The sequence below is a fragment of the Malaclemys terrapin genome, chromosome 8 (assembly GCF_027887155.1).
Source record: "Malaclemys terrapin pileata isolate rMalTer1 chromosome 8, rMalTer1.hap1, whole genome shotgun sequence".
In the NCBI taxonomy this organism is placed as follows: domain Eukaryota; kingdom Metazoa; phylum Chordata; order Testudines; family Emydidae; genus Malaclemys; species Malaclemys terrapin.
In genome coordinates, this window is record NC_071512.1 from 95657044 (window position 1) to 95729132 (window position 72089).

Sequence of the window (72089 nt, forward strand, 5' to 3'; positions counted from 1 at the left end):
GAATGCATGTAACAGGAATGCAAGTTACTAAAGGAAATAGACCTCATTGGTGACATCATTCTGTGACAGGTTGGATCACAGAACACGCCTTGGGAACTGCCAACTGATGTGCTGGGACTACCTCTAAGCCCATTTTCCCTGGCAGCTTGGGACTTCAGAACCCTGCCTGGTTTGAGCCAGACACGCTAGTCTGCTACAAACCCAGACCCAAGTCTGAACCACATCCCCCAACAGCTGCAGACTTAACTGAAAACAGCTTAAGTGTTCCTGTTTCTAACACTCAGACGCCCAGCTCCCAATGGGGTCAAAATTCCAAATAAATCCGTTTTACCCTGTATAAAGGTTCTACAGGATAAACTCATAAATTGTTTGCCCTCTATAACATTGATAGAGAGAGATGCACAGCTGTTTGCCCCCCCCCCCCCAGGTATTAATACATACTCTGGGTTAATTAATAAGTAAAAACTGATTTTATTAAATACAAAAAGTAGGATTTAAGGGATTCCAAGTAATAACAGACAGAACAAAGTGAATTACCAAGCAAAATAAAATAAAACTCACAAGTCTAAACCTACTACAGTAAGAACGTGATTACAGATGAAATCTCACCCTTAGAGATGTTCCAGTAAGCTTCTTTTACAGACTAGCCACCTCCTAGTCTGGGTCCAGCAATCACTCACACCCCTGTGGTTACTGTCCTTTGTTCCAGTTTCTTTCGGGTATCCTTTGGGGGTGGAGAGGCTATCTCTTGAGCCAGCTGAAGACAAAATGGAGGGGTCTCCCAGAGGCTTAAATAGACTTTCTCTTGTGGGTGGAGACCCCCTCCAGTCTCCTATCCAGAATTCAGCTCCAAGATGGAGTTTTGGAGTCATGTGGGCGAGTCACATGTACATGCATGACTGAGTTCCTTACCAGCCAGGCCACATTTCCTGGAAAGCTCAGATGTGGATTGGCATCTCCAAGTTCATTGTTAGCTCAAGTGTTTCTTGATTGGGCACTTACTGAGAATAGTCTTTTCTCAAGAAGCTGAACAACTGCTTCACTGAGGCTACTTAAAATTAAACAAGCACATAGCCAATATTCATAACTTCAAATACAAAAATGATACATGCATACAAATAGGATGAATATATTCAGTAGATCATAACCTTTACTGAGATATGTTACATGGCATATCTAGCATAAAACATATTCCAGTTATGTCATATTTACTGTCATAAGCATATTTCCATAAAGCATTATGGGGTGCAACCTAACTCATTCAGGCAGCTTTTTTTCTTCCTGGGCTCTGATAATTATTCATACACCTTTTAAAAAGTGTTCATATAGAAAACATGCAGTCAAAAACGAGTAACAGAATGCCTTTTAAATTGTATTAAGACTTTTTTTTAAAAAAATCTTCTATTTTACTGCTCACCCTATGCTCAGCTGCTGTTCTAGCAAATAAGTGTTTGTGGGTCATTAAGCATGTACAGTTGCCACTCTCATGTCAAAGATAATTTTACCCAGTTTTTCCTTGAGATAAATCTCAATTCATTGTGATGATTTCTCAAACATAGTACGAAAACATTTTTAATCCTTGAGTAAGATCATAGCATAAAGGTCTTTTACCCTCCATTTTTTTGTCTAACCTGGCTACACTCAATCAGCTGTAAAAGGTTTTTGTGACTGTTAGTCTTAAATGTGCTGGGGTAAAATGCTGGCATGAATCATAGAATATCAGGGTTGGAAGGGACCTCAGGAGGTCATCTAGTCCAATCCCCTGCTCAAAGCAGGACCAATTCTCAACTAAATCATCCCAGCCAGGGCTTTGTCAAGCTGGGCCTTAAAAACCTCCAAGGAAGGAGATTCCACCACCTCCCTAGGTAACACATTCCTGTGCTTCACCACCCTCCTAGTGAAATAGTGTTTCCTAATATCCAACCTAGACCTCCCCCACTGCAACTTGAGGCCATTGCTCCTTGTTCTGTCATCTGCCACCACTGAGAACAGCCGAGCTCCATCCTGTTTGGAACCCCCCTTCAGGTAGTTGAAAACAGCTATCAAATCCCCCCTCCTTTTTCTCTTCTGGAGACTAAACAATCCCAGTTCCCTCAGCCTCTCCTCATAAGTCATGTGCTCCAGCCCCCTAATCACTTTTGTTGCCCTCCGCTGGACTCTTTCCAATTTTTCCACATCCTTCTTGTAGTGTGGGGCCCAAAACTGGACACAGTACTCCAGATGAGGCCTCACCAATGTCGAATAAAGGGGAACGATCACGTTCCTCGATCTGCTGGCAATGCCCCTACTTATACAGCCCAAAATGCTGTTAGCCTTCTTGGCAACAAGAGCACACTGTTGACTCATATCCAGCTTCTCGTCCACCGTGACCCCTAGGTCCTTTTCTGCAGAACTACTACCTAGCCATTCGGTCCCTAGTCTGTAGCAGTGCATAGGATTCTTCCGTCCTAAATGCAGGATTCTGCACTTGTCCTTGCTAAACCATATCAGGTTTTTTTTTTTTTGGCCCAATCCTCTAATTTGTCTAGGTCCCTCTGTATCCGATCCCTACCCTCCAGTGTATCTACCATGCCTCCCAGTTTAGTGTCATCTGCAAACTTGCTGAGAGTGCAGTCCACACCATCCTCCAGATCATTGAAACTGACTGCCAACTAGACATGGAGCCATTGATCACTACCCGTTGAGCCCGATGATCTAGCCAGCTTTCTATCCACCTTACAGTCTATTCATCCAGCCCATACTTCTTTAACTTGGCGGCAAGAATACTGTGGGAGACCGTATCAAAAGCTTTGCTAAAGTCAAGGAATAACACATCCACTGCTTTCCCCTCATCCACAGAGCCAGTTATCTCATCATAGAAGGCAATTGGGCTAGTCAGGCACGACTTCCCCTTGGTGAATCCATGCTGACTGTTCCTGATCACTTTCCTCTCCTCTAAGTGTTTCATAATTGATTCCTTGAGGACCTGCTCCATGATTTTTCCAGGGACTGAGGTGAGGCTGACTGGCCTGTAGTTCCCCAGATCCTCCTCCTTCCCTTTTTTAAAGATGGGCACTACATTAGCCTTTTTCCAGTCATCCGGGACCTCCCCCGATCACCATGAGTTTTCAAAGATAATGGCCAATGGCTCTGCAATCACATCCGCCAACTCCTTTAGCACCCTCGGATGCAGCGCATCCGGCCCCATGGACTTGTGCTCGTCCAGTTTTTCTAAATAGTCCTGAACCACTTCTTTTTCCACAGAGGGCTGGTCACCTTCCCCCCCATACTGTGCTGCCCAGTGCGGCAGTCTGGGAGCTGACCTTGTGCGTGAAGACAGAGGCAAAAAAATCATTGAGTACATTTGCTTTTTCCACATCCTCGGTCACTAGGTTGCCTCCCTCATTCAGTAAGGGGCCCACACTTTCCTTGACTTTCTTCTTGTTGCTAACATACCTGAAGAAACCCTTCTTGTTACTCTTAACATCTCTTGCTAGCTGCAACTCCAAGTGTGATTTGGCCTTCCTGATTTCACTCCTGCATTCCTGAGCAATATTTTTATACTCCTCCCTGGTCATTTGTCCAGTCTTCCACTTCTTGTAAGCTTCTTTTTTGCGTTTAAGATCAGCAAGGATTTCACTGTTTAGCCAAGCTGGTTGCCAGCCATATTTACTATTCTTTCTACACATCGCGATGGTTTGTTCCTGCAACCGCAATAAGGATTCTTTAAAATACAGCCAGCTCTCCTGGACCCCTTTGCCCTTCATGTTGTTCTCCCCGGGGATCCTGCCCATCTGTTCCCTGAGGGAGTCAAAGTCTGCTTTACTGAAGTTCAGGGTCCGTATTCTCCTGCTCTCCTTTCTTCCTTGTGTCAGGATCCTGAACTCCACCATCTCATGGTCACTGCCTCCCAGGTTCCCATCCACTTTACTTCCCCTACTAATTCTTCCCTGTTTGTGAGCAGCAGGTCAAGAAAAGCTCTGCCCTTAGTTGGTTTCTCCAGCACTTGCACCAGGAAATTGTCCCCTACACGTTCCAATCTTCTGGCCACTAAGTAGCTATAGCATGGCCAAGGTTCTCCATGCTACCCACTGTTGTGCCTCCGCACTGGACTGGTGGGACCATTCCTGAGGGCAAATGGTTAGTTTGGCTTCCATCCTCATTCAGCCATCGCCCTTGCTAAAACTGACAAAAAGGAGGGTGTTGGGTTTATTTTTTGTGATGTGACTCCTTGAACAATGAGAAGTGGGTGAGGCCACTAACTTCGGTCACCTGGGTCACTGAAGAACCATCAGAAGTTAATGACTTTCAGTCAGTCTCTAACATACTGGCTGTGTAAACATGTGAGGGAAAGTTGGTGCCAACCCTTGCAAATTTTATCATAAGTCTCAAATATTTGGTGTTTTACTTAAAGCCCCAGCTGATAGAATCCAGTGATTCATGAAAATCTCAAGTTTCTTAAAGTAAATATAAAAAAAGTAAGTTTTTAGCTTTAGTTCATGCCTGCAGAGAAAAGCAGGAAGAGATGAAGGAAATGAACCTTAAAGGCTCAGAAACTAGTAAGCTAATAAAAAGTACACCAAATTCATTATTTAAAAGAAATATACATGATTTTTGGGATCTGCGTCATGATTTTTTGACTTTTTAGCATTGGCCTTTAGTTACTAGCTCATGGAGCTGTGATCTGAAGGAATTCTCCTTCTCAAGTAGCAGACACAGAATAAGGGGCTCAGGACAAAATGTAAAATTGGGTTTTTTTTCTTTTAACAGTTTCATTTTTTCAAGGATTCTTTCCTTCACGCCACTCTCTTCCAAATCTCCAGCTCTATCTCCCACTCTTTTCTCTTCCAGCTTACTGCGTTGTTTTATCTTTGCTCCTTCACACTGGCTCCCTCCCTCTGACCCATCCTTTCACATTCCTTCATCCCCTTCTCCCCAGCCTTCCTTTCTCTCTCCTTTCACACTCAGCCCCTCACTCATCTCCTCTCCCTCCCCAGGAACAGGGGTGTGCATGGGGGGGGGGGGAGGGCAGCAAGCAGGGACACAGCCCTCCCAATAATTGGTGGGGGCACATACCTCCTCTGGCTTTGGGGCTGGGCCAGGAGTCACAGAACATGCCCCTCCAAAAGCTTATCAAATTTAAATTCCTGTGCATGTCCCTGCCCAGGGGGAAGGAGAAGAGCCAGAGAACAAGCTGATAGCCAGGTTAGCCTCCTCTGAGGGCCAAGGGATGGGAGAGTGGGTCCAGGTTCTGCCTGGTTTTGGCCCCTCATGCTCAGCTGCTGAGGGTAGGGAGCTGATCTGGCAAGAAAAAGCATCAAGACAATTCTTCTGGTGCTACAGGCATGAGTGTCTCTGGTGTCTAGGCAACAGCAAGGGACTTATTGCAGGCAGCTGCTCAATCTATTTGAGTTTCATGCTATTCCTCACTGTGTCTGATAGCTATGCTGGGTAGAGACCAATGTCCTTGCTGCTCAAAGGACTGGGTTCCCAGGCTGGCTCCCTAAGGAAGTACCTATGAGAAGATATATATGAATTGTTGGTTGTCTGCAGGGTGCGAATTGATTATAGCTACTAACCCAGGCTGAAATTGAGCCTGTGACCTAGAGGTGAAAGGCTTCAAAACCTGTTATTAATCCTCTGAGATGTTCAGTCCCCACTAATTTGATGTTTCAGATATAATTTTCTCCACAGGTATTATGGCTTCATTAGCACACGGTACATGATGTCGCTTCACACCACAGTACCTAGGTACAGCATTTACCCATTAGAGAGAATTCAGGCAGTCATTGTACAATAACTGGAGCATACACCTCCAAAATAAAGTGTGCAATATTTGTTTGCTAAACACAGGGTGAAATCTCGCAGTCTCTACTCATCCCTTCCTGAATCTTTTCTTTCAGGTTGTTCAAATTTCTCAAATTAAAATGTCCTGTTGACTGTAGCCAGGCTGTTAACTAAACAAACCCGAACAACAATGTATTTTGGTCGATAATTATGAATACTACTTTCTTGAGCACACTATAATTGCCAGTATCATTCTCTTCCATCCATGATTTTGTTTTTGTTTGGGATCAGAGAGCCATAAACAAATGTAAAATTATGTATTGTTTTCTCTTACCAATTGTACCTGTTGGAGAGTTAAGTTCCTATTTGACTGATTACCACAATAATACTACTTGTGCCTGACAGCATTTTCACTGATAGATCCCAAAACATGCACCAAACTCCAAACTGTGCTTTTATTTCTTGACTAGCCTCTTTCTTCTCAACTTTTACTGAAGCTTAAGTTTTCACTGGAAAGAGGAGTTTTAAGGGCATGAAGATATTGGACAAAGTTTGACCGTTATTTCTCTTGTTTTTAACAGAGGGATTAAAAAGTCTATTCCCATAAGATATGTGGTTCTTTCCACTATAGAAATGAAAGGTTTTCTAGTCTCCTGCTCATTAGATGGCACTAGCGTTCAGTTGACGGTGTAGTCAGGGCAGCTGCAATTCTATCATGTTCTCATCACATTTGACCTTCTCTATAATCACATGTAGAATATTCATTGAAAACCAAAGAACCAGGGCAGGAAAGGCAACCTTCCACCATCCTCAAATCAGCGTGAGAGGAGGGCGCAAGCAGCATATGGCAGCAGCAAAAGCTACTGGCGCCCGTTATACATGCTAAGCATCTGACCGGCTTGGAAATCCTTCAACAGGCTCCAAAATTCTTGCATATGTTTCATGGGTGATACTTCATAGTTGCCAATACTCAGCAGTCCCTCCTCTCAACCTTTCTATGACGACTATAGAGGTGAACCCCCAGGACCATGGAGGCAAATACTTACCACAGAAATGGAATCTTTCAATGCCTTTGCTCTCTGATTTCTAGGCTGTGCATGTAGGACTCAATTCAACCCAGGGCTCAACAGCAGTATCCTTTCCAAACTTTAAGAATATTCTTTCATGTTCATGTTGGATCCTCTTTATCAGATAGTCTCATACAAATAACACTGGCATTTAGTTAACCTCTGCCCCTGTCCAAACACTTCCTCCTCCCCCCCTCACACCCTTCTCTGCATTCAAGCTAAGGCTTGAGGTAATTAAATTTCTCTCTTTTTCCCTCTAGCAACATTGATCTATATTGGATATTTAGACTCCAGAGAACCAAAGCTCTTTATTCCTGTCTGGAATATATTGTCCTCGGATTTATTCCATACGTGTGCAGAATAAATGAGGAAGGAATACTCTAGCAGAGTTGCAGCAGCATGATTTGTGAACCACACGATGGCAGTTTGGCTGCCGTGGCCTGTCTTGTCATAGATGCGTTGTAACACCTTCATTTTTAGTCTAGCTTTGTTAAATTACCAAGATGATTTCCCCTTTCACTGTTGCATGGGTTTAAAGGAGAGATTCGCGCGTTAGAGTAAACTTGAAAAACGCTGGCTGTGAGCTGGTGCGTTCCCCTTGGCTCTGTTGCAGGGAAGGCGACAGTTAGCCCCTCCTTCCTCTGACAGGAGGAATCTTTGCAGCCGGCTGCTGGCCATCTAGTCTCACCCTCTCTTGTCAGAAATGTTCGTGGCGGGGTCTCTGACCGTATAGAAAATTGCATGGGCAAAAAGTTAAGCGTGCACCATTGCTCAGCCTCTGTTGCAGATCTACTCCTTTATTATCCCACAAAAGAAGGAAAATACATGAGGAAGGGAGACTTTTGTTTTTATTGAGTGCTGACCTTGTGCTTTGTCCTGTATACGACGTGTAAGGCAGGGTCTCTGCTCCAAGGAGATTATGGCCAGCTTTTCAATAGGTCGTAGTATCCAATGGCTCCCAATATTCTTAATGGGAACTGCTGGGTCCTGACCCCCTTTCAAAATATGACCATTTCATTTAGGTGCGTAAATGGGAGCTGAGTTCTTTGGAAAATCTGGCCCTTTCAGGCTAGCACAGGACAGTTCTCTGTTTCTGACTTCATAGACTCATTTTCTAATAAATGGCATAAATCTGCCATTTATCCTATTTGCTTGCTGAGGGAAAGGATGGCCCCATGGCTAAGGTACTTGCCTCGGACTCAGGAAACCTAGAGTCAATTCCCTGCTCTGCCACAGCTTTCATATGTGACCTTGGGCAGGTCACTTAGCCTTGCTGTGCCTCAGTTCCCCTTCTATAAAATAAAGATCATAGTAGTTCCCTATGTCAGAGGGTGGTTGTGAGGATAAATCCATTAAAAACTAGGAGGCACTCAGTACTGTGGTAATGGGGGCCAAAGAAAACAGGTATATCTATCATACATTCAACTGAGGCCTCACTGAGCTGGGGAGAGAATTAACATACCAAAGACAGCTATATTTCAAAGACCCTTTTACTTCCCTGTCTACTGTGTGCTGCTTACACAGTACAAGAGAAAGCAGACACTCGGGGGGAAGGAAGTCCCTTAAGTCTGCCACCCCAGCTGGTACAGTACTAGATGAAATTAGGTTGCGTTTCACATTTCGTGTTTGTGTGTAGTCCTCACTGCTTTTTTATTTGATTTGATATATTCATTAAGTAAAAGGCAAGGGTCAATGGGAGGGAGCGCTGCCTGATATTTGGAGAGACTGGGCAGATGGCAGTTAGGTTTCAGAAAGCGCCGTGTGAAAGGAGAAATTCCTCCACACAGTAAGGCTGGAGAGAGCCTCTCTATTTTCTGAAGATCCTTAAACAGGTTAGCACATAATCCTTAAAGCAGTTCAAAACTCAAGTAAACAGCTGGAGCCCCTCCTGCCTACTCTCACCTTTATGTCGCAAGCTCAGCTGCTATGCCATCCCATTCAGACATCAGCTGTACAGCTGAGGTTACATTGGTCTGTACTTCCCCTCTATCAGGGAAATGCAACTCAACAAAATCCCCCAGGCAGCAAGGTCCAATTCTGTTCTCAACGCTGAAATCACTGGCAAAACGTCCGGTAGTTACAGCTCTTTTTCTTCCTCCCATAAACTATATTCTTCTTTCTCTCTTTCATGCTTCTCTTCCCCTTGTCAGTATCAGCTGATTGTGATCTCCTGCATAGTTGATATTTTGGGGTGAGTAAGCAGGAAGGAGGCATGGAGTAGGGTTTAGAACAATCTTCAATAATTAGCCACCGAGGAAGGAAAACATCCCCAAAAAAGTACACAGAGGGCATTGATTTATTTCATTTGACTGAGCTGGAACATTCATCTGTAATGGGGGTGATTAAATTAACTATGAGGACACCGTGATAAGGAAGCTACCGTGCCCCTAAACGCCATTCATTATTTTCTATACAAGATGAAGGATCTTTGCACATTCCTGCATCGCTGCTGTTCCACCTCACAATCGTACAGGTTTGAGACTTGAACATTACACGTTCAGCTTCATGATGACCCAGTGTAACAACATACTAATCCGCAGGCTGGGGTTTAGATTGGTTTGCAGAAAGCTTTAGTGCTTGCTCTGCTTTTAGGATTTTGTGCTACCGTGACAGCCACCATCTGGCTACTGAACTGGGTACCTACAGACCCAACCATATGAGCTGCTTCAGTTTGAGCTACTGTTCTTTAGTTGGTGCTGAAACGAACTTATATTCTCTGTGGATGAGGCACAGAGGGGGAAGTGACATACGCGTTCACCAGTGGGTTACGCTACAATATTTAGTGTCTCATCATACCTTTCTAGGCATGGGTACCATGCTGATCACCATAGTACCCGATCACTGTACAGAACATCACCATATCCTACTACCTTGTGGTTCTGTTTGTTCCCTCTTTCCACAAAGGCAGAAGGCTTGTTTTGTTTATTTATCTTACTTATTTTTGGCACACCCACCTCTTCCTCCTCTTTCCGCTAGCTTCCTCCTTTTCTTGGTCCTGGTCCCCACTAACCCCCCACTTCGGACTAAGGTACGCAAATTCAGCTACGTTAATAACGTAGCTGAATTCGAAGTACCTTAGTCCGAACTTACCGCGGGTCCAGACGCGGCAGGGAGGCTCCCCCGTTGATGCCGCGTACTCCTCTCGCCGAGCTGGAGTACCGGCGTCAACAGCGAGCACTTCCGGGATCGATCCAGGATCGATTTATCGCGTCTAAACCAGACGCGATAAATTGATCCCAGAACATCGATTGCCTGCCGCCGGACCCGGAGGTAAGTGTAGACGTACCCTTGGTCATTGTTGTGAAAGAGCTAAGCTAACGAAATAGGTTTTGCAATGGCCTATGAAAATAGTTGAGAGTTATGGTCATGCTGATCTCCACTGGAAGCAGGTATCATATTTCTGGATTATTGTCTCCTTGGCTCAAAACTTTGAGAGTAGAAATATAGTGCTTCATAGTTCTTGAGGAACATAGATATTGAAGGAGATAATTGAGACACACACACGCAGAATTGTTCTCGTTATCTTGGATCAGTGCTGTGGAAGAGCTTAATAATGAGAAAAAGGACCTTGAATCTGATCAGTATTCTATGAGTATCAAGTGTAACAAACAAAATATGGGGGTGATCCAGTCTCAACAGCCGGAGCTGTTGAAGAGGTAGGGCGCTGGACCAAATGAAGCTTTTTAAGAGTGAGTGTATTAATTCCTTGATATTCTTGCCCCTTTGCCAAGCAGTAGCAGATATCCGGGCCTTTTAAGTCCTTTTCCATTTGGAGCAAAAATTGGTGATGTGGAATCGGGCATTTTCTTGGTATAATTTATTTGCAAAATGTTCACAGGTTGTTTCTTGGAACAGAGGTTGCAACAGACTGAATGCAGTCAGCCCTGTAAAGCAGAAGTATCAGATGACCCACCTCTGCCCTGTTTCCAAAAGCAGCTGTCTTGTACCTCTATCTCCAGGACTTCACACACATCTCACAACCTGTTCCTCTTTTCTTCCCTCGGCCTGGGCATGTTTTATGTGGGAAATGCATAGACAAGGCTAGTGCTTGGAGATGACAGGGCTTGGGGGAATGAGTCTGGGCATCTAGCCTCCTTTGGCTGACTTTGGAACCCAAAAGAAGCTTAAATCCCAGCCAAAGAAAAGTAACCCTGAATGGTTCTCTGGATGCAGTTACTGCGACATGTGGGGCTCTCCCTGTGAAGCATTTCACTCTGAGTACTTATACATCAGTGATGCCCAATGTGCAAGCGATTAGCACTATTCACTATAACAGTCTAATGCAGTGGTTTTCAAACATTTTTTTGTGTGTGAACCACTTGAAAATTGCTGAGGGTCTCGGCAGACCACTTAATGATCTTACCAAATGTTGTTTGTACCATTAGCTAACTATTGTAAAGCGCTTTGGATAAAAGCCCTATATAAAAAAATAAACAACATTTTTTGTTCTACAAATAAAAGCACACAACTCATGTTTTAATATCAGTGGTCTTAACTTTCTAATTAATGGATGTGCCCTCTCACCCATACCGCGGCAGCCCCCGAGCTGGAGCTGGGAAGGAGGGGGGTCTCTCCCCCGCCACAGAGCTGAGGCTGGGAAGTAGAGCTATCTCTCCCCAGCAGCCACAGCCCTGGAGCTGGGGAAAGTTGCCTCTTTCTCTGGTCGCCACAGCCCTGCATGTCCCAAATTCCCCCCATCCCCTCTTCTCACCCCACTGCCCCCTCCCACCTATCCCCTATTCCCCACAAGGCCACCACCTCACCTTACATGCGCAGCTCCACTAATTAGGTGGGTGGCCCTTCATTCTCTCATGTGCGGCTGCCCAGGTGCGCACCTTAGAGGGAACTATCTGCGGACCACTTGAATGAAGCTCGCGGACCACTGGTGGTCCGTGGTCCACAGTTTGAGAACCTCTAGTCTAACGAGTAACAGCAAGGTCACAAAGACACGGCTCACTGTTGCAGCTGCTTATTTCAGGGCTGAATCCAATCTACTATCTTCCTGCTGGATCAGGAAACCCATCTACACAGAGGAAAGAGAGAGTCCTTTGCTAGACCATGTATCCAAAACTGGTGCTCCATACGACTCTGTTCTTCTGATTCAGCCCATGCTGGATGAAGATGGAGGAGATAGTGGATTTCCAGTAGGGCAGCCTGCTTCTGTATTTATATTAGGTTTAAATTATGAAGGGGGTGAAAAATAGAAGGGAAATAAATGTTTTTAATAAAAATGGATTTGAAAATGCTTCAGATTAACTTGCTGATCCACATTGTAATCCCAGCCTCCTGGACTAGTTATGTGAGTTCATAGCTGTGCAATTATAATGCAGTGTCTGTCTGCCACTCCAGCTTGTCACTCCAACTTTGCTACCTGTTTTACTAGATCAAAGAAGCTATAGACACAGAGACAAGTTCATTAGACCTTTTGGCTCATTTACTTTTCTATTTTTGAAGCAATAAGAGAAAAATCACCTGAATTAAACACCAAAGAAAGCTACAAACCTAGGACTATTCAAGTAATTTGAAACTTTGTGGGCTCAGATGGTCAGATACCATGTTGATGGGCATAGGCTCATAGGAATGGAAGGGACCTCGAGAGGTCTTCTAGTCAAGTCCCCTGCACTCAATGCAGGACTAAATATCTAGACCATCCCTGACTGGTGTTTGTCCAACCTGATCTTAAAAGCCTCCAATGATGGAGATTCCGCAACCTCCCTAGGCAATTTATTCCAGTGCTTAACCACCCTGATAGTTAATTTGGACATTAGGAAAAACTTCCTAAATCGCCTTTGCTGCAGTTTAAGCCCATTGCTTCTTGGCCTATCATCAGAGGTTAAAGAGAACAATTTTTCTCCCTCCTCCTTTTAACAACATTTTATGTACTTGAAAACATCATCATGTCCCCCTTCAGTCTTCTCTTCTCCTGACTAAACAAACACAGTTTTTTCAATCTTCCCGCATAGGTAATGTTTTCTAGACCTTTAATCATTTTTGTTGCTCTTCTCTGAACTTTCTACATTTGGCCACATCTTTCCTGAAATGTGGTGCCCAGAACTGGACACAATATTCCAGTTGAGGCCTAATCAGCATGGAGTAGAGCAGAAGAATTACTTCTTGTGTCTTGTATCAGAGGGATAGCTGTGTTAGTCTGGATCTGTAAAAGCAGCAAAGAGTCCTGTGGCACCTTATGGACTAACAGACATATTGGAGCATGAGCTTTCGTGGGTGAATACCCACTTTGTCGGATGCATGTATTCACCCACGAAAGCTCATGCTCTAATATGTTTGTTAGTCTATATAGTGCCACAGGACTCTTTGCTGCTTTTTGTGTCTTGCTTACAACACTCCTGCTAATACATCCCAGAATGAGGTTTGCTTTTTTTGTAACAGTGTTACACTGTTGACTCTTATTTAGCGTGTGATCCACTATGGCCCCAAGATCCCTTTCTGCAATGCTCCTTCCTAGGCAGTCATTTCCCATTTTGTATGTGTGCAACTGACTGTTCCTTTCTAAGTGGAGTACTTTGCAGTTGTCCTTATTGAATTTCATCCTATTTACTTCAGACCGTTTCATCCAGATCATTTTGAATTTTAATCCTAACCTCCAAAGCACTTGCAACCCCTCCCAGCTTGGTATTATCCGCAAACTTTATAAGTGTATTCTCTATGCCATTATCTAAAGATATGATGAAGATATAGAACAGAACTGGACTCAGAACTGATCCCTGCAGGCCCCCATGCAATATGCCCTTCCAGCTTGACCATGAACCACTGACTACTTTTTGGGAATGGTTTTCCAACCAGTTATGCATCCACCTTATAGTAGCTCCATCTAGGTTATATTTCTCTAGTTTGTTTATGATGTATGGTGTAAAACTGTATAGATTTAGGGTTGTAAATAGATGTCAGTTCAGATAAAAGATCAGCTGGATCTGAACAACCTTTGGTCATAATTCTCAACCTGTCAAGGCCAATATATAGAAGGTACACAGGAACAATATGAGAGAGAAAAAAAAATCATTCTCTAAGGCCTTGCCTATACTGATGGCAGTGTATAGGGCACATATAGCTACATGTCACAAGGAAAAGCAGGATGTATCCAAATGCTGTGATGTGTAGCTACATGTGGCAGTCATAGGTGCTAACTTTAACTTTTCCCTGGGGTGCTCCACCCCCACTCTGCTTCTTCCCCCAAGGTCCCACCTTCGCTCTGCCTCTTCCTGCCCCACTCTGCCTGCCACTTGCTGGTCTCCGCCCTCCCTCAATCCCCTCCCCAAACCGCCAAACAGCTGTTTGACAGCACTGCCTATCAGCTGTTTGGCTGCATCCCCAATCAGCTGTGGCTGGTGGCTGCTGAGTACCCACTGTTTTTTTCATGGGTGCTCCAGGCAGGCTCTGGCAGGGGGGAGGCAGAAGGACACTACATTGCTAAGAATAGCAATGTAGTTACAGGAGGCACTGCTTGAGCATGCAGAGAGCCATGTAGGGTATCTACCCTCAGATTCTGGCATGTCTTTATTCACCTAAGCAGTGCACCCCGATCTACATTGCTGGGTATGTGTGCAGTGTATGTTCACTACACGCCACCATAAGTGTGGACGTAGCCTTAGGAAACTTAAAATGCTGTGGGATTCATTCCGTCAGTGTCAATAACTTTCTGTATCCTCAGAGTCATGATATTTTATTTCTTCTGTAAATAAATTTCAACCACAAAAGTGAGGGGACACCATATTTGTGTGGAACATGGGGCTAAAATGAATGATGTCTCTTCAGATGAGGTGCACTAGAAAGGTACGGCCCTGGTTTGACAAAAGCCAAATGTCTCTGGGATGAGATTTTCTAGAAAAAAAAAAACCACCTCCCACTTTTGCTCATTTCATAAATGCCAGGTAGCTGGGTTTGTTCCCTATTCTGCCTTTGATTTACACTGCTGTCCAGCTGAATCAAAGCCTTTCCTTTATTTATTGCAGCAGGCAAGAGTGCGCTATGGACTTAATTCAGGATATGGACTAAAATCCTCCCCTGGAGCAGAGTATAGTACTTTGTCATTTTCAGGCACTTGGAAGCTCACTGCTTCAGAGTTCCTGTAAACAAGAATAAATTCAGAGAAAATCCTTGAATTACATATGTATTCTGAATGAATACAGTTGAATCAGAGGAGAGCACGGGAAGATGAATCTATCCGTCATATTCATTTAGTGTAAAACCTGTATTTGCTTTTCTTACTATCCACACAGATTCGATCGCCATAGCTGTTTTGTCATTTGCTAAATACATGGGCTCTGCTCTCCAGGACACCAGCTCATCAGTTACCAAGCGAGCAGCCTGTCATAGGGGCGGCACACATCATTTATAACTGTCAGGCACCCAGAGATCAGAATCTTTCCTGGGAGTCGGATCTTTCGATGGGCTGGAAATAGGCTAGCTAAAGCTAATAGCAGGCCATGCCGGTTAGAAGGGAAAATGCTGGGCCTGAAATGAAGACACTGAATAGGTTCTAATGAAGATCCTTGGGGGTTTTGTAAAGGGAGATAATATAGTCCATTGGATATGGCAGTGGCCTGGGGCTCAGAAGATCTGAGCTGTATTCTTCACTCTGCCACTGATCTCCTGTGTGACCATGGGCAAATCACTTTGCCTCTGTTGTCCCTCCAACTCTGTCTGTCTTTTCTAGTTAGATTGTAAGTTCTTTGGGAAAGGACCGCCTCTACATATGAGTTAAGGATCTGTCAATGATTCCTTCAAAAAAGGATAAGAGCATGGAATTATTTTGAACATCTCTAGAATGGTATATTGCAGGCTTGTGTTGACGTGGTGGTAAATCTTAAGCACAACAAACAAATACTATCCAAGAAGGAGCAGGATTTTGATGATATAAGCAAGCATGCTATCACAGCAAAACAAAACAGATGAGGCTCCATCTCTGAAAATCTTAGGATTTCTTCCTCCTTGTACCCAACCCTTTGGAAAGTGCAGTAAGAGCGACCTTCTTACTCACTACGTGGTTACCACCTTTCTCCACTTTCTCAATCATCACCGTCTCACATCTGTCCCTTTAAATATAGTCAAAAACCAGGTGTAACCATCAGGTGATTGTTTTGCATCTGTACATTGCAGATTGCCCAGCTGGTAAGTATTTCTTTCTCCTCCTATGTTTTCTCAATTCTTTCATCCACGAGAAGGCTGCACACATTCACAAGGCTGACCACGCACACTAAACACCCAGTTGTAGATGCTGTTTTATTCCCCCGTAACTTAAAAACTGCTTTAAACTATAATTGACACTACAAATATCCTGACCTTTGATCCCTAATCTGGACTAATTGCTTTCAGTATTTTTTAAAAGACAATGTCCAACATATTTAATTTTAAAAAGCACCTGCTGTGTGGGGGCAGTAAGTACTTACTAGCCAAACTTTCCTGGGGATTTTGCAGTAGGGCTGGTTACCACTGATTAAATGCTCTGTAAAGATGTATTGATAAACATTCCGTTGAATCAACGGGTTTTGGATTAAAGGCTCCCTCAGTGACCATTAATGCAATAGCCCATAAAGGTTCCTTTGGAGTCTTTGTATCTACACTGAATATCTGCCCTGCAAAAAACCCCAACCCAACTCTGCGGCAGTGGGTCTCAGCCCTGGTCAATGGACTTGGGCTCTTGCTGGGAGCTAAAAATAACAGCACAGACATTCCTACTCTGCAACCCAGCAAAGGGGGAGGGTCTCAGAGCCTGTAGATGTCAGCGCTTGGGCTGGAGCAAACTGCAATTTTTAGCTCCCTAACGTGAGCCCGAATCAATTGACCTGCAGTTGCTGCCACAGGTTTTGGTTGGGTTTTTTTGCAGTGTAGAGGTGCGGCTGCAGTGATGCAGCACAGTGTCGCTGAAAGAACCACAGCAATTCTTTGGCCCCCGCATGAGTTCAATGATGGCATCTCTTCATCCTTTCCATATGGCATGAACTTGTGTTTAACACACAGGTGTGGATATCTGGGCTCTATTCCTGTTTCCAACAGAGACTTCCTATGGGATTTTAGTTTAGTCACTGAGTCTTCCTGAACCTCAATTTCCCCATCAGTGATAAAAAATATTTCCCTGTCTTGTTGGGATGCTTTGAGGCTTAATTCATTAGAGGTTTGTAAAATGCTTTGAGGCCCTTGGCTGGTGGTGCTATTTAAGTGTATTTATATTACTGCTGTGTACGTGGAACTGTTTAGCTTTAAATGACATCTCCTCTGCTTCCTTTGGGAGATCCCAACAGACATCACTTAGGAACATTTTTGTATAACTTCTCTTTTTCGCAATGTTGTGCCCTCGCTGCAGCTTAGAGTCCTAGGGCCGCGCTAAACAAACCCACATCCTCTTTGCACCTTTCAAATCCTTGAAATACTAATCCTCATCCCTCAGTCCCCTTCCAGGTCATCTTTCCTCATATCAGATCCACTCGCCCCTTAATCATTTATTTTTGGTTTGCTGTTCTCTGAATTCCAATGCATTTGTCAACATCTTTCTGGGACTGTGCCCAAGTACTCAGCAGCGTGTGATCCTATATCACTCATCTCTTGTAATACTGCCGCCTACGTAGGGATGGAGTGCCAGACTTAACTCTCATGGTCTTTGCCTTTCTCGGGTTAGTGTTTCATTCAGGGATTGAGCTAACCTATCTTGGTGCATGTTAATTTTAGTAAATAACTTTTTGGTATCACAACACATCTGATTTAAGGTATAGATTACAAATTAAACTCAAAGCCCACATAAATTAAATTCCAGTTCCCGGCCTCAGCGGGCTATTTAAGTCCAGTGTAACTTACATTTACATTGTTTTATTTCTCTTTCATGCCAGAACATGTTCCCTGAGGAGTTACATTGACTTAGTTTTACTTTCCCATTGTACCACCTCCTCCATAGTCTTGCATTTAAATAGTCTCATTTCGTTTTGACACCATGACATTGTCTGCGCAGAGTTGCATTGAGACTGTCTGGAGAATTTAGTGATAATGCCAAGACCTAGTCAAGTACACATACAGAAGTGTTTTCCTGGACTAGCCAGTAGGCTAGGCATATCACTGTGCAGAGCTATACTATAAAATGCTCACTTTAATGTCTGATCCCAATCTCTTGTTCTCTGGACTAATGCATTGTATTTCTTTACTTGTTGACCCAGCCTGATTCACTCCACATCCCGCTGGCAGAGAGTCTGGGTGCGCAGTGGGGCATCTACAAGTAAACAGAGTGTCTAGCTAGTCTGGAGAACAGTATTTATTGGGGAGTGGATGCAGACATGGGGGTGCTCTAAGTCAGGACATCCCCAATGCAGCATCCAACAGTCAGCTTCCTATTACAGCCTCCAGCAATGATCAGAGCTGCCCACTGGAAAACCCCAAGAGAAATCAAACAAAGGTGAATCCCTCCCTGGGGTACCATGGAGTATGAGTGATTCTAACCTATTGTGTGGCCGCTTGGGAGCCCAAAACACCCAGACATTAATGAGCAGATGCCTCCAGACTCCTCTGACAAGCGTGTGTACACACAGCTACTGCAGTGCCCTAAAGTACCTTTAATACCATGGTAACGCTAAGTGCTTCCAAATGGTAAATGTCAGCATCCTAATGGCAATCCCTGTACATCTGTCTGCATTTTACATTTCACAGACAATTTGTAAGTTCTGTCCTGCTACACAGTAGCTTGTGTTAGACGTCCCTCTTCTCGCTTAATGTTAATCACATTGGAAAGGGAAAATCTGAAGATCAGATGCAATAGCCAGGTGTCCAATAAGTCTCAAGCTGCATCCTGATGCTGTGGTATGGTCACAGGGCATCCACAACTTCATTGGGAGTTCTGGATGCATGAGGACTACAGGGCTGGCACTTTAGTTTGCAGTCTTTCTTATTTAACTGCCATTAAATCAGTATAACCCAGTTGTAGAATATTTATGGTAAAATTAGGCACATGACTCTATCCAAGGTAAATGAAGATTCCTGCTTCTTACTGGAACATGCACCCAAAAGGGGATGTGTAGCTTTGAAGTCTGAGCATATTCCACACCACTGTTGAAGAATTTCCAGCGACAAACTCAGACGGACAGTTTTACTCTCAAGGTGAAATTGGCAGTGAGTTTTTTAAAATTCTTATTTAACAATAAATGAAGCTGTGTAGCTTCTCAGCTTGATTTTTTTTTATCCTTTCCCATAAAAGAAATGACAGTATAATATAAAAAAGCACTATCATGTGAAGCACTGTTTTAGGCATTTCCAGGATGATGCAAAAACAGACCCATTTCTTAACGCTACGCTGGGATCCAGTGTCTATATACATTTGTTGAAGGACACAATATTGGATACTGCATTCTCCAAGCACTAGTCCAAGACAAATTAAAACTGGATGCTTGAACCTTCCTTGTCTGAATCATTAGTATATCAATATTGGGACTCAGAACAGCTACCCCCAAATTTTTAAGTACATATGTTAGAATTCTGGTGGGAAATGACAGATAAATTAAAGTAAAAGCTATTGTCTGTGGGGCCTGTGTCTCAATCGAATTGTGGGAAAGTAAGTGAAAAAAGGCACAGGCTAAAGTGGATTTGTTAGGTGTTTAGGAACAGATCAGAGTGATTGATAAAATAGAGATGCCATTCAGAAGCCCATTCAGAATTTGCGTGAGTTCTCTCAGGTTAGAGATGAGGAAACAAGTGCTGGTATAAGGTATATGTGGTACTCTAGAGCAAACTGGTGTTGGAATGATTTTGGGGGGGTGGGGGAAGAAGAGTATATGATACGGTGTATTTATTGCACTAGACTTTGGCATCTGGAGCCCTGAGGCCAAACCTTCCCCGAAGTCCTCGCTAACCATTAGTTTGGCGGTTTCATTCCAGTCTCCATTTGTTACATCACAAATCATTGCTTGAGAGGTAGTCTCTGCTCAAGCGATGCCAAGCTCAGGGACAAGTGCAGTTCTAAAATCTATTTGATGGTTACCATTGACGTTTCATATTGATTTTAAAGTGCTTGTGTTCACAAATAAAGCCCTCAATAATGCTGGCCCAGACTATTTTTCAAGACTTGATTTACTGCTGTGTCCTCCTTTCTCACAACCTGGGGTTTGAGCTTTATGCCCCATGCTTGTAGAATCATCTTCCTCTTTATAGTCAGAAAGTCAAATCAACACATCTTGCCAACCTCCCTTTCCCAGGATTTTAAACCCAGTTCCAGGTCCAGACAGTCCCAGGCAGCTGGCTGAGAAGCCTGAGTTCCTTCCCCATCCCTGCCTCAGCCTCTCTGTGCAAATTCAGTTTTCTTTCTGGAAACCAGAAACAAAATGTTTTATTTGGGGTCAGTTTGACCCGATTCGAAATATTTCCGATGGTGAAACTGACCGGAAATATTTTGTTTATAGTCATTGCAACAGTAAACTACATTTCCTTAGTGGGACGCATTGGGAGCCGTAGTTTGTGCCCCTTATTTCCTCTTGTAGGCAGGGCCATCCCAGCTGACCTACATCTCCTGTGATGGAACACGGTCTTGCCTCAGAGCGATGTGATGCATCATAGGAATCACATGATTGCAGGTGCATGATGGAAGAAGTAGTGTGGTGAGGGAGCCTGGCCTACGGGGGGAGGCGGGATCAGGCACTGAAACTACGTCTCCCATGGAGCAAAGCAGCACCTCAGGGAAACACAATTGAATGTTTCATATTTGAAACAAAACATTTCTGGTCAGTTCAACAAACCAAAATGAAACGTTTTGATTCAGGAATGTTGAAATGTTTCATTTTGATCAAACATGCTGAAACCATCTGCTTCACCATTTCTGAATCAAACTTTATTTTTGAACTTTTTGTTCAAAAGTTTGGTATTTCAATTTTTTTTGTCCCAATTTGGAATGAAAAAAAAAATTTAATTTCCCATGGGACAGAAATGCCAGTTTTTGCTCAGCTCCAATTGTGAGGCATTCAAATATTATGCTAACAATAGCCATATAAGTAGTTAAGATATATAGATAGGTAAACAAATCTCCTACCAGGAAAATAATGCCAGGCATGAATAACCTGGTTGGAGAAGGAAGGGAAGATTATTGGGCATTGGGGGGCGGGGGGAGAGGAGGCTCTTTGGGAGCCAGACTCTGATGCTAGGTAGCACCTTACTCTAAAAGTAGTCCCATTGGTTTCAGTGGGGCTACTTGTGAAAGAAGGAGGGATAGCTCAGTGGTTTGAGCATTGGCCTGCTAAACCCAGGCTTGTGAGTTCAATCCTTGAGGGAGCCACTTGGGGATCTGGGGCAAAATCAGTACTTGGTCCTGCTAGTGAAGGCAGGGGGCTGGACTCAATGACCTTTCAAGGTCCCTTCCAGTTCTAGGAGATGGGATATCTCCATTAATTTCTAAGAAAATATTTAGCCTGAATAAGTCTATCAGATCTAGCCCTAGCTTTGATTAAGCAGCCAGACCCCTAGCTGTTCATCCAAATCTTTGAGACTCTGAATGAATGGTATACAAATATTCTATAACGCCCCTGAACTCACCCATCACTCTCTGATGCCTGAGGGTCTGGCACTCCCTACATCCCCATCTTGTTTGGAGAATTATCCCTGGCAAAATATTGGGCACTGTGTTTTAAAACTACTATTGGAAAAGGTGAGTGTTTAAAGTTGCTGTCAACTGGGTTTAAATAACATGGGGTTCAGGACTGAGATGTGTTAGGCTTTATGATTTATTTTAGGGTAATGAGCTTAAAGTTAAGCATGTACTTAGGGACTTTGCTAAATCAGGCACTTTGCGAATTGTCCCCCAAAAGTGCGTTCTTGAGTCAATTTCCTTCTAGCCAGCTGCTCTTATTTATTTTAAAGGAAGGATTGAAAAGTCGATCAGTTTCACCTTCTTTCCTGACAAATTCTTATGTGGTTGCTCATCAGTGGCTGTGTTACAAAACTGCTTAAATTTCCTTTGAAATGCGCATTTATTCCATCCTGTTTTGAATAAAAACTATTTTTTAGTTGTTTTTTTCTCCACGGTGTTACTTTTAAAGCGTTCTTTTCAAGAGAAGGGAGCACTGCTCCCTTGATTCCTCCTTCCCCTTCCAGTATTATTGTTAGTGATTGATCACTACTTGTGAATAATGACTTTGTGAGGGTGGGCAGCAGATTATAAAGTCAAACACAAGTGTTTTGGGGCCAAATTCGGCTCTTATTGACACCAGTATAAGTCCACAGGCACGGAATGGATTACAGATTTTACACCGGTGTAACTGAAAGGAGAATTTTACCCTTAGGCTTTAACAGCTCATTAGGGATAAATAGGCTTTTAGATAATGAAAATGTAGCATTTCTGTTAACAGCTTCATAATGATATATAGAGAGTGCTGAATTATCTTGATAATTGAGAAATTTACTTGTCTTCTTCCTTGGACAATATTGTAGTCTTCAATAATAAAATAATTAATTGAGCTGTAAAATTTAGGTACCCAGAAAATTCTTATTGCTTCTGGTGATAAGGAAACAGTGGCTGTCAACAACAAAGCCCCTCTCAAAACTGCCCTCAAATATAACTGAGAAATTAAATGGTAGTCTTGAGTTCCCAAGGGACACACAGGGGAGTGTCGGGGTGGGTGTATAATATCTCAAAACCCAGCACTACCTGGAACTTTTGTTGGCAGTGTAAGAAGAGAGGAATGGGCCATGAAGACTGAACCACCATATTTAGAGATGTTATCCTCCCCCAGCATAGAACAGGAGCACGGTGGAGAGGGCAGTATCACTGCCTCTGTGATAGCTATTCCGTGGATAAATAGAGCACTTCTGTCTTCACGGCAGTCAAACCACCACCTCTTGACATTGCATTTTAAAATGCAAACACCTGCATATTGCTAAGGATACATGAGACCATATGAAAGCCACAGGAGGCTTTTTGAGGGGATTCTAAAGAGGCACAGCCTAAGGTAATGAAATGACTCAACAGAGGGAAAATAACAGTTGCAGACAGCAAGGTCTTTTCTTCAAAGGTTTGTGCCACAGCAATAATGAAGAAGTAAACAGAAAAGCTCGGGGCCCTGGTTCATCCTATGGCTCTTGTGTGTTGTACCTGCATGTTGCACCATCCGGAAGGTATGCTCTCAACCTCACCCGTTATGTCTCCTGTGTGGCCCGGCGTATAGTCCTGCTAAGCACTTGTGCGAGAGAAGGAGGAAGCTGAGCTGGGGTTAGTCCAGGGCTGGCTCCAGGCACCAGCTTACCAAGCAGGTGCTTGGGGCAGCCACTTCGAAGAGGGGCGGCACGTCCAGCTGTTCAGTGGCAATTCGGTGGACGGTCCCTCACTCCCGCTCGGAGCGAAGGACCTCCCGCCGAATTGCCGCCGCAGATCATGATCGCGACTTTTTTTTTGTTTGTTTGGCTGCTTGAGGTAGCCAAAACCCTGGAGCCGGCCCTGGGTTAGTCATTTGTTCACTGGGGATCTGATAGTGTCTCTGTATCCTGACATGGGACCTTCCATCTGGGGTCATTGCAAAAGTCATTTGTTGGGGGAGGCAGCCTGGGTTAACTTTAGTGGATACGGGACTGGGTTAGCAGTCAGAAGAGACAGGTCCTATTCCTGGCTTGAGCAAGTCACTTCACCTCTCTCAAGCCTCTTTGTCTCTTTTCTATTTAGTTTGTAAGGCCCATTCCATCGATTTCAATAGAAGTTAGGAGCCTAAATACCTTTTGTGGATCTGGGCCTAAGTTCTTTGTGTCAGGGGCTATCTCTTGCTATCTATCCATGCAGTGCCTCGTACACTGGGACCCTGGTCTCAGCTGGGCTCTCTAGAGATGACTGTAATACAAATAATAATTTGATAGGGCTTAGGGAAGAGGTTGGAGTGTATGTTCCTAAAGGGAGAAAGAAGATTTTCTGCTGCATTGTTTTATCGATTCATGGATTATAAGACCAGAAAGGACCACTGTGATTGTCTAGGCTCATCTCCTATACACCACAGGCCAGAGGTCTTCACTCAATTAATTCCTGTTGGAACTAGAGCATATCTCTTAGAAAAAACATCCAATATTGATTTTAAAATTGTCAGTGATGGAGAATCCACCGACCCTTGATAAATTGTTCCAGTGGTTAATTGCCTAACTGTTAAAAATGTACTCTTTATTTCCAGTCTGACTTTGTCTAGCTTTCACTTCCAGCCACTGGATTGTGTTAGACCTTTGTCTATTATACTGAGGAGTCCATTATCAAATTTTTGTTCCCCGTGTAGGAATTTATAAGCTGTAATCAAGTCATCCCTTCACCTTCTCTTTGTTAAGATAAACAGATTGATCTCCTTGAGTCAACCACTATAAGGTATGAAGCGACAAAGAGTCCTGTGGCACCTTATAGACGAACCGACGTATTGGAGCATGAGCTTTCGTGGGTGAATACCCACTTTGTCAGATGCAAGTGCTTTTACAGATCCAGACTAACACGGCTACCCCTCTGATACAATAAGGTATGTCTTCCAATCCGTTAATCATTCTTATGGCTCTTCTCTGAACCCTCTCCAATTTAACAACATCCTTCTTGAATTCTGGACACCAGAACTGGACACAGTATTCCAGTAGCATTCACACCAGTGTCTAACACAAAAGTAATGTAATTTATCTACTCTACTCCATATTCCCTGTTTATACAGCCAAGCGTTGCATCAGCCTGTTTAGCCACTGAGTCACACTGGGAGCTCAATCACTTCAGCTGATTGGCTACTTTGACCCCCAATCTTTTTCAGAGTCACTGCTTTCCAGGATAGAGTCCCCATTCTGTAAATATGGCCTACATTTTTTGTTCCTAGATTATTGCCTGATTGAGTTAATTTGATTCTCTATATGATTATTTTTATGCTGTGGTAGTCATTATTAGGTGATTGTAAGTCCAATATGTTGGGCCATAACCTGTTCCCATTGAAGCTATGATTTCACTGGGACTCAGAGAGATTGACTTAGTACAACTAAGCACATTCAGAGAATCAGAGAATCGTAGGACTGGAAGGGACCTCGAGAGGTCTTCTAGTCCAGTCCCTTGCCCTCAAGGCAGGACTGAGTATTATATAGATCCTTGACAGGTGTTTGTCAAACCCGCTCTTAAAAATTTCCATGGAAAATTTAGACATCACATCTGACTCCACAAGAATTACAGTATGGAACATTGGAAAATTTCTCACAGCTATTTAAATCATATGTTTGGGTGCATAATTTAACAGTTCCAAACAAATATGTGTGCGTATATGCGTGAGCGCACAATTAAAAAATCATCTATGGCAGATTAATTAGTGTTAAATCAATAAGGCTGTCAAAATAATACATTTTCCTCATGCACTGAGCAAGTTTTCAGTCTTTGCCTTTGTATTTCTCCCCTTCCTTTGTTGTTGTGTTATCGGGTAAGGAGGCAGATGGCTGGAAAAGGAGAATTGCGCTTTTGTTATCCTTTCCTCAAAATCTGCTTATTAGTTTTAAGTCAAACTATACTGCTTTCCGCTCTGCATTTATTTACAAAAGAGAAAGTAATAAATGTTGACAACACTGAGCAGCCTCTGGGAAGGAATCGCTCATGATTTGCTATGCAAACATTCTGCTTTAAAAATCACCGACAGACACTATTGCCATATTAAAATAATAATCCAAATGAGAACATTTTGCTTCAACACTTCTTGAGCCTCCTCTCTTTACAATGAGGAATCATGATGGATCTTGTGCTAATTCAGAATAAAACTATCATTTGGGAGTGGATTTGCATAATAAAATTAATAGCGCATGGAATGCGTTCGATGTTACTTTCCGATTTTCCTTTATAGTTTCACAAAAGTTGTATTTAAAAAGACAGATGATTTTGAGTTGGTTTAGGGAAACAAATCCTCTAGGCTGGCTTTTCAAAGATCTTTGCTTTTCACAGCTGGCCCGGCTCACAAAATGTGTAGGCTCCACCTTCTGTATTTTGATAAGTTATTCCTAGTGCTTAACAGTTTTCATTTATGTGTCAAAATGTCATAGTTTGCCCATTTTTCATATTCGCTAACCAGTCCCCACTCCCTACTCCTTTCTGTGTAAGGATGTCCTCAGTTATGTCCTCTGGAGTGCAAGGCCCAAAAAGGATATGGAATCAGCCATCTGTTCCCAGGTGCAACAAGCAATTTAATTTATTTGTGTTCACAGAAGGAAGGTTTTACAGGTACATAAATTACAGTCAGACTTTGTTAATCAGTACTTGGTTTATCCGCGTCTGGGTCTCCAGTTGACAGGAGATGTTAAAGTAAGTGTACTAATTACGTATGTCTACCCACCTGTGCTTCCTTGCACCTTCTGCTTGCTGAGAGGTCATTTCTATAAGCATTTCCTCCAGAGTTTGGCAATTCTAGGAAGGATGGTCCAGTGCCTAGGATGCTGTTGTGGGACTTCGGAGCCCGAGGTTCAAATCCCTGCTTTATCACAGCCTTCCTATGTTGCCTTGGGCAAATGGCAAAGGCCCAGATCTATAAAGGTATGCAGGCATTGTGGTGCTTAGCATTGCAATGCCTGACTTAGAAGACTAAGTTGCATTTTTCTTAAGGGATTTAGTGCATCAATCACTTTTAAACAATGAGATTTAGGCTCCTAAACCAGTTAGGCATTGGAAACCTGAGTGCTGCAGTGCCTAGATATTTTTATAAATCCGAGTCTTAGGGCAGGTCTACATTATCGCTTAAGTTGATCTAACTTACGTCACTCAAGGGTGTGAAAAAGACAGTCCCTGAGCGATGTAAGTTACAGTGACCAAAGCGCTGTCCACATTGGCACTGTGCTTCTCGCAGAGGTGGAGTAATTATGCTGACAGGAGAGCACTCTCCCGTTGGCATAGAGCGTCTTCATCAGTTGTGCTTCAGTGGCGTAGCTGCACCAATATAGTGCTTCTAGTGTAGCCCTGCCCTTAGTCTCTCTTTGCCTCAGTTCCCTCTCTGTAAAATGGGGATAATTGCACTTCTCTATCTCTCTGGGGTGCTGTGAGAATAAATCCACTGAAGACTGTGGGATGCTCAGACACAACAGTGATGGGGATCTTGTAAGAGATCTAGATAGATAAAAATAATGCATAGATGGGCAGGGCATTCCCTCAATAGGGGAATGTGGCTAGAAAAATAATCATTCGCTGCGTAAAAGAAGGGGGAAGCTGACCTGGGTTAATCATGTGCTCATTGGGGATCCAATAGTTCCCCTGCACCATGACACAGGCAGGACCTTCCTTCTGGGGTGACTGCAAAAGCCATTTACTGTGGGGAGAACATGGTTTAATGGATACGGCACAGGGGTGGCAATCAGGGGACACGGGTGCTATTTCTGGCTCAGCCGCTGTTTCCCCTCTCACCCTTTTTCTCTTTTCTTCGCTGCTTGTGTTTCCATTCTGCAGACAGGAGTGCAGGGAGTTTGTCAGAGAGGGAGCTGCAGCTGAGTGAAAATTGTCAGGCAGCCCAGCAAGCTCAGTTGAGCCCAAGGAGCCCCTTCCAAATGGTTGCACCTCCAGCTTGGCCAGGGGACCCCACAGTCTGGTACTTGAGCCTTGCAATAGTAGAGCAGCTACTCAGTGTGTACCATGCCTGCAGCTGCACTTACCCTGCCACTTCCTGCTTTAGCCTGCTTTCAATCCCTATCCCTGCTCCAGCCCCAGCCCCATTCCCATTCCAATTTCTGGCTCTGACTCTTGGCTACATCTCTGACTATGACTCCAGCTTTGGCTTCTGACTCTGGTTCTGGCCTTTACCTTGACTCCGACTCTGGCTTCATCCTTAGACTGGTGCCTGATCCCTGGATCTCTGCTTGCCATTACCTTAACTGCCACCACGGCCACCACACAAGGTCCTGCTCCACCCACTAGGTAGGCTGCCCATACCCTGGCAGCTTGCAGAAATAGAACACAAATCTCACAATTCCCACAAAGCCTTTGTTTTATCCACAAGGCCATAGTGGACCTTTCTGGTTGGCTTCCATTGTTCACATCCATATCAATACTAAGCACTTAGTCAATGCTGTTTTATTATTTTTATGTATAAATTCCATTTCATAACAGCAATACTACTCTCAGGGCAGCTCATTTGAGGGGGATTATGATATTTCTTGGGTGGTAAAACCCACGTGGTCTTATTACACAACTCAAGGCATGCTATGCAGACAATTGCCTATAAACGCACTGCCTGGTGCGTGTTAATGCATAATTATATTTTCGGTTTTGTTTTCATGGCTTCAGGTAGCATAACAAGCCTTTTCCCCGGGAACATAGTTTAGGAAATTGTTCCCTTTTTCTTGGCAGACTCTTCTTTCTAGTTTGGCAGTTAAAATACTTTAGATATTCTGTAACAGATCTATGGGAATACCCTTGTCTTCACACACGGACTAGAGGGCTTTACTATGCAAAAAATATCTTATTTGCTGAGTGTGTGAGAGAGAAGTTCCTCTGCCTTACTGAAATGCAGAAGTATGTGAAGAGAGGCCAAACTGCTTCAACTTGGGGGCCTAAATTAGATATTCAAAGGTATTTGGGCACTTAACTCCCACTGAATACCTTTGAAGATCTGGCTATAAATCATAGAATATCAGGGTTGGAAGGGACCTCAGGAGGTCATCTAGTCCAACCCCATGCTCAAAGCAAGACCAACACCAACTAAATATTCCCAGCCAGGAATTCCACCACTTCCCTAGGTAACCCACTCCAGTGCTTCACCACCCTCTTAGGCCTGGTCTACACTAGGCGTTTATGTCGAAGTTAGCGCCATTACATCGAATTAACCCTGCACCCGTCCACACTGCGATGCTATTTAGTTCAACATAGAGGTCTCTTTAATTCGACTTCTGTACTCCTCCCCGACGAGGGGAGTAGCGCTAAATTCGACATGGCCATGTCGAATTAGGCTAGGTGTGGATGGAAATCAACGCTAATAGCTCCGGGAGCTATCCCACAGTGCACCACTCTGTTGACGCTCTGGACAGCAGTACGAGCTCGGATGCTCTGACCAGCCACACAGGAAAAGCCCCGGGAAAATTTGAATTTGAATTCCTTTTCCTGTCTGGCCAGTTTGAATCTCATTTCCTGTCTGGACACCGTGGCGATCACAGCAGCACTGGCAACGATGCAGAGCTCTCCAGCAGTGATGGCCGTGCAGTCTGTGAATAGAAAGAGGGCCCCAGCATGGACTGATCGGGAAGTCTTGGATCTCATCGCTGTGTGGGGCGATGAGTCCGTGCTTTCTGAGCTGCGCTCCAAGAAACGGAATGCAAAGATCTATGAGAAGATCTCAAAAGACATGTCAGAGAGAGGATACAGCTGGGATGCAACGCAGTGCCGCGTGAAAATCAAGGAGCTGAGACAAGGCTACCAGAAGACCAAAGAGGCAAACGGACGCTCCGGATCCCATCCCCAGACATCCCGTTTCTACGAGGCACTGCATTCCATCCTCGGTGCGGCCGCCACCACTACCCCACCACTGACCGTGGACTCTGAGGATGGGATATTGTCCACGGCCGGTTCCTCGGACATGTTAGCGGACGGGGAAGATGAGGAAGGAGATGAGGAGGGCGAGGCAGTCGGCAGCGCTCACAACGCTGATTTCCCCGACAGCCAGGATCTCTTCATCACCCTTACAGAGATCCCCTACGAAGCGTCCCCAGCCGTTACCCCGGACACAGAATCTGGGGAAGGATCAGCCAGTAAGTGTTGTAAACATCTAAACATTTATTTTTAACAGAACAGGAATATTAACAATTAAAAAGAATGGGTTGTTCATGATTACTTTGCCCTAGGCACTTAACGGTTCAGTCATGGGCAGTGCAAGTTTTGAAAAAAAATCTAGCAATGTCCGGTTTTCCATGATTGTCCTGCCCAAGCCGCTCTACTGTTTATTCCCTGCTACTGCAGCTAGAGTAAAATGCGGTCTATATGTGCAGGGATAGAGCAGTAATCCTCCCGGGACATCTCGATGAAGCTCTCCTGGAGGTAATTGGAAAGCCGTTGCATGAGGTTCCTGGGGAGAGCGGCCTTATTGGGTCCTCCGAAGTACGACACGTTGCTGCGCCACGAGACTATCAAGTACTCGGGAATCATTGCTCTGCACAGCAGGGCGGCATACGGCCCTGGTCTTTGGAGGCTTTCCCGGAGCATTCTCTCTCTCTCGCTGTCAGAGATCCTCATCAGGGTGATGTCGCCCATGGTGACCTGCTTTGAATTAGGTAGGGGAATGTTAGTGTTGGGACTGCTTGCTCGTTCCTTTACAGAACTGTAACCGCTGGTTTGCAGCCACGCGGTGGAGGCGGGAGAGGGGCTGCCGAAAAGGATCGTTCCTGGGGACAGCCGCGAGGGGGTGGGACAGGGGCAGAGTTCCCGCTTGCCGGATTGCTGGCAGCAGGGACTGACATTGCTTTAAATGTGAAATGAGGCCAGTGGTAATATAAAAGTTTTAAACTGCCACAAGTCTACGGCTTACCATGTCTACCTGCAACAGAAATTCCGTTGTGCTGCCCCGCTTCTCAAATGTGCTGTGGAAGACCCCAGGCACTGAATGCGAAGGCTGAGAATTCGACCTTGTGCTGAGTGCGCATGTGATAGGTGCTGTGCATGGTCTTGTTCACAGAGAAAGACTATGTTCTTTGTTCACAACTACATTTATCTTTCTGAGGAATTCACTCCCTTTTTCCCATTCCCACAGCCACATCTGCGACTGTCTCACAACGTAGCCTGGCATCACACTCCCAGAGGCTAGCGAAGATTAGGCATAGGAAGAAGAGGACACGGGAGGACATGTTCTCTGAACTTATGGCCTGTTCCCAAGCCCAGGCAGCACAGCAGACCCAGTGGCAGGAGAAATTGACCCAAATGCAGCAAGCAAACATGGATCGGGAGGAGAGGTGGCGGCAGGAAGACCAGCAGGCGACTCAAACGCTGCTTGGACTACTGAGGGAGCAAACAGACACGCTCCGGCGCCTTGTGGATGTTCTGCAGGAACGGAGGCAGGAGGACAGAGCCCCGCTGCAGTCCATCTCTAACCGCCCTCCCCCGCCACCAAGTCCCATACCCATCTCACCCAAAGTGCAAAGAAGGAGAGGCGGCAGAGACCCTGCTAACTCTCACTCCACCCCTGCAGAGAGCTCTAGTAGCAGAAGGCTCTCATTCCCCAAAACTTGAAAAGTTCTTTCCTTCCCGCCTGACACAAGCCCCCGTCCAAGTTTCACCTCCCACTTCCATGTGTAGTTGATAATAAAAAATACGTTTCTGTTAACTACTGTTTCAATCATGTTCTTTTGGAGGAGGAGGGGAAAGGGGGTTGGTAATTGGACAGGACAGTCACCTTTGGCAGGGTACATAGGCGGGGGCAGGCACAGCAGCAGGGCACATACACAGTGCAGTGATGCAGTGACTAGTTACCCTGGTTAGTCTGGGAGGTTGTTTTCATGTTATGTGGTGGGGGGGGTGTTGCTCTGTGACTTTGTGGCGGGGGAGGGCAGTTACAGATCTTAAGCGGCGGTCCTTATGCAGGATCACAGAGCCACGCAGCAGGGGATCTGTAACCGTCCTCCCCCTGCCACAAAGTCACATAGCCCCCCCATACACACAGTCCCGATCAGGAGGGGTGACAGGCTCCGTTGAAACAACCATCCCACCGCAGCGGAGCCTGTCAATCCTTGAGTTTAGAAGCTTCATTCGCGTCACTACACTACACCCGCTCCGCACCACAGTCTGCGTCCCAGTTTTAAAAAATTCCCGCAAAAACAGTATTAAAGAAAACGGTGTGCATTAACAAAGTAGAACTATTTTTATTTCGAAACGTGTGTTGGAAGGGGGTGAAGGGGGTATGTAACTGGGTAGGATAGTCAACATTAACTGGGTAAAGAAACGGGGGCAGGTTCAGCTTCTCTGTACACAAACTTAAAAGTCACAGGTTACCCTGCTCACTCAGGAACTTTGCTTTCAAAGCCTCCCGGATGCACAGCGCTTCCCGCTGTTCTCTTCTAATCGCCCGGCTGTCTGGCTGTGCGTAATCAGCAGCCAGGCTATTTTCCTCAACCTCCCACCCCGCCATAAAGGGCTCCCCCTTGCTCTCACAGAGATTGTGGAGCACACAGCAAGCTGCTATAACAATGGGGATATTGGTTTCGCTGAGATCACAGCGAGTCAGTAAGCTTCTCCATCTCCCCTTGAGACGGCCAAAAGCACACTCCACCACCATTCTGCACTTGCTCAGCCGGTAGTTGAAGAGTTCTTTTTCAGTGTCCAGGGCGCCAGTATAGGGCTTCATGAGCCAGGGCATTAGCGGGTAGGCTGGGTCCCCGAGGATGACTATAGGCATCTCCACATCCCCAACAGTTATTTTGTGGTCCGGGAAGTAAATACCTTGTTGCAGCCGTCTAAACAGACCAGAGTTCCTAAAAACACGAGCGTCATGAACCTTGCCCGGCCATCCAACGTAGATGTTGGTAAAACGTCCCCTGTGGTCCACCAGTGCTTGCAGCACCATGGAAAAATAGCCCTTTCGGTTAATGTACTGGGTGGCCTGGTGGTCCGGTGCCAGGATAGGGATGTGAGTTCCATCTATGGCCCCACCGCAGTTTGGGAATCCCATCGCTGCGAAGCCATCTATGATCGCCTCCACGTTTCCCAGGGTGACTACCTTTGGCAGCAGTACATCAACGATTGCCTTGGCTACTTGCATCACAACAACCCCCACGGTAGATTTGCCCACCCCAAACTGGTTCGCGACTGACCGGTAGCTGTCTGGCGTTGCAAGCTTCCAGAGGGCTATGGCCACTCGCTTCTGTACACTCAGTGCAGCTCGCAACCGGGTGTCATTGCGCTTCAGGGCAGGGGACAGCAACTCACAAAGTTCCAGGAAAGTTCCCTTCCGCATGCGAAAGTTTCGCAGCCACTGGGATTCATCCCAGACCTGCAGCACTATGCGGTCCCACCACTCAGTGCTTGTTTCCCATGCCCAGAATCGCCGTTCCACGGCATCAACATGACCCATTGCCATCGTGATGTCCTCGGCGCTGGGTCCCCTGCTTTCTGAGAGGTCTGTGCTACTCTCAGACTTCAGGACATCACCGCGGTAACGTAGCCTCCTCGCCTGACTTTTCTGCATCTGCCTCAGGGAAACCTGTATGATAAGCTGCGAGGCGTTGAGAGCGGCCACAACTGCAGCGATGGTCGCAGCGTGCTCCATGCTCGCAGTGCTGTGGCATCCGCGCTGTCAATGACTGGAAAAGTGCGCGAACTGATTTCCCGCCGGCGCTTTCAGGGAGGGAGGGCGGGAGTGATGGACGGATGACGACAGTTACCCAAAAGCACCCTCGACACATTTTCTTACCCAGAAGGCATTGCCGGCTACACCCAGAATTCCAATGGGCAGAGGGGACTGCGGGAACTGTGGGATAGCTGACCACAGTGCACCGCTTCGAATGTCGACGCTTTCACCGTTAGTGTGGACTCACAAAGTCGAATTACTGTCCTTAGTGTGGACACAGACGTTCGACTTTGCAATATCGATTCCAAAAATTTGATGCAAGTAAATTCAAACTACTCTCGTAGTGTAGACAAGGCCTTAGTGAAAAAGTTTTTCCTAACATCCAACCTAAACCTCTCCCACTGCAACTTGAGACCACATTTAGTTCCTTAAATAAGGTCCCAATTTGGATCAGCACTGAGGCACTTTCCTGAAAACAGATGCATTAGTGAAGCATGCCCTTAGTGAGCTGAGTTTCAGAGATGTTGAGCAAATTACTTCTATGGGAGCTACAGGTTCTCAGCCCCATTAGGTCGGTCTACACTGCAATTAGATACCTACCATTGGCTTGTGCCGGGGACTGGGGCTCGGGGTAAGGGGCTGTTTGATTGTAGTGTAGATGTCAGGCTTGGCAACCTGAGCTCTGGAACCTACCCACCTCTTAGGGTCCTAGCATTTGGGCACTGGTCCAAGCCTGACCACCTACACCACAGTTAATCAGCCCCTTAACTTGAGCCTCATAAACCCCAGTCAGCTGGCATGAGTCAGATACAGGGGAGACATACCTCTAGGAAAACAGGCCACTTATTAAGCTGGCTGAATATGGATTTTGGTGCCTAGTTTAGGCACATAAGTCTGAGAATTTTGGCCACAGTGTATTGAGTGCTCTCTAATGATCGCTCTAATTACAGTGAATATTAGTTCAGGAAATCCTATTGGACTGTACCCCCCAGAATCTTTAACAAAAAGTTGGAAATGTCTATGCTTGAGAGTGGAAAACTACAGCATTGTTTATCATGAGCAAAAAATCTTGATGTTTCTGTTCCTACTTTCAGGGTCTGTCCCAGGGTCTAACTGATTGCCATATTTGGGGTTGGGAAGGAATCTTTCCCCAGGTCAGATTGGCAGAGAATTTGGGGATTTTTCACCTTCCTCTGCAGTGTGGGGATGGGTCACTTGCTGGTTTGAGCTCCAGTAAATGGTGGCTTCTCTGTAACTTGGTAAACCATGATTCAGTAACCAGGGCCGGCTCCAGGGTTTTGGTCGCCCCAAGCAGCCAAAACAAAACAAAACAAAAAAGCCACGATCGCGATCTGCGGCGGCAATTCGGCGGGAGGTCCTTCACTCCCAGGCGGAGTGAGGGACCGTCCGCCGAATTGCCGCCGAATACCTAGAACTGCCGCCCCTGTCCAGAACAGCCGCCCCAAGCACCTGCTTGAGAAGCTGGTGTCTGGAGCCGGCCCTGTCAGTAACTCAGCCAGAGGTTAGGGGGTCTATTACAGAAGTGGGTGGATGAGGTTCTATGGCCTACGATGTACAGGAGGTCAGACTAGGTGATCTTGATGGTCCCTTTTGGCCTTAATATCTCATTGGAATATTCTGAAAGTGGGAGTTAATCCCCATTTTATTATAATCCCAGGACTGCTGGTCACCTGTGCTGTGTGTATCCACTTAGACCTGCTGTATCCACTTAGACCTGCTGAGCAACACAACACAATGATGTGCTGACAATATGCTCTGTGAGAAGGTGGCAGATCATTCATTCTCTGATAAAGTAGGTCCCTCATCCCTGCCATACAGGCCCCACCAAACCAAATGGTGGTGTGAGTTTTTTTGAGCTAAATCCCAGTAGTGGGTTAATAGTCCCAGCTCAGAGGGCATCTCTGAGCTGAGGCAATCAGACAGATGCAGCTGAACTGAGTTGGCTTGGTAAAGGGAGTGGCTTGCTCCCCAACAGAGAGAGCTGTGCGGCTGCCTCCAGTGGAGATTACAGCCTGTAAAGCTGCAGGTAAGGAATATGCTCAGAGACTGTGCTGGTATCTGATATTATGGTTGAACAGGAGCCATGTAAGTCAGCTGGAAGCCTCTGTGAGTATGGTACTTTCCAAATGTGCTTTAATTCAGGGTTAAGAAAGCTTCACAGCTGGCACTCTTACCATAGTCTCTGAACAAAGCAGCTGGTTTAAGGGAGAAGCCTGACATCACCTTCATACCTTTTTCTTTTGAGTCACAGTCTTGGATGCTGAGAGTGGGAGACTAGCAAGCACCCATGCATGTTTCTCCTCCTCCACTTTCTCTGCATCCCAAGTTTGGGTGGTGCTCAGAAAGGGGTTGAATGCCTTCCCCGAGACTGCAGCTCATATACTGCATCCTGTAGGGGCTGAGAAGAGAAAGGGTTTAAGATCCTTCTTCTGGAAAGTTGATACTTGTCACAATTCTTGGTCATGTGGGGGACAGCCTGTTATGAAGCAACAAGATTGAGATAAAAATCTTGGAAACTCCTGTCATTGGATTCTGGATGAGTATTGCTCTGGAGACAAGTGGGACTAGGTAGTAGTTGTGGGAGACTAGGGAGGGTTTGTGGTGGCAGATGGGAGACCTCATCAAAGAACAATGTTGAATGAAATAATCTCCAGCCATACTTTTGCCACCGGTGTCCTTACTGGATTTTGTAAACTAAGCAGGGATAGGCCTGGTCGCTATGTAGATGAAAGATTTCTCACAAAATCTTAAGTGCTGCAGGAATCTGTGTTAATAATGACTCAGTATTGGTGCTCTTCTCTCAGAGTCAGTAGAGACCCAATATCCTAATATAGTACTGTGGAACTTGCTACGTATGTAAAATTAAGGTCCTGGGTATGCTATCCTAGTTGTAAATGCCTGGTGTACTGGTCAAATTCTAACACGGGTTACATTCTGCTGCCTTAAAATGAATTTATAATACACTTTGCAGGTGTGAAGAGTCTTCTCTCTGGTTTCCAGCACTTTTTATATACATTAGTGAATCAGTTCTCACACTGCCCCATGATGTACTTTAGTATAAATATTTGTGATTTACAAATGAGAGGAAATTTAGATAGGTTAGGTGACCTGCCAAAGTTCACATGGGAAGTCTGGGGCAGAGCCAGGAATATAGTCCAGAATGTGTGATTCCTAGTTACTTTTTTTTAGCAACAAGAATAACCTTTTCCATTCTAACAATAAATATACATTGTAAACCAGATCGATGGTTATTAATAAGTAGCACAAGCAGTCTAAATGGCAGGTAAACTGTTAATTTCACAGTGTTTGCAGACATCGAGGGCTATGACGAACTGAACACAATCTTAAGAAAAATGGTAGGAAATAGCTTGTGCACTTGGTTTCTTAAATGCAGAGGGAAATGTCATTCTTGCAGGTTCATCCTTTTTCATCTGATTATTGCTCATGCAAATTGCCAGAAGTGAATGCACAAATCTGCACTGCAGCTCTTGAAGTTGGTGCAAACAGTAAATTTTTTTGCAGATCCATCTTTCTAATGTAACCCTCTAATGTAGTGTGCTATTTCCTCACAGGCAAACTTTTTACATTTTAGGTGCCAAAGATTGATAGGCAGAGTCTCCTCTCCCTTAAATCTTGTGCAACCCCGTTTGCGTGTATCAGACAGGAAGGGGAATTGAATTTAATCCTTGGGGGAGTGCCCATTTTGGGGGAAGATGGAGGCTATATTTGGGGAGAAGTCATCTATGGCTTCTTGAAAAACTTCTTCTGACCTGGTTAGAGTAAAGCCAAAGGACTCAGCACTTCAGCAGAAAATGTTTAAAACTGGATCAGTTTGCTTCTCTCCTGTAGCAAAAGACAATTATAAGAGAAGATAATATGGGGAGGAAGGCAAGGGGGAAAAACATGCTATGGAATTATTGAGTTGAACAACAATATCTTCTCCTGCACTTCACAGGAAGGATTGGAGAGAGTTTGACATTTTAATATTTTCTAATTTACTCTGCAACATGTTTTCTGATTAATTTAATCTGGTGCCTCTTCCAAACTGATAGTTCATCCAAGAATGTTTGGGCAAATATGTTATTAAGCTTGTAATTCATATTTAGCAAGTTATATATTTCAGAATATTAAAAGGAAAGACCGCTTAATTTCCAGGATTAAAGGAATGGGTCTCATTACCAGTGCATGTTATTGTTTTACCTCCAAAACTTCATGTTTTTTTCAGTTGATTTGCATGTTTAAGCCTCCATGTGGTTCTGGCTAAACTTGATGCCATGGATGGCCCAGGATGGACAGTATGGATAAATTTGGAGGTGAAATTCTGGCCCCATTGAAGTCAATGGCAAAACTCCTATTGACTTCAGGGGAGCCAGGATTTCACTGTAGGTCATTAGTTTAAACCACCCCAGGTTGGTAGTGACTGAAGGTTGTTGCTAGCAGATGGCTCTTTGGTATCCTGTGTGAAATGAGCTGGCCGGACTCAGCCCAGTTCCCAGCAGGTCAGAGCACATCACAGACGATACCTCAAGTGGCCCATTTTCTAGCAGCCTCAGTAGAGAGGCTAAGGACTGGATGGACCACTGAAGTCAAACTGCCCTGACCCACTGGTCTGATCAGTTGAGGGTGGAGGCATGATGGTGACATAGTAGCAAAGCCAGCCCTACTGCTGCCCATGCTGTACGTGTTCTGTGAATAAATAGAGGACTCTGTTGGGACGTCAATTTGATACCTTTCATGAGCACTAAAGTCAGATACTGGTGTGTCAACATCAGAATAAAGACAAACTGGCTTCCCCAATGTCCGATCTAAACAAGTCATTGACATGCTGGCTCTGCAGGGCACTCCTGTGCTGATGTCCTGCTTATACAGATATCCAATAAGGATTTGAAATTCAGCAGCTGAAGAGGAGGCGAATATTAGAAGATCAGTCGAAAGACTAGACCCTTTAAAAATCAATCTGCCCTGTGCCAATTTATGCTGTTGTTGGAAAAGTTGTCCCTGTCAAATGAACACATGATAAAGGAATAAATGCACAGATAGGCAGTACAGCGAAGGGATGCCGTTAACGTGTTGATGTGGGATGGAATGGAACCAGGAGCCCACTGAGTGTAGCGAACAAGAGGGGGTTGCATTTACTTGTGTATCGGACTGATCCTAAATGCGAGTTGAGAGTGTGCAGCATTGGATCCTTGGTATCTAGAGCCAAACATCATAGCAAAGCTGCTGTAGTCACTGAATTACAGAATAAAATAGAGCAGACGCGCCCCACATGTATCCACCGCAAATTAACCTTTCCTTCTGTCTGTTCATTCTTTTGTCTTTGAGCCAGACACGTTGTATGTCTTTGTCTAGTGCACATCCTTTATTTATACTGTAGCCCTAACACTGTTAATCTGTTCAATAATTTATAAGACAGCTGACCTTAACATTAGCTGAGCTATTGAACAAACATCAGAGAGTGTTAAATTTAGTGTAGGTATGGAGTCTGAGACCCCTTAGAGTCCATCAGCGCCACTAAATGCACAAATGGAATGCAGGGGACTAGCGCACGTGTGCTGCAAAAAAATCACTCCTTGTCTTCTAAGATTATCTGATGATAAACGTTTTAAATCACAGCCCAATGAAAGGGGGGGAACCACTTTTTGTCCAATTGTCTCCTCTTTCACAATTATGGCTAAAGGGATAACATTCACACACAGACCCTGTTTAAGCACTCTGTTACTAAGGAAACACACTTGTCAAGTGGGAACCATGAAGGAATAATGGTGATTTATTTAGAAAAGAAAAGGTTTGTCATTTTAAGCTTACTACTACGAAATTGCTTTTTGATTACCTTCAAGTTTATTGCATTGTCTTGTCACAATAAACTATGGAAACATGTGGAAAGGTTAATAATTGTGGACTCTGTTCTTGTCAGTTCCTCTGTGGAAGATCACACAATAGGCTTGCGCATCTGGTTGACCAGGAGAAATTTCAGAATAATGGGAACGGGATTCTGTTTTTATTAATTAATTTGCTAGGATGCCTCTAAACTGGCTCAGCTGTGACAGACTTGCTGACACACTCCATGATGGACTCAATGGGATGTTACCAAAGGTAGGTGAGCTTATTGAGAGAGGAACATGGTGAAGAGACTAGTCCCTGGGTCATCCGGAGAACTGTCTCCTGTCAGACTGGGGGAAAGGGAAGGATCTGGAGAAGATGGGGAAGGAAACAGGAAAAGGATCAGTAAGCTTGAAAGAGCTTCATGTTTAAAGGAGCCAAACTATACTGGGCTTATCTGAACCCAACCACTTGTGGCTCCCCATTAGTTTTTCTGCCTTTATATTTGAGGTGCTGATCTAAAGCTCTTTGAAATCAATAGAAAACCTCCCATTGACTGCATTGGGCTTGTATCATGGGCATGTAATGTGCTTTTGTCAAGATTCTTCTTAAGATTAAAAATAGAAGTTAACATTAGACTGTCTAATGTAGATACTGGATCTATTTCTTGGCAAGGGGGATATTCACCAGGAAGTACTACGTGCACGTTCTCTTGTAGGTTGTCCCAAAACTGAGAGATTTAAAATGTTAGGAGTAAAAGAGCCAGAGATTAAAAATGTTTCTTAATTCAGGGAATGTGCCTTGAGTAGAGACATTTGGGAATTTTTCAATTAAACATTTTTCATTGAAAAATGCTGATTCGTTTCAATTGCAACTTTTTGTGGGAAGGGCTTGGTTTCAACGAATTTCCCATTTTTTAAAAAAAGTTCCAAGTTGTCAAGAACATCCCATGTCAACATTTTCAAAATGAAAAGTTCTGACTTTTTTTGTTTGAAAGAACTTTTCATTTCAAAATTAATTTACAGTTAAAAAAAATTAAAAAACGGTTCCGTTTGAAATGAAACACTTCAATCATTTTTGAAATGGAGTGTTTCCACAGAGACCTGCAGTTAAAACTTTCTTGGTTCACAAACAGACATTTTCAGGATTTTTTTTTTTTTTTGGTCCTGATTTAAAATGGGGGGAAATGTTCACAATCTTGAAAATTATTCTGAATGGGAAAACCATTTTCCCACCTAGCTCTAGTGCCTCCCAAAGGCTGTCAATTTATAGGAGTTTCCTTTCATGCTTTCCAGAAGAAGTCTGGATGGTGGGGTAAGGAATATATTTCCTTGCTTATGTCTGTCCTTAATCTCTTTCCCGAAGGCACCACTGGCCTTGGATTTAACTGGAAAATGAATAATACAGGAATAAAGGATGCAGCATAAACTATTTATGACAAATTAAAAACTCATCCCTAGGACAATTTAAATTACGAGAACATGGTCTCCACCTGTTATGCTTTGCACTGGAGTGGGCTTCTGATGAATTCTTTATCGGTGCAAGTAATTTTAATTAACTATAAATATGTAAACACATAGAGAACAAATTCATCACAACATATTAAGCATTTTGTATTGTAATTATGCCCAATTTAGTATTTTGTGTTTAAAACATGTTGACTAGCACTTAATTAATGTATTTACTCCATCGTATTGTTGCATGCATATTAGTACATTATTATTAAGGACCTATAAGTGGAAACATTACTCATTGGACAGTAGTTTGTATACAGTCGTTTAATCACTGCTAGGTACTAGTATGTCTTTGTAATGTGGGGATGTGTTCTAGGAAGTTCTATGCTGTGTCAGCCTGTTCTTTTGGCGTCCTGTTCTTCCTACTTGGTCTAGGTGCTACTGCAGGATTTAGTTTAAAAAGGATTTTACATGGACCAGAACTTTAAAGCTTTTCAAACTTCGGTGCCTAAAATTAGGCACCAAAATCTATATTTAGGCACTTAAATATGGGGCCTGGTTTTCACACAGTGAGATCTACAGGTACTCAGCACTTTTGAAAATCATAGCATTTAATTGGATGCCTAAATATAGCTTTACCAGACCCTAATTTTAGGGACAGAGGTATAAGAAGTTGTCCTTTGTACCGAAGAAGCTGTTTTATTTAACATTTCCAGTGATAAAAGCCCACCCAAAAGCTTAATTGGTTTTCTAATTTACAAAAGATTTGTCACAGGTCCATTTCCAAAGAGACGTGATGGAAGCCCTACCATACAGATATTTAGAACAAAACACTAGCAAATGATTTTCTGATGATGATGATGATTACTTCTACAGTGGTAGCAATAAAAACATAAATCAATATATAAAGGATGGACAAATGAGGAAGTAAATGTCAATGACTATAAGTTACAAATTAAAAATGTAAGTGATAAGGGAAGCTAAAGGAATCAAATATCAATGGCCTATAAGGTTAAAGACAATAAGGAAACATATTAGAAAAAACATATTAGGAACCAAAAAAACCATTGGGTTAGGCATAGGTCCACTGTTAGATGCAGATGGTACAATTGTAAATAGTGATGTAGAAAAGGCAGAAGTGTTCAAAAGATATTTCTGTTCTGTATTTGGGACAAAGCAGGAGGATGCATCCATCCCATATGATGCTGTGGATGGAACAGAGAGTTTTCCATCTGTAACAAAAGAGGATGTGAAACAGAATCGGCTAAAATTAAACATTTTCAAATCAACAGGCCCAGATAACTTGCACCCAGAAGTCTTAAATGAACCATCTGAGGAGTGCTCTAAGCCACTAAAGTTAATCTTTAACAAATCTTGGAAAACTGGGAAAATCCAATGGATTGGAGGACTGGCAGTGGAGCTCCAATATTTAAAAAGAATGACCCAGAGAACTATAAACTGGTTAGCCTGACATCAATCCCACGTAAAATAATTTCTTGAAGACTCAAAGAAAGAATTAGAAACTAAACATATAATTAATTCCAGTCAGCATGGTTTCCTGGAAGGTAAGTCTCATCAAACCAACCCATTGTCTTTTTCTGAAAGGATTACAGATCTTGTTGATAAGGTAACTGTGCTGATATTGTATACTTGGATTTCTCTAAGGCATTTGACTTAGTACATCCTGACACTTCGATTAAAAACTTGCATTAGATGGCATTATCAGCACACATACAAGATGGATTAAAATGGTTTATAGACCGATCAGAAAACATAATTGTTAATGGGAAGATATCAATGAATGAAGCAGGTTCTAGTGGGGTTCCCCAGAGATCAGTTATTGGGCCAACATTATCTAATATTTTTATCAACAATCTAGCTGATGATGTAAAATCTTTGCTGTTAAAGTTTGCAGAAGACACAAAGATTGGTGGGGCAGTAAATAATGAGGAGGACAGGTTACCATTAGCAGGGCCGGCTCTGGCTTTTTTGCTGGCCTAGGCAAAAAAGCCACCCGCCGCCCCCCCTCCCCCGCCCCCCGCGTGGCACGGGAGGGCGCCGAGCCCGGCCGCAGGCCCGCAATCCCCAACCGGGCCAGAGCGCCGGGAGGAGGGCGGCGAGCCCCCGGCGGCCAGAGCGCCGGGAGGAGGGCGGCGAGCCCGGCCGGGGCTCTCCGCTCTCCCCCGGGCGGCCGGAGCGCCGCGGCGAGCCCGGCCGGGGCTCTCCGCTCTCCCCCGGGCGGCCGGAGCGCCGCGGCGAGCCCGGCCGGGGCTCTCCGCTCTCCCCCGGGCGGCCGGAGCGCCGCGGCGAGCCTGGCCGGGGCTCTCCGCTCTTCCCCGGGCGGCCGGAGCGCCGCGGGGAGCCACCCCCCTGTAGGCGCAGCCCCAAGCACATGCTTGGTGGGCTGGTGCCTGGAGCCGGCCCTGACCATTAGAGTGATCTAAATCACCTGTTTTATACAGTTACAATCCAACAAAATGCATTTTAATACAGCCGCCTGCCAGGTAATATATCTGGGAACATAGGTGGGATACGCTTTCTGGGATACAGTAGAGAGGTCCCGCCTCTGTGCTATTGGGAAGGATGAAAGTCTTGAGGAAGGAGAACATGAAACTGAAACGAAGGGAAATGATCCCATAATTGGGACCCTCCTTCCAGAGGATGTCATGGTATCCTCTCGCACTGAGGATACTTCTCCAAGGGAGGGAATCCCAGTTACTAGGGAGAGACAGGTAATAGTAATGGGCGATTTGATCATTAGACATACTCCCTGCTCTCCATGTGTCAGTATATAATGCCTGCATCTGTAACTTTCACTCTATGCATCCGAAGAAGTGAGGTTTTTACCCACGAAAGCTTATGCCCAAATAAATCTGTTAGTCTTTAAGGTGCCACCAGACTCCTTGTTGTTTTTATAGATAACTGAGTTTGTGATGACTGGGAGAACAGCAGCGTGAATTGCCTGCTGGTTACAAAATTTGTGGATCTTTTCAGACATCTAGGCAGACTCACGTGCAGTGCTAGGGAGGAGACGGTGGTTTTGGTACATGTAGGTACCTATGACATAAGGAAAGATAGTGGTCCGGGAGGGCATATTTAGGTTGCTAGGAAAGAGATTAAAGTCCAGGATGTCCATGTTGGCATTCTCTGAAATGCTTCCAGTTCCAGGTGCAGGGCCAATTAGTCAGAACTGCAGGTTCTCAATGCATGGATGAGGCAATGGTATAGGGAGGAGGGTTTTAGGTTTATTAGGAACTAGGGAACCTTTTGGGAAAGGAGGAGCCTATACAGGAAGGATGGATTCCACCTAAATCAAAACAGAACCAGATTGCTGGCATGTAAAATTAAAAAAGGTTGTAGAAGAGTTTTTTAAAGCAAGGGGGAAAGTTTTTAAACTAAGGGGCTGGGAGGAAAGCTGACAGGTGTGGAGGATCTCACAGTTCAGACAGAGACATCCCACAGGGGAGGATCTATTAACTGGGATTCTTTATATTCTAGTAAACAGGAGAGGATAGAAGTTAATAAAGTACAGGTAGGAACTGAAGAGAAACATTCAAATGAAAAAGACTCCCATTCAATTATGTCACACGAAGGCAGACAACTCTCAAATTGACAGATTTCATAAGTACCTTCTATGCAAATGCTAGAAGTCTAAATACTAAGATGAGTGAACTTGAGTGCCTGGTATTCAATGAGGATATTGATAAAATAGGCATCACAAAAACTTGATGGAATGATGACAATCAATAGGACACTGTAATACCAGGGTACAAAATATATAGGAATGACAGAATATGTCATGCTGGTGGGGGAGTGGCACTATATGTGAAAGAAAGCATAGTCAAATATAGTAGAAATCTTAAATGAATCAAACTGTACCGTAGAATCTTTATGGGTAGAAATTCCATGCTTGAATAATATGAGTAGAACAGTAGGAATATACTACTGACCACCTGACCAGGCTGGTGATTGTGAAATGCTCAGGGATATTAAAGAGGCTATAAAACTAGAAAATACAACAATGGGGGATTTAACTATCCCATATTCACTGGGTACATATCACTTCTGAATGGGATGCAGATGCACAGTTTCTAGACACCATTACACAGGTTTAAGAGGAGTAGCCATGTTAGTCTGTATCAGCAAAAACAACAAGGAATCCTTGTGGGACCTTAGAGACCAACAAATTTATGTTGGCATAAGCTTTTGTGGGCTATAACCCACTTCATCAGATGCATGGAGTGGAAAATACAGTAGGCAGGTATAAAAATACAGCACATGAAAAGATGGGAGTTGCCTTACCAAGTGGGGAGTCAGTGCTAACGAGGCCAATTCAATCAGGGTGGAAGTGGGCCATTCCCAACAGTAGACAAAAAGGGGTGAATATCAACAGAGGGAAAATTACTTTCACGACAAAAAGAACTGTGGTATGTAACCAATCACTTAAATTAGCCTCTGTACCAGATGATTGGTAGATAGCTAATGTGACACCAATTTTTAAAAAAGGCTCCAGAGACTATCCTGGCAAATACAGGCCAGTAAGCCTAACTTCAGTACCAGTCGAATTGGTTGAAACTATAGTAAAGAACAGAATTATCAGACACGTAGATGAACATGATTTGTTGGGGAAGAATCAATACTGCTTTTGTAAAGGGAAATCATGCCTCGCCAATCTACTGGAATTCTTTGAGGAGGTCAACAAACATATGGATAAGGGTGATATAGTGTAATTAGACTTTCAGAAGGCCTTTGACAAGGTCCCTCACCAAAGGCTCTTAAGCAAACTAAGCAGTCATGGGATAAGAGGGAAGATCCTCTCATGGATCAGTAACTGGTAAAAAGAAAGGAAACAAAGAGTAGGATTAAATGGTCAGTTTTCACAATGGAGAGAGGTAAACAGTGTTGTCCCTCAGGCATCTGTACTGGGACCAGTGCTGTTCAATGTATTAATAAATGAGCTGGAAAAAAAGGATAAATGGGGAGGTGGCAAAGTTTGCAGATGATACAAAATTACTCGAGATAGTTAAGTCCAAAGCAGACTGCAAAGAGTTACAAACATTGTTCACAAAACTGGGTAACTGGGCAACAAAATGGCCTTGAATACTATGTGCAGTTCTGGTCATCCCATCTCAAAAAAGATATATTAGAAGACAGTAAAAAGCTGGGACTGTTCAGCTTGGAAAAGAGATGACTAAGTGGGGGAGTATGATAAATGTCTATAAAATTATGAATGATGTGGAGAAAGTGAATTAGGAAGTGTTATTTACCCCTTCGCATAACACAAAAACCAGGGGTCACCCAATGAAATCAATAGGCGGCAGGTTTAAAACAAACAAAAGGAAGTACTTCTTCATACAACACACAGTCAACCTGTGGAACTCATTGTCAGGGAATGCAGTGAAGGCAAAAACTATAACTGGATTAAAAAAAGAATGTTAAGTTCTTGGAGGATAGGCCCATCAATGGCTAATAGACAAGATGGTCAGAGACGCAACCCAATGCTCTGGGTGTCCCTCAGCATCTGACTGCCATATGCTGGGACTGAATGACGGGATGGATCACTTGATGATTGTTCATTCCATTTGAAGCAGCTGGCATTGCCTATTGTCGGAAGACAGAATACTGGACTAGATAGGCCATTGGTCTGACCCAGTGTGGCCATTCTCAAGAAGGCAGGTTATACCTACTGGATGGGAGACTGTCTTGGAAAGCAATGACTCAGAAGTTCTTGGGAGTCACCAGAGATAATCTCTGCAACAAAAGCTCTCAAGTGGCAAAAAGGGCTAACGTGATCCTTGGGTGTATTAAAAAAGGGGACTATCAAGTAGAAACCGAGAAGTGATCTTGCCTCTGTCCACAGCATTGGTAAGATCATGACTAGAAAACTGTCCAGTTCTGGGGTCCACTCTTCAGGAAGAATATGGAAATACCAGAGAGAGTTCAAAAGAGGGCTGTAAAAATGATCCAAGGGTTGGACAACAAGCCCTACAATATGAGGCTCAAGGAGCTAAACATATTCAGAGTATTGAAGAGACAGTTGAGAGGTAACTTGATCACCAGGCTTAGGGACTTACACATAGAATAGAGATCTGAGAGATGGCATGGGAGGGGGTGGGCTTTTCAACCTTGCAGACAAAGGTATAACAAGATCCAGTAGCTGGAACTCGACGTTGGATAAATTCAGCTTTGAAATAAGATGTAGTTTCCTAGCAGGGAGGGTAAATATATTCAAACAGCTTACCAGAAAGATAGTGGACTCACCATTGCTTGGCATCTTTAAGACAAGATTAGATATCTTTCTAAAAGATATACTTGAATTCAACTTCTGGGAGAAATTCTGCAGTCTGTTCGGCTGGATGGTCCTGGTGGTTCCTTCTGGCCGTGGAGTCTGTGAATCCCCCTGTTCATGCCCTTCCTTCATGGGCCATGGAGAGAACAGGATTGCTGCCTTTGCCCTCCACATGCTCATAACACTTGCAACTCTGCAATAAGATGATACCTATAAATAAATCTCATGCTGCAGGCTTCAGCTGGTCACCTACTAGGGTCAGGAAGGAATGTTTTCCACCCTGATACATAATTGTATTTTAGGATGTGGAGGGGGAGATACTGATTTGCTGTCCTTTGAAGCATCAGGGATTAGTCACAGCTAGAGATATTAAAGTGAGTATTGGGTGGGGGCTGAGGGGTACAGAGAATCCTCTGTCTTAAATGTCTGGCCTATGTGTCTTGCCCACATGCTCAGGACCTAACTGATCATCAGACTGGGGATGGAGAAGGAATTTTTCCCCAGGTCAGATTGGCAGGAGCCTTGGTTGGTTTTTTTTTTTTTAACCTTCCTTTTAAGTCCACTTCCTTCCCTGCCATTACACTCCTGCTCTGTTGATGCAGGCTCTCTTGGAATGGTGCTTCTCTTCCCATATATATATTTATATAGGGGGAAAATGCAATTTCTCCCCCACAGAGTGGCTAAAACAAACCCCTTGGTGCTGATGAGCTACTTTCATAAAACGATGCTGTTGTAACAAATCTTTTGAGTGAGGTTTCTCCTTTTTTCCTTTACTAATAGCAGATACCAGGATGAAGTGATGTCTATGGACCTACACCTGGCCGAAGGCTCTCCTGTGAGCCATGGACAGCCAATTAAATCACAGCATTTACTAGCAAAAGGCGAGAGGGGCAAAAGGCCAAATCAGGTTTACTTAGATTCCACAAACACCAGACGCCATCTGAACCTTTAGGGCCTGGTCCAGCTGCCATTGAAGTCAGTCCATAGAAAGGCTACCTTTGATTTCAAGGAGCATTGGAGAAGCCCCAAAGTCATCACACACGGCCTTGGCAAGGAGAACGTCATTGATATGTAGTCCCTGTCCTGCTTCTTCATCCCACATGCACCATAGCTGAATGACTAACACGCCACTTGCACAGACAAGGTTGTCTGACTTGCAGTGACCCCACACTAGAGATGAATCTCTCCTTTCCACTTTAGGCCTAGGCCATTCTACAGAGACTCTCAATAATCATTACAGCTGTGATAGTGGACTTTAATGTGAAGTGAATTGCTGTGCAAATTAGACTACCATTTCTTTGTACAGAGGCCAATGGGAAGTTTTGAGAGAGAACTGATCTGAAATGTTGTGCCAGTCCTTATTTAACCTGAACCAGTTTGCCCAGATCTTGGGGAAGGGAGAGTGGGGGTGGATCCTGATTATCTGCTATGAGTTTGAGCATGCAGTGGTAGCAATTAGATGACAAATCTTGTAAATGGAGCAAGTTTGCTTTGAAAGTCACTGACTGAGATTACAAGGGAATACAAAGATTTCAATATCGTGTTGTCAGCCATGCTTTCAAAACCTTCATTCTCTTTCTGCAACTGTGGCCAGCCACCAGTCTGCCAGGCCTTCACTTTGCTGAATTAATGGAAATAGCACTCAAACTTCCCAAGAGAGGGACACGAAATACTGCTTCTGTTTACAGCTGGGAATGCAATGAGCCACAGTAGAGAGAGGATGGAGGCCTTTTTAAAAAAAGGGCACTCACATTACTAGGGCAAGTTACTTCTCCTAGTGTCAGTCACTTCTTAGCCAAGAGGTCCGGAGCCTTCCAGTTCCACACCTTTCTTCCAGCGAGCCTAGTGCCTAGCTGAATAAAAATGCTAAAGCACAGTGAATACAAAAGAAATAAATATTATGAAAAAAAGATGAAAATAAGCTCACTTAAAAGGCAGAAATGGGGGCATTAATTTTGTCACTATTGTTGATTTCTTCTCCCTGTGGTACAGGACTTGCCCTTACTCTGGAATCTTCCATTATGGCCCACCACAACTCCACTGCCCTAATGTCTCCAGGTTACTTTGCAGCTTGATTTCTGTCCTGCTGTGTGTTTGATACCTCTCTGACAGAGCTGTCACCTGTAAATTTGCTCACAGCTGAACTCCAACCTTAAACACCTAACAAAGCCATGCCACGGGGGGAATAGAGATGTTTGGGTTTCTGTTTCAATAGCTACAAGGTCCAAAAAGCCTTTGGAAACCCTAAGAGTCCTGGTCAGGAAGTGACCTTGCCTGGCAGACACTGCATCATAATGACAGAAGCAAATCTATGAACCATCAGCTCTCTCAGAAGTCCGTCGTCACCCACAGTCTGAGAGCCACTACTCCACAGGAGGAGTGCCAGAGTGCCTGTATCTGTAAATCCTTCACGTTTCCTTGTCATTTAACAGGGACTATGTTACATCCTAAATAACACAGCTGGGATATAATATGTGATTACACTTTTCTAATTATGCTTTTCAGCCTTATTTTCAATGACATCTCTTTAACAGGGGGCTGGGGACACATGTTTGGGATATATTCATCACAGTTAAATGTCCACTCTGGGTTGTACTGTCACCATTTGGCTTGAAAGGACCAGAATCCTTCCTCACCCTGTCCCATGTACAAGAGAATGTGGGCATAAAGTAAGATGCCCACCTATGCAGAGAGGGCAGCTGGCTGCTTTAGTACATGGTTTAAAATTTCTTCCCTGACAGCGGTACTGCCATTCACACTCCTATCAATTTGGTACAGTGTCAAGACATTAGGTTACCATAGAAATTTTTACCCTTCCTAATGCAAATTAAAGTTAATTTGAATTCAGGACTGTTCCTGCAATGCAGCTCAGTGTTTTGGCTCATTAGACAGGTGTTGTATGTAGCGTTGTAAGCTGATGCAACATTATGAGTGACAAAGCTAAGGCCCTCATTCAGGAAAAGATCCATACTCGGGACAGCACTTAAGTGCACCCATTAGTCCCACTGAACTCAGTGAGTGTTTAAAGCTAAGCATGTGATTTTGTGCTTTCCTGAATTGGGTTCTTAGATACTGCAGCTCTTGGGAGGACTGTGCTGACCCTTCCCTTTAAAAATTCTTTGGAAGTAGGAGAAACTCTCAGCATCATAAATTTATATCTCAAGCCCTTCTCAGACTATAAAATTATTATCTGAAGACTAGAAATGATTTATTGAAAAATAAAAACATCCATCTCTGTGAAGTAAGCTCCCTTCAATATCTTACATATTCTTTCAAAAAATTAGATGGCATCTTTTCAATTTCTTTAGGGTAGCATGGCACTAGGCCCAGAATACCAAATAAAATACTGCAATATCTTACAAATAAATTCAATTAAATTGATATACAGAAATTCAAGGCTTTTTGTTTACTTGACCATAAACCAGATTCCAAATAAACAAAGCTTTGGCTTGCTATATTCTATTCTGCGATATTCAACAAGCTGTCATGTGGGAAGCATGGGTTGTGTGGCTGATCTATTTTGTTTTTCCTCCTAAGCTTCACTAAGTGGAAAAAGTTACATGTTGCTGAAAAGAATGATGTCAGGACTGCTTGCCTTACAAATCAACATTGTGGCTATTATTCATGATAGATCCGTGAATTTCAGAATAACAAGCTGTAAAGCTTGTGGCAGGAAACCACCATCAGATTAGACTGTTCAATGGCTCATCCGTCTAACTATTTTAAAAGTGGAATAATCATGATCACTGGCCTTCCTGCCGTTTCTTTGCCCCCAGATTCCTTGAAAAAGCACCACTGTTTTGCAGAAAATTCAATTTTTTTCTAGCTCGCCAGTTTTTTTAGTGCTTTGCTTAAAGAAGGGGTCCTCCCCTCTGAGGCCTTAAATTCAAATCTTGTTTAGACCGGAACTTGAACTAGGATCTAAAATCTGCAGTATCTTAATTTTTTGGGGGTGGATGGGAGTGTACTTGGAAAGTGGAGCAATTCGGATGCAAATCCTCAGCACGCAATCCATCTGTGATGGATTGGGTGACAGGTCCGTTCTCAACTGAGAAAAGTCGAAGGTATGTCTACACAACAGCCTATGTTGGCATAACTTATGTCACTGAGGGCTGTGAATAAACCTCCCCCCTGAGCGACATAAGTTACGTTGACATAAGGACTCATGTGCACAGCGCTATGTCAGTAGGAGAGCTTCTCCCACCAATGTAGCTTCTGCCGTTCATGGAGGTGGTTTTATTAGGCTGATGGGAGAGCTTTCTCCTCCTATCGGCATAGAGAGTCTTCACCAGAAGCGCTGCATCGGTACAGCCGTGCTGCTGCAGCGCTGTACATGTAGACATGCCCTTCGTTTCAAGATGGGATCAGATGAGGTATTCAGCTGCCGCTTCTCATGGGATCAAATGGACCACCCAGGATTTGCATCAGTTCAGGCTGGAATTCCATGTAAAATGCTCCTAGTCCCATTCAACAAAAATGAATGTAACTTTCATCATGCTAAATAATGCCCCAGATTTCCCAACATTGACCCCCCCACCCATCTTCCTTCCCTTTGCTCAGCTTGACACTTACTTTCCTTCCATCCTTCTCACTCCTTACAAGCAGGCAGATTGGGTAGTTCCAATCCTCTGCCCCTTCCTTTCTTTTGAGAGGACAAAGTTCATCGTGCAGGATTTGTCATGTCTCTGAGAAAAGAAGAGAAGATCTTTCTTCCCAGCCTTGTGGAATCCCCAGACACTTTGCTACAAGATCAATATAAATAAAAAGCAATGAAATGTCTTTGTTGTGAAGCAATCTCTTTGCACTGATAGTGACTCATGCAAAGGGCGCTCCCCCATCACCAGCCTAACTGAATGAGTAGCAACACCATTGATTCAAAGTCAGCCTCACTTCGCATCCTTTCCTGCCCATCAATTCCTCCTTATCCCCCTCTCCACACTTTCTCCTTTGGTTGATTGATTAGTCCTCGAGAGTGCTCACCAAGAGCAGCTACAACTAAACAGACATTAGACCACTTCCCCTCGTGTTTAATAACACTCGGAGGTCAATCAGAATCCTGTCTGCGCACATTTTTAACCAACATTCATTTTAAAATAAAATTCAGTTTGATTCAATAATATAATTGAATTTTTCACCTCAATAAACATAGAATCAAACTACAGAAATTCCCGGGCATGGATCTGTAACCCTCCGACTTCTCTACGGAGCAGTGTTTTTTATTTTTTGAAGCTTTTTATTGTACATAGTCTAGCATTACCCACAACAAGAAGTGCATTCTAGAATATAATCACAATATTGATTACACATCACTCTCAGCCTCCAGATTCATGAATCATGTTGTCAGGGCACATGCCAAGCAGCACACGTTTTAACATCAGTCAGAGATGGTTTAAAGAGAAAATGAGTCTTGCAATGTAAAACCAAGGATCAAATTCACATTGGGACAGAGCGTCTCCTCAGAAACAGACTGGGGAGGGGATGTGTGAGCAGAAAACCCAACCAAATGTGTTAAAATCTATCCGAGGGTGATTGGGACCATTGGCAGCAGCCCCATCCTCTGCAATGAAGAGCTGCTCTATGAAGCCTCACCCCTTGCAATGTAGCATTAACTTACATGGATTTCCCATACACCACTGTTTCCTTACTCCTCTGAAACTCTACTACTTCATTTCAGGGACTCCCTCTTGAGTCCATCTACGCTGTTTTTCTGGCAGCTGCATAATCATTTTGCTGAGGTGGTGATTTAGTCATTTTTGTCTTCTGCACTGTCTTCCCTGCAGGGTCCCAGATGCATGCATTTGTCTGGCTTCTGCCAGGCCTATGGGAGTGCGCCTGTCAGTTCAATAGCTAATGCCCCCTGCCCACTCCAGGGAAGGGACTCCCCACCTTTCACTGGCAGGGAAATCAGAACTGCAGTCACTATGAAATCACAGGGCTTGTCTCTTCACTGCCTCATATAGTCAGTTACATCTGTGCCCAGTGGGTGTAAAATACTACTACATTTCAGCTCTCCACTAACCCACAAGAGTGGCATCATTTTATATGCGCGCTACCCAGGTGTAAATGACCATGCAGAGCACAAGGCCTTGGAGAATGAGGTCTATTGAGTTTCCTGGTACCTCTCCTGGGTTTCTCCCTGGGATGGAAACAACATGGCCCACAAAAGGAAAACAATAAATCCACTGTTGATGCTGAAATTGTGGCTATTTTACTGATAGGAGGGTGGGACTGACCTATTACAACCTCATAGACAAATGACATTAACAGTGCAAAAATGAGCTTAAAGACAAAATATTTAGAGATGCAGGACAATAGTGAAACTCTTGCTATCATCACAATCGGAGGAAACAATCTTCTCCTCCTCCGAAGAGACTCTGTATTTTTATGAATTTCCTGCCTAGCAAGTTTTCCATCTACAAATTTTCTAGCAATGTTGAAGTCCCAGAACATATATTTAGCTCCTGCTGACAGGTCCCTAATTATGGCTTGATTAATCACAGCACTGACTGCACCTGCCTGTGCAAAACATCTTCATCTTAGTTTTGTGGCCTGTGTAAGATCAGGGAACACAATAATAATAATAATGATAATGGCTGTGAAATATAGCCAGCTTTGGTCTCCTCGCTGCTGCAAATACCTGCTTTCAGTGCTGGTGACAGTGTATGATTGTCTCCCACTGTTACTCGCTGCTAATTTTTTTTGGGGGGGGGAGGGATCTGGAAAAGTTTCTGCAGAGATAAAGATGATTAAAATGTGTGTGACATTGCACTCTATATGATTTTATGAAAGTATGTTGATGAGTGTGAACATAATGTAATTAAAATATGCTTCATGCAAAAGGTTTCTTGTAAGGTATCATTACAAAGTTTATAATCTACTGAGTGTGGTCATCCTATCTGTATAAATGTATCACTCTTGTATCAGAAACTAGAAATATGAAATATAACTCTGAGGGCCTATTGTGATTATGCAAAGTGTGGGCCATTAATGGTGGTTTGAATCTTGATGGCTCCCATTAACCAGGACAGTTGACTGTAGATGGCTCTGTTTTACTTGTAAGACTTCCTGTATATGTGCGTGCTGGCAAATGGGTAATGAAGTCTTACAGTGACATGTGATCATGTCACCTGAACTGGAATCCATCTTTAACCTGGTGCTTTTCCATTGAGAAGGAGGGGGTGGGAACCCAGAGAGGGACAAATGATTCCCGCCTTAAGCAAAAGATATATAAGTAGGTGGAAGAGAACAAAGGGGGCAGCCATCATGAGAAATCCCCTAGCAACCACCTGAGCTGGAACAAGGGCTGTACCAGGGGAAAGGACTGTGCCCAGACTAGGAAGGCGTCCAGTCTGTGAAAGAAACTTATTGAAACATCTCTGAGGGTGAGAGTTTATCTGTATTCCGTTTTATTACTGTATTAGGCTTTGACTGTTGTGTTTTATTTTATTTTACTTGGTAATTCACTTTGTTCTGTCTGTTACTACTTGGAACCACTTAAATCCTACTTTCTGTATTTAATAAAATCACTTTTTACTTATTAATTAACCCAGAGTATGTATTAATACCTGGGGCGGGGGAGGGCAAACAGCTGTGCATATCTCTTTGTGCATATATCTCTGTTATAAAGGGCGAACAACTTATGAGTTTACCCTGTATAAGCTTTATACAGGGTAAAATGGATTTATTTGGGGTTTGGACCCCATTGGGAGTTGGACATCTGAGTGTTAAAGACAGGTACACTTCCTAAATTGCTTTCAGTTAAGTCTGCAGCTTTGGGGCATGTGGTTCAGACCCTGGGTCTGTGTTGGAGCAGACTGGTGTGTCTGGCTCAGCAAGACAGGGTGCTGGAGTCCCACGCTGGCAGGGAAAGCAAGGGCAGAAGTCTTGGCACATCAGCTGGCAGTTCCTAAGGGGGTTTCTGTGATCCAACCTGTCACAATGTGGTTCTAATAAAAGTTCATTTATATACATCTTTCCTTCAATGGATTCTGCATTGTTATGAAAAGGGCTCCAATACTGCAGATTTGCAGGTGAGATGCTGGCTTTTTGAAGTCCATGGAAAAACTCCCCTTCACTTCAGTGGGACCAGGATTTTCACCCTATATGCGTGGGTAGACCCCCTGCACCTATGCAGAGCTCACTGCAGTCAGTGGGGCTTCTCGGAAGCTCAGGCATCTGCCTGTATATAGGAGGTTGCAGGATCATGGTCTAGGTTCTTTTTCCTTTGTTGAGTAAATTTTGTAGCTGGGAAAATGGAAAGGCCTGGAAGGAGCAAAAGCCCTTAAGAGTGGTAATGAGGAGTGCAGGAGGATCACAATGAACTGCTGAGCCTGTAGAAGGAGACTGGGAATTTCTAGTTTAAGTTGAACTGTTTTATATTAATAAACTAGTCCCCAGAAGGGGAGAATAATTACAAAACGTCAGTTGTTGTGGCTTTATTTAACTGTGGAAACGGGGAAACAGGTTAAATGTGGAAATGGGGTATGGGTAAGACCCTGTTATAGAAGTGCTTGTTTAGAAGCCCAACACAGCATACTCCACTCATGTACTTTTTTTCACCTCCTCTGACTGGCTAACGTTTGTCCCATGTCCTAGTTTGTTTTTGCTTACGGATTCCTGAGAACCAGGGAGGAAGAGTGGGAGTCTCATTTCTCTCCTTTCACAGATGGGTTGTTCCCTTTTCATCTTATAGAAGCAAATTCCTTGATGTTGATTCTGTGAAATCACATTGAAGTCAGTGGGGCTGCAATATAGCACGTATATCAGGACAGAATTTGGCCAGGACACTCCTCCATGTTCATTCTGCGGTGTGTAAGTGCGACCTGAGTGGTACATCCCAGTCCCAAAAGCACAGCAGTGTTCCCTTTCCTACCTTTCGCCAGAGCTGACAGGAAACTATCCCTTTACCTCCCTTTGCTAAAAGGTTGTTTATGTTTTTGACCAAACTGTGGCAGCTTCCTATTGTCAGTTTGATACAGCAAGAGTCTGAATGTACAACACTCTCAGACACTCCCTGGCAACTGCTGCCCTTATGTATCGGCCAGCCCAGCTGGGGTGGCAGCTAACAGAAATTGAGGCAATAAAAGAACTGCTGCTGTATAAAAGACATGCATCAGTAACATCTCTTTCTGGTTGGGATTCTAGGAAGATGCTGATATATTTGTGGGAATACAGTTAGTCAGAAACTGGGAATGTCTTTCTCTCCCCCCCCCCCCTTTTTTTTTTCTTTTCATTCAAAAAATTCAGAAGTTTTCAATTTTTTGACCAGTTCTACCTAGGAGCAAAGAGTATCAGCTGGGATTGTGGTCAGGAAGATGAGATACTATATGACCCTTCAAGGCCTGCTCATCCCACTCTGTGGGGTATAATAGGTATATAACCCTTCTGTGAGGTGACCAGGTGTCTGGTTTTCGACTGGAACACCTGGTCGAAAAGGGATATTGGTGGCTCTGGTCAGCACCGCTGACAGGGCCATTGACTGTCCGGTTGGCAGCGCTGCACAGCGGGGCTGGCAGGCTCCCTGCTAACCTGCGTGGCTCCTACGTGTAGGAGCAGCCAGGGCGCGCCGCACACTGCACCCGCCCCAAGTGCCACCCCAACAGCTCCCTTTTGCAGGGAACTGCAGCCAATCGGAGCTGTGGGGGCGGCACCTGCCCCAGCCCAGAACCCCCTCCCACACTCTGACCCCTCATTTCTGGCCCCACCCCAGAACCCACACCCCCAGCCCAGAGTCACCTCCTGCACCCCAAATCCCTTATCCCTGGCCTCACAACATAGCCTGCACCCTCAGCCAGGAGTGTGGGGCCAGACAGAACAATGGCATGCAAGCCGTGGAAGAGCATGTTGACTGAATGAGCTAATCCCCAGAGTGACCAGCAGGAGGGGCTGTGAGTGGTGTGTCCTGTGACACCTTCATTTTATTATTCCCGTTAAGTGTTGTTTTATTTGCTTTGCACCTTAAATAAAATTTGCCGAGTCATCTTTGGCAAACCAACCCTAGACAGCAGGTCCCATGACAAACTTCTGTTCCAGCTGAATTAGAGGATTCTGATATTGCATCTGTAGCCTGACTTACCATTTTTGTAGCTCTCCTTTATAATAATGAATTTTCTTTTGTTAGAACAGCGGATGGGACCGCTGTCAAATCTGTTTAGGATGGAATGTTTCAAAGGTGCCTAAGAGAGTTAGGCACCGAAGCACACTGGGTTTTGGGTGACTAACACCTTTTATGCTCCTTCAAAACCTCCAGCCTTACTTTTTAAATGCCTCTGAGAGCTACTCAGGCTGAAGAGCAAAATCTCTTGCATTACTTTTAATGAAGACCCTTGATTAGCGATGGTCTATGGTAGATTGCTGCCAACTTGGATCTGGGATGATGTTGTATTCCAGGATCTGCTCCTTATTACCATCTTCAGTGCTGACAGCAATGTGGTAGGAGATAGTTGCCTCCTCTTATAAATCAAGACGGGTGTTGCTTCTTCTCAAGATGTGTATTTTCTCAGAGCCATGAAACTCAGGATCCAAGAAAGAGAAGATAAGCAATGGAGGAGCTTAAAAGCTTCAAAATGGGTGCACTCCTAAAGGTAAAGAGCAGCAGGGTTGGTATGAAGTTCCTATACAGGGGCAAGCGGGGAGAGAACCTCAGAATGTGAGATCTTAGGCTTTGTTTTCTAAATTCTATACCTTTGACAGGTTCTGAGGTTCCATGGTGATGGAACTGTGTGTCACAATTGCTAGGCTAACTACATCTCTGGGTGCACCCCCGATGCAGGCTCTGGCCACCTCCTCTGTTGGGGTGGAGTCACACGAGTCTCACCGGGTCTTAGGCTGCAGCCCCCTCTATAACAACCACGATTACCTCAGGAGGTCTGACTTATGTCCAGTACTTGCAAGTCTGTTCCTTACCAGAGCAACGGTAATGGTAAGCTGTGACCAAACAGCCTTCTAAAACAAAGGTATTATTTAGAACACAAGTATGTAAGAGAAAACTGGTCTTGAAAACAGACAACATGCATTTCTAGCTTACCAGGTGCCTAACCATCTTCTGTATGAGGATCTTGGTAGGTCTAGGCTTCCTATAGACACCCTGAGAGCTCTAGGGTCTGGTTGGCACAGTATGTTCCCTTAACTCTCAAACCATGTATCTCCCATGATTCAGGGACAGTCCCCTTTAAAAGTTGTTCCATCTCTTTTGAGCTCCATGTTCCCAGCCTGACAAAACAAGCTTGTATCTTCCTTGGTGACAGGATGCAAGGTCCTTGAAGCTGATAGCTTTGCCTAGTGTTTTTCAGGTGTTTGTTAGGGTGTCCTTATTGGGGCCATTGTCGTCTTCCTGTTTGTTCTTCCTACTGCCTACTATTAAGGTAGATCAGTGCATTCATACAGTATACTGTTATACCCCAATATACAATAACTTCCCCACATTGACCAGGTCACATAGAGTTGGTAACATTATTACATCTCAGTATTCTTAGATTATTACATAGCAATTCCACATCTGTCACACCCTGAGGCTGAAAGATAATCATCGTAGGCAGACCCCAAGCCCCACACAGACCCTTGAAGTTATGGGGGTTGCACCGATAAAGAGGTCCGCCTACCTGGATCAACTTGCAGGATTGGGGATTTAGAGAAATTTAACAGCTAGCTGATGTGATTGAATAATTTTATATTTTGTTAAACTGCTTTTCTAAGCATCTGCAAAGCGCATCGAAAGGATGTGAGAAGTGCATGTGAAAACAATTCAGGTTGATTCACCTCACCTTGTTCTCCTTCACCCTACCCCCATCCTCCCCAAAATCTATCTTGATTGGCTAGCAAAATCTATGATGAGGTGATGTGTAGCTAATTCTTTCTTGGTTTAGCGATAACCTGGATCCTAGATGTTCCCCTCCCCACAGCAGAAAAAACTTCCCGGCAACCCAAAACCCACATGTTTTAAATGTAAATTACAGTGCACATAAAACCAGATACTCATAAACAGCACTTGCAGCTACACAGCTGGAAAATTCTTGATGTATCAAGTCACTAATTTTGCAAAAGAAAAGGACAATTCCACCAATAAAACTAAACCTTAAGCATTAAACTTGCACCAAAACAATAGGTTGGATTGCACCTCTTCACAACAGTGTTTCTGTAGATGGCAAACAGTCCCATACAACACTCCTTAAACAACCTTTTTGTGTTGTCACTTGTCCTCAAACAGATCAAGGCACTTTGCTGTTTAGAATTTGTGAAGCGATGATAATGTGCTCGGGACAGTACAAGACACAGATGTCAAGATGGTCTCTACTGGCAGAGCTGAAGGAGCAAGGAGGGATATAATAGGAGATGGGATCCAATGTGTAGACTGGGTCTGAGTTGCACCAAGAGGCAAGGACTAGGAATTTAAACTCATTACAGTGGAAGCCAATGAAGCAATTCACAGAAGGAGCAACAAGCTCTGACAAGGATGGACCGGAGAGGAGTGATTATGGGTAGCCAAAGGGAAGGAGGTTACAGCAGTCGAGAGAGATGACAAGGGCATAGTCAAATGTTTGAGTTGATAAGACAGAAGGACAGGGTCACTTTTAAAATGTTGTGGTGAAGGGAGTTCACTAAACCTTGTCAGCCTGTGTGTGGGGGAAGGAGGCGAGGGAGGGATGAAAGTGATGCTGATATTGCTAGCTTGAGAGAAGGGAAAGGTGATGGGATGGGTGTTGTCCCTGGTAATGGAGAAAGGAGTGGGAGGGTGTAGGATGTGAAACACTAGGAGCTCAGTTTTCTCCATGTTGCCCTTGAGATGGCAGTGGGTCATCCCGGATGATGTATTGGAGAGACTTATGTATGTGGGAAAGGGATGAAGAAGCAGAGTTGAGTTATAAGCATAGTGACCGATAGTGGAAAAAGCCACTGAGAAAGTGTAGAATGAAGAGAGGAGTGGGCCAGGGACAGAATGGACATGCTGAAAGAGTGGCCAGAGAGGTAGGGGGAACGCCATGAATGGACAGTGCTGTGAAAACAACACAGACCAGGGTGTTAACAAGAGGGTGATCAACAGTATTCAAGGCAGCGGAAAGACAAAGGAAGCCCAGGACTGAAGAGAGACCCCACAATTTAGCTGGGAAGAGGAACTTTGAGTGGGAACTAGATGGAGTGAGTTTCAGGAGAGGGAATCAATGCTGTGATTGTGAATGAACGATGCAAGGAGCTTCAAAGGGAGACGGGATGATAGGTAGGCTCCAAGGACCATTTTTCTGAGGAGAGGCAATACCAAAGTATGCTTATACACTGAGAGAGAGCGTGAGGGCAGGGGCAGCAAAAGTCAAAAACCAGCAGGGGATGCGCTATGCCCTGATACTGTAGCTCTGTCATTCCTAGTGTCTATGATATTCTGCTATCACTGTGATACAGATTTCTTTACTATCTGAAGTACACGCATGTATTGTTTGCAGTAAGCTTGTTCGGGTAGGGACCTTGTCACCTCATAGGTCTAATCTGCTGTGACCTATTATGGGGCTATATGCATAACCACCACCAAACAACTAGATTGTTTGACAGAGTTTATTACTCATACCTCAGAAGCACAGAGTACATATGGTCAATTAGTTCCTGCAGGACACCGACTCTCAACATGGTAGTTCCTTTCAGTTCCATTTCAGAGGTCAGCTGCTGCAATCTGAACTCTTACCCCTTTCATGTGACAGTGTGAAATCTGTTACACAAAGGCACTTTACACAAATGGCAGCTGCTCCAGCCTAGGAGGACAGACTATATAAGTCACTGGAATCATCAAGAAGTGTCCATGCCTCGCTCAATAGATGTGACCTTGTGCTCATTACCTTTGACCTTCCCCTGCTTTTGTCTCTTTATGGCCCTCCTGTGTTATGTCCTGCTGAATTTGGATTGCATGCGCTTTGGGACAGGGGCTGTGCCACTGTTTCACATTTTGGGGGTGCTTGATGATGATTGGAATTAAGACACTCCCTTTTTCCCCTCCCAAATCCAACTACTAAGTCTTTTTATTATTTATTTACGGAATCTAGATTTGCCCTATTAAGCCCAGGGCCCACAGGAAGCCGCACTGCCCAAAGGGAAGTACCAGGAAGTCAGAATGCCTCCCAGAGTATGCCCACTACTACACCCCTTATACAGTGCAGCCTACTCCCCCTTGCATGCTGCTCCTGCTTCATTGCTGGTGCCCAGGCGGCAGGGCCAGCGTGTGTGCCCCTTTGACAGGCGTGCCCTCTAGGTGGTATCACAGAATGCAATTCTGCCTGGCTGGTGGAAGGAGCGGGCTCCTTGTGCTCTAACCCTGGTGTACACTGATATCCGGATTGACTTTTGTTGGATTTATCACAAGCTCTAAGCAGATTAGAAATGTAAAATTTCACATTCGAACAAAATTTAACATCTTAATACCAGAGCTCCTGCAGAAGCTGCTCCCCACCATGGGCTCCATTTCATCACACAGTGTTGTGAGCTGCCCCTGTAGAGCCATTTCCCGTGTATAACAACTTTATTGACCCTCCAAGTGTATGAACAATACAACAGACACCATTATTATATTCCACTAGATGTCAATCTTTATATACGCTAATGATGCATACATGCATATACTGACGCTGCTTTTTAAAATGCAACTCTTATCACACAAAATACTGCCATGATTATAGGCTCATGGGGCCTGATTTTCAGGTGACTTTTCAAGACGTCATCTCCCATTTTGGCAGGTCATTAGAGGCCAGATGTTGAAAAGTGCTCAAACCCAGCATCTCTCATTGTGACACTTCTGGCCAGATGTTTGGTGTCTAGACGGGAACAGAGCTTGGTGGAAAATCTGGCTTGCAGGTCTTGATTTTCAGAGGTGCAGAGCTTGGGCTTGTCATCTCGCATGGACTTCCAGTGAAAAAGAGGGTGTTCAGCTTTTCTGACAAGTCATTGATTTCAATAGGAGGTGGGTGCCTAAATACCTTTGAGGTCTGGGCCTAGGTGCTTATCTGCATCTTTAGGCACCTAAAGATCTTTAAAAATCTGGTCCTTAGACTATAGGGGTTACAGAAAATCCTTAGTCAGATGCAGTAGCTAAATAATGTGCTTTCAGCTACTGGACAGATAATGATTCAGGTAACAACATGCTTTTAATCTAACATTTTACCTAGTTTTAGGGATTTTAATTTGACTTGTATTTTGAAGCTTCTTGTTTTAGGCTGTTATTTTTAAACTTCTCTCAGTTGGTAGCTCTGATTGCTTTTCAAACCCTTCTATTTTATAACCTTTGTACTCTCATGCATAAATCTAGGCCAAGTTATCGCCTTCTGTTCACTTTCCAGTGTCTTTGAGCTCTGCAATAAGCAAAATGTAATTTGGGTCTGCTGGGGCCAGTCTACTTGGGAGACATCATTGTTTTGTTTTAATTGGCTTGTACGTTTTTGGAAGAGTCACGGTCCATGTGAATTGTTCCCCACAACTATATCTTGTTTAGTCAATTACAATTAAAATAAAATAATTTTCTTTTCTCATTTAAAGTCTCAAGCGCCAGAGGAAAACGTGCTACTGCTCTTAGCAAGAAGAAATTTAGAAGGGAACAAACTACCCAGCTCTCCTGCGATCACTATTAGAGTGAGAGCTCCAGAAGCAGAATTCTCCTGGAATGAAAATCTAATTCCCCATGACTATGCACTCCTCTCTTTTCTCTGTGACTCTAATAAATGCACGCTGAACTCACCCCCACATATGCAGAAAAGACCATGTGACTGGACAGGGAGACCTTTAAGAAAAGACCAATATTTGCATATCTATTATAACTATACTCAGTGTTATACTTGTTTCATTAAAATTTCTATTTGGATAATATGTAAGGTCAATACTGTCACTGTTCTGGAAAATTCATTTATTTTTAAATTAAAGCTAAATACAATGGGTCTGGTTCTGATCACATTTAGACTGGTGTAACTCCACTGAGGTCAACGACATGATGCTGCCATGAGATCAAAATCAGACACAATATATTTAGAGATAATACAGGGGGATAGGGGGGAATTTGCCAAGTACACACATGCTGGGGTTTTTTCAAGATAATTCTTTGGTTACAAATGTCTGAGTTCCCAGTTCCTCTACATCCAAGGAATGGTTACTACTTTTCAGTTGAGTGCCCACTAGTGTCTGCTCGCTCTTTACACAGTGCTTAAGATATATAAGGAATTACTTAGGTTTACTTCAAATACAGTGCTTCACTGAGTTTACCAACAGTCATTCTCCAGGTGTTGCTCTGTCCCTTGGCTGTAGCTCCAGATGTTGATATCTACAATTTAATCTGATCTAAGAACTGACACCCACCAATACAATGACCCCATTTGCAAATGCCTGTGCCTGAATTAAGGCTGCAGAAAATTATTTTTGTCACTGGGGAATAGACCCTTTCAGTCAGGAGCTTGGAAGGTTTTCGCTCTTTGTTTTTCAGTTGGCTTTGTGGCAGGCTCAAATGTTGCCTCTGTCCAAAGTTCCCTCAATGTTCTGCTTCTCCAGAGTTTATGGTCGCTTGTATTGTCTCTGACTTATGGATAGCATTTAACATCCCTTGAACAGCATCTGTTTATTTCTTCCCCTTTCCTGATTTCTGAGAATCCAATCTAGGACAGCTGAGATGTAAGTCACCTTTAAAGTATTCCAATAATATATTAGAAGAGAGAGAGCTATTTTCAACATGCATCAAGGGAAAATGCCTATTAAGATGGATCTTGTAAATTTTAAGTTGTCTTTTTTGTGTGTGTGTGGATGAAATATCCATGTGGTTTAAGGATTTCATTTTACAGGAAGGGCACTTACATATTTCTGTTCAGTGTTATGAAATTACAGATGGCTTTGTTGAATGAACACAGCTTCACTGGATACACAGGATTTCAACTTTAAGGGAACTGGTTGGAAAGCAGCTAGAAGGTGCACATTGCCATTTTATGCTTGGGATCTGCCGCAAGTGAAATGAGCGTAGAGGTCTCAGCCCAGAGATACCCGAGGACAGGCGCTCACATCACAAAAACTGTTGCCACCCATGTCCTTTGCAATCTCAACAGAGCTAACCAGGCAGGGGTTCTGGAACAATTTGTGTAGTGGGGATGCTGAGAGCCATTGAACCAAACTGTAAGCCCTGTATATGATTAAAACCACTTCAAGCCAGGGACTGTGGTAGCACCCCTATTTCAGCACCTATGTAGCAGGGAGACTGCATTAACCAAGGAGGCTGGTCTTCTCACCACTAGAGATGAGGAAATTTGGCATTGGTGTTTCAAGTGCTGCCTCCTTTCTTTAGTAGGGATCCCAGACTCCAGCACTACTTCTCAACATTAAATTCACTTGTAAATGAGAGACTAAATTAATCACAAATCTACAACAGAAGAATTTTGAAAAATGCCTTCTCCATTAAACCTTCCATCTCTAACACAAACAATAGATAGTTAACTTCAATGGAGTATCTTTTTAAATCAATGTTAAGGCAGTCGCCTGATCTGTTATCTATGGGAGGTATTTGAAGTTTTGTCTTGACATGAATCCCTTCAGGGAGAGACATTTGATGGGAGTGCAGCTGGAAGGAAGCAGTTTAGTTTTAGGAGCTGTTTGCTGCGGATCTTCCAGTCTGCTAGATTGGGAGAAGAATAAAATCCAATGGTGCAACAGAGATATGCTTCTTGGAACTGCTGTTAGCTTTGTAACAGCACTCGGGATTCTCATATGACCCCTGTTACTGTAGTATCTCGAGCATCTCATAATTTGTAATGGATTGATCCTCACAACATTCCTATACGATAGGGAAGTGCTATTATCCCTATTTTACAGATGAGGTATTGAGGCACCTAGAGGCAAAATGATTTGCCCCAGGTCACACAAAGTCTATGGCAGAGCAGGGAATTGAGCCCGAAGTCTCTCAAATCTTAGGCTAGTGCCCTCACTGCTGGATGATCTTTTCTCTCCAAAGAAAGTACCCCTACATTGAGTGAATTCCTGTCCTCCATGCAGTTGTGCACAGTGTTAGGAGCTTCATGCAGAGTAGCAGGGTGGGCAGGATTGCAACTCTGTACTCAAGTGAGTGACAAGCTGGGTAACTCATTACTACACTGGCTGGTACATAGTAGGCATAGTCAGTCTCCAGCTTTCTAGGCATATGCCACAATCTAAAGGAGGCACAATGGTGTTCCACTGTATGTTTCTGCTGGCTTTCCTGAGTTATCCTGTTCTGCACAGGCAGGATGTCTGCTCTTCCTTGTAGGACACCATGATAGAGATCAGATTGAACTAAGAATCTGTACCCAAAGACCCCAGATATTGGGAGAATTCAGATCTTTGGACAAACTTGGTAACTTGAACCCAATTGGAGTCCAAGGCCAGACAATATATTTGCATAGATGTTGCCTAACTGTGAAACCCCCATGTGCTGAATAAAATTGGTACACAATATTTTATGGCGGAAAATGCTCTGAACATTTGCTACTGAATTTGAATCAGACAATATTTATATTAAGGAATGGAGCAATGTTCACTTTCTCTTTAAAGATTTTAAGTTATTTGTGTCAGCAAAAAGCTTATTTTTTATCAGATTTTGACAGATTTTCTATTAATCTCATGAAAAGAAACGGATTTCACATCTGCCTGTAGTAGATATATGTATTTATCATCTAGTTAGAACTGATCAAAGTGTGGTCTGTTTATCTTGGTAACTGCAGAGGTCTGAAAGAGGCCTGAGTTATGGTGAATTGATATCATTTTTTTTAACATTAGTAAACCGCAGATGTTAAAATGATCACTGCTTTTCAATATTTCACCCATGAATTGAGAAATTCAATCTCATCTTTGGTGTTACCAATATGAGCACCGGGAAATAGAAATCCACATAGGAACTTCTAACTCTACACAAGCTAAGGTACCTCTTTGAGAGCACAGCTTGAGTGTTCTCCTTCTGCCTAATCTTCACTGATTAGCGTGCAAATATAATAGTGGTGTAAAAAGTTCCAGAGGAATTTGAGTGAGCTTTGCTGCAGGGGAAAACATGCTTTACAACATGCATGAGAAATGAAGAAAATTAGATATCAACCTACAAGCAGTGTAATCAGAAGGTATGTAAAAGGAAGTGCACACATAGTACATGACAGTCCTGTAAACAGAATCAGCATGTGGCAATGACAATATAAATCCCACAAGTTTTTTTTTTTTAAAGGAAATACAAGATTCTGGTATAATGAAATAAATTCTTCCCTTGGCCCTAATGAAGCAGATTAGTAAGGCTATTGAAGCCCATGTGGCCCAAGATATTTCCTTAAACTAAACATTAGTGCAGATTAGAATATTTCCTGGAAGCAATGTTTAAACTCAAATATTTTTAACCCCTTGGGTACCTTAGTGTCTGAGGTATCTATATGGTGGCTTGCATATATTAACAATTTATTCCTCATAACAGCCCTATGAGACAGGTATTATCTGCATTTTACAGATGGGTAAACCCAAGGCAGAAAGATCAAGGCCAATGTGTTGATTTGTAGGTGACTAACCAGAAACTCATTGGGTCTGATTTTTTTTTTTTATAGGTGCTGAGCCAAACTCAGCTCCCATTGTCTTCAAGGGGAGTTGTTGGTGCTCAGCACCTCTGGCAATCAAGGCTGAGGTAGCTGAAGTTAGACACCCAGAAATTTGAGGCACCCAGATTCAGAGGCTACTTACTTAGGCCTGAGTGATTTGATGGAGACCCCAAACAGGGCCGGTGCTAGAGCTGTGATTAGAATGCAGCCATCTCCTGCTCTGTCCTGTGGTTTGTTACACCAGAGTGCCTATCATTGCAGCCACGTTGGCTGCTCCGCATAAGGGCTGGCACATCTGAAAGCATTTTGCTGCAGGGAGAAGGCAGCCCTAGCACCATCAGTAACCCTCTCCAAAAACCAGGAATCTATGGCCCTGCCTCCCAAAGGCCATTCCCTGGCTAAGGTCACTGAGTAACAACTTGTGAGCTTTATGAAAAATCTCACTGACAACCCTTCAGCAAAAGTGATTGGCTCCACCTTAACACAGAAAAGGGCTAGAACAAAAGGCTGATCCTAACTTCTTCTCTCACATCAGGGGTTGGGTCTCTAGCCACAGCCTAAATGAATGAGTCACAAAGCCCATTTCTAGTTATAACTTCTGCAAGCTGGCCAGCAAAGGGCAATGAGCATATAGACAAATGAGCAGGTGTGGTATTTCCATCCTGGAAAGGACCATCATGGCACACGCACACATTAGCCGTTGGGTTGTGCACAAAAGCCACCTGGAAGCATGTAGGGTGAGCATTCAGCCTGCTGTCTGAAGGTAAGTCCATGTCAGGTAACAGCTATAAGAGATTCATCAAACAACACATTAGATCATTTAGACAAGGCTCAAGCTAAAAGGTTTAAGGCCCATATGTGTTTAGCCTAATGTCATGCCTGGTCATCTAAATAGCTGGGGCCAGATTTGAAGACATGCAGCTATGCCTTGTTTCCCACTGCCTATCACCTCTGAAAATGAGGCCACTTTTATTTAAGTTCATAATTATGGATTTAGATGCCTCATTTTAGGCACCCAAATTTGTGGGCTTCATTTTTAAATAGCATTCAAGCTGGCTGTGCCCACCAATTAGCAATTAACTCTACCTGCAGCTAACTGCAGGCTTAGGGTGACCAGATGTACCGATTTTATAGGGACAGTCCTGATATTTGGGGCTTTTTCTTACATGGGTGCCTATTACCCCCTGCCCTCTGTCCTGATTTTTCACACTTGCTATCTGGTCACCCTATGCAGGCTCAAATGCCAGGTCCTGTTTTAGACTGAGAGCTCTTCAGGGCAGGAGTGTGGGCTCAGAGGCACTTAGGAATCTAACCCCCAGATTCAGGTGCCTAAGACCCATTTTTAGGCACCACTGTGATCCACAAAACCCCAGTGTGGCTGCTGCCTCACCCTATAGGTGCCTAAACTCACTCAGTGCCTACGTTTTGCTGGACAAGTTCCCTATGTACCTAAGTTTCTGCCTCTGGCTGTGTGCATTGCTGCCTCACTCTAGGCATCTGCACACCTATCTCCCATCTGTGCCCCAGCATGATACACGAATTGGAGAAAATTGGGTGGATGAACACATCATGCATGCAGGGCCTGATCTGCTAGGTGTGCTTAGATGCTGCCTAGTTCTGCACAAAATGGTTGGAGAAGGCGGCAGCCCACCTCAGAACTTCTGGCCAACTGGTTAGGGTACTTACTGGGATGTTAGAGACCACTGGTTCAAATCCCCCTTTGCCTGATGAGGGGAAAGGATTTGAAGAGGGGTTCCCTGCCTCTCAGGTGAATGTTCTAACCACTGGATGAGGAGATATTCTGATATATGTCAATCTCTCCTACTGAAGTTGTTCCATTTTAATTAAATATCACTCAGGCTAGAGAGAATGAGTCGCTCTATAGCTCAGTTGCTAGAGCACTCCCCTAAGAGATGGGGGACTCCTGTTCAAATCCTTTCTCCTCCTCAGGCAGATGAGGGAATTGAACCAACGGTCTCCCACATCCCAGGTGAATACCCAGCCCGTTGGGCTAAAAGTTACAAGGTGGGCCACTGCCTCAATGACTAAACACCATTATTTTGTGTGTAGCAATTTTGTGCGCCTAGAAAATGCCTTAAAATCAGCTCAGTTTGTAAGTGTACACCTGTCCTGAGAAGATAACAAATCGGAAGTCAGGTCACCAAGAGTGTACGCGTGTCTATCATACAGCCAGATGAGACATTTAGCTAGTCTCCATATATTTTTAGGCATACAACAAGGTAAGAGCAAAGCAGAGGCATCACCTGTCTATAAGGCAGTCACCCTGTGGGGAAAAAAGCAGATCATCACAGCAGGTAGGGAACATTCTGTTCCAGAGCTTGAAAGTGACTGGTGTGTAGGCAGGCATAAAGAAGAAACCTAAGCCTTTCTCTTTGAAGGTAATGGGAGCGTGGGGGTTATTGACAGTCCACCTGTCACACTGCCTTGTTGGGTAGGGAGTGCAGGACTGTGAATAAACCAATACGAAATTGTTCTCGTGTGTGTGTTTGTGAAGAAAACAGTTCTTGTGGGGTTTTATCGCACAATGTAGTTATAGCATGTCAATGTGGAAAGCCAAATACACAGGCATATTTAGATAGCATTGTGCAAAGAAGAAACAACTAGCTAATTAGCCAGCCATCTCCCTCTCTCCCACAAAGTAACTCAGAAAGATTGCTAGCTAGCTATGCCAGAGGCTTTTATCATTCCAATCCCGATTTTTCATAAAGCCACCTGTTGGAGGGTCTTATTCACTGAAGCGACTGTCATCCATGCTGGCTTCATTTCTCCATTCAAATACTGCTTCCAGTTCAGGGAACTGACTGATGGTCAGCGGCAAGTTTGTTTAAGGCTAAAGAAAGATGAAGGAACAGGGTTTTTTGGGGTGTGTGAAGGGTGGTGGGGGGGAACGGATGGCAAATGCTGAGTGTGCAATTTCTGTCCATTCTCAAATTAAAAAAGGGAAGTAGAGAAGATGGAAAAAGAAGAAAGGAATCCTTGAGCTTTGGAGCAGAGAACACTTCAGACCCTCTTTCAAGCTGCCTCTGAATGCCCTTTCCTGCAGATGGACATCAATGATCTTTTCTGAGTATGTAGCAATGTGTTAATGCATTGAATGTTTTTGTAAGATGTTATACTCACCAATGGTTTTGGAGGGGGAGGTGCTGTTTGGTTTTCGGTAGGGAAGGGGTTTTGCCAAAGCCATGTAGCCAGGTCCTCATCTGGTTTCAATTGCCAGAGCCTCATTGACTCCAAGGAAGTGCTGAGAAATGTTTCATCATTAGGCTATACATGGCAGAAGAAGTGGAGTGTCCCAGTGGTGGCTAGGACAGAATCTTGATCGAGGACTCCTATTGTATTTTATCTGTATAGTTAATATTTACCCTGATATATGTTGCAGAACCAGTGATTGAACATTAACCATTCCAATTGCTAGCTTAACTTCCAGGACAAAGCAAACCTTAATACTCAAAATATTTCACAATTAGAGCAGCAGCTAATCTTTAAGGCCCTTTGTGCATTTGGGTTTTTTTGTATAACAAGTTTGCTCTTAAAGATGAACTGCAAAGCAAAAAAAGAAACTGTAACCCTTGTCACTCCCTTTTTATTTTACCGAGTTATGATTTATAAAGAGCAATTCAATAGGTTGTTGATTTTTTTAAAAAGCTTTTTTCTGCTTGTTCTTTGAATATTAGAAATACAAGTCCTGACTTTTGTCTTTGCTGGATGACTGGCGAATTAGTGGGGATTGTGATGTTACGGTTGGCTGAAACCTGAGCAATGGAGAGGTGAGGGGCATGTTCAGGTAGACTGTTCACAATGCTTTGCTGTTTATCTATATCCTTATCACTATGGTGCTGGGGACCACAAAATCTGAGTATCACAAATACTAATAACCTTATCCTTGCAATATCCCTGTGAGGCAGTGAAGTAGTATTATCCCCACTGAACATTAGTCACAGAGATTAAAGGGCTAGTTTTCAGAAATGCTTGAGCATCCAGATCGGCAATGGGAATGGTGGTTGCTTAACAAAATCATGTCCTAAATGAATTGTCCAAGATCACACGGGAAGGCTGTGGTTTAGCTGGAATTGAACCCACTTCTTCTGAATCCCTTTGCCCAGTGCCTCAATCACAAATCCATCCCTACTAACTACTTTTCCTGCCAAGTTCTTGGGATAAAAAGTTCCCTTTGTGAATAAATCAACATCCTTTTCACTAGAAGGGTGACAGGGCTTCCACTCCAGCTTTCTAGAGCAGGGGTTCTCAACCTTTTTCACCCAACATGCTATAAAACCTATGGCCCACCTATGCCACAACAACTGTTTTTCTCCATATAAAAGCCAGGGCCAGCATTAAGGGGTAGGAATCAGGACAGTTGCCCGGGACACCACCTCATGGGGGACACTGCAAAGTTAAGTTGCTCAGGCTTTGGCTTCAGCCCCAGGTGTTGGGGATCAGGACCCCGGGCTGTATGCGTGTGCAGCGGCTCTTCGGCTTTCTGCCCTGGGCCCTAGTGAGTGTGTGTTGGCCATGCTTGGCAGGACCCCTGAAACCTGCTCGCGGCCCCCTAGGGGGCCCCAGACCCCTGGTTCAGAACCACTGCTCTAGAGAATCCAGTAAAAACAGGGAAGCTGTGACTTGGCATTGCTGATATTTCTAAGGTAAAAATCAAGAAGACTCAGTTTCCCCTCCCATGTTTGATGGGGGAAAATGCTATGCGGCTGCCTCTCGGCTATGCCTCTCTCATACAGGATTGCAGGCAATAGCAGGGGTTTTTTTCTTCTTCTTTTTGTATTTCACCCTTAGCAGCTGCTCCACCAGAAGATTCTGTTGCTACTGTTATAAAGTAGTGGAACACATTGATGTACACAATTAGAAAAACCACTTGGTTAAAATGGACCATAAGTACATTCTAGAGTTTGTGTGCAGGAAACAGGCTACAAGTACACATGTTCTCCGCTGGGATCCTTTGTCACAGGTACTGGTTTTATACATAGTTACCCAGCAGGCTGTAGAATTTGAATTCTTCCGCTAACCCAGCAAGGGACAATCTCTTGCTCTCGTTTTACTTCGGGCTCTTTTGCAAAAGTGGAATGGCACTGCTGGAGACTAATCAACATAATTTTTTACACTTCACCAAGGCCTATTAGTAATCATTGCTGCAATTTCAAACTCCAAATGGGGACACTATCGTTCTAAACTCAACTCTGCCTTGGTTCGTATCCATCAAGCCATAGAAAAAACAACTATCTCAGCCTGTCTATGCAATGCGCTTTTCTTTTCCTGGATGCTGCACCTGGCTGTTAGGCTTGAAAATGCTCTGGACGGTATTACAAACCACAAGTGTTAATTAATAGTAAAATAAAACGCGCACCATCTATTTTTAGGGACTTGTATGGCCCCACTCCTGTAGCACTTCTCAATCCTTTCCCAATACCCCTGTGAGGTAGGGAAGTACAAACATCTATAGCTGGGTGAATTTTTTTTTTGGCGAATAGTAAATTTGCCAAAAAATGCATTTTGGGGACTTCGAAACTTGGCAAATTTTACATAAATTTGGCAAATAGTTTCAGCCTGAATTCATTTTAGGTACTGAGGTGTCATTTGTCAAATAGCTGAAGGAGGAGCGGGAGGTGGTGCCTTGCTGTATAGGCTTTAGTCCAGTGGTTAAGGTACTCACTTGGGATGTGAGAAGTCTGGATCCAAGTCCCCCTTCTGCCTGATGTGGAGAAAGGATTCGAACATGGGTCTTCCTCATTTCATAACATTTTGTTTCTAGGTGTTTTTAGAAGGCTATGGGTAAAATATGTTTTACTCAACCCAAAATAGAATCTTTGGATTCACCAAACAATTTTTTAGAATTTTCAAGTGTGGGTTGAATCAAACAATTTTGTTTTCAATTTTTCAAACCAGCCAGTGAACAGAAA

General features: G+C 43.9%; 1 protein-coding gene across 1 annotated transcript; it reads left to right on the forward strand.

Moving 5' to 3' along the window:
- The first annotated feature begins 28756 nt into the window (after positions 1 to 28756).
- On the forward strand, positions 28757 to 31069 carry LOC128842333 (uncharacterized). The gene is made up of 2 exons (XM_054038266.1): positions 28757 to 29504; positions 30500 to 31069. Exons 1-2 carry the CDS (start codon positions 28928 to 28930, stop codon positions 30973 to 30975), a joined length of 1053 nt encoding a protein of 350 aa, XP_053894241.1. The 5' UTR covers positions 28757 to 28927; the 3' UTR covers positions 30976 to 31069.
- Positions 31070 to 72089: the final 41020 nt, after the last annotated feature.

Bases quoted from the DNA above. Each gene is read 5' to 3' on its own strand.
- LOC128842333 (XM_054038266.1), top strand. From the start codon at position 28,928: ATGCAGAGCTCTCCAGCAGTGATGGCCGTGCAGTCTGTGAATAGAAAG. The intron at 29,505-30,499 runs GTAAGTGTTGTA...CCATTCCCACAG, and splicing joins ATCTGGGGAAGGATCAGCCA to CCACATCTGCGACTGTCTCA.